Source organism: Mytilus edulis, chromosome 2 (assembly GCF_963676685.1).
Source record: "Mytilus edulis chromosome 2, xbMytEdul2.2, whole genome shotgun sequence".
NCBI classification, from domain to species: Eukaryota; Metazoa; Mollusca; class Bivalvia; order Mytilida; family Mytilidae; genus Mytilus; species Mytilus edulis.
This window is the reverse complement of record NC_092345.1, coordinates 44,801,161-44,873,249: the sequence shown is the minus strand read 5'-3', so window position 1 is coordinate 44,873,249 and position 72,089 is coordinate 44,801,161. Positions and strand designations below refer to the sequence as shown.

Below are 72,089 nucleotides of genomic sequence, written 5' to 3'. Positions count from 1 at the left end.
GAGAAGAAGCTAATCCGAAATAAAACTCTAGGACACAAAAACAAAGTAAAAACTGAGTTTATCAGTTTACCGATTAGACAAATGTAAAGCCAAATAAAAACTCTTTCACGAATGAAACTGTAAATGGGGGTAAACTGTGAAGTGCACTTAACAATATAGAAACAGACAGAGTAATAAACATCGGTTTACAGGTGTGAATAAGCTAAACAGGGACAAAAACCATGTCATGAATGAAACTGTGAATGGGATAACTGTGAAATGGACCAAAAACAAAAAAGAAAACAACAAGAGTAATAGATATCAGTTTACTGATGAGAAGAAAGGATATAAACAGGGATTAAAACAAAGCAATGAATGAAACTGTGAATGAGGGAAACTGTGAAATGCACTAAACAATACAGAAAACAGAAAGAAAAATAAATATCAGTTTACAGATGTGATGAGCTAAACAGGGATAAAAAGTATGTCACGAATGAAACTGTGAAAGGGACACACAAAAAAAAAAATAGAAAACAACAAGACTTATAAATATCAGTTTATAGAAGAGACGAAAGTAAACAGAAAAAAATAAAGACATGAATGAAAATGTATATGGGAAAACTGTGAATGGGACACAACAAAAAAATAGTATGCAGTGAATAATAAATTTCAGTTTACAGATTAAAAGAAAAGGGAGATAATAAGACAGTGCCACCAATATTTATACATGTTAGAGGCGAATACATAATATCAACGGTTTGCCAAAAAGAAGTCAAATTATGTTAAAACTGATAGTTATGTTATCAAAAATAATTTATAAATTCATCAAAAATGAGATGAATAAATACTGACCCCAATATTTATAGCCAAATATATGTTAGTATATTTCTTGCAAACCGTTGATAAGTTATCAACAGTTTGCCAAAAATATTAAAATTCTGTTATCATAAATAAATTATATATGTTAAAGCATTAGATAAGCAAAAGTTATTTCCATTATGGGTTTAGAGAAAATCGAAGAAAAGCTGATATTTTTATTCGTGTTGACAGCTATAAACAATAAATATATCCATAAAGAAAAGAAAAAAATATATGCCTGCTGTAAAGATCTGGAAAGGTCTGTACGGATATTTCATTTTCTCTATAAATAAAGTAACATGTGGGTGAAACAGTCTTCTTATGTAATCATAATCAATTGATATTTAGATACTAATCCTTCAATAAATAGAAAAGTCACATCCCACAACATTGAATATTTCATGTTATTATACTTCACGTCAAAATGCTATATTTTGATTGGATAATACGAGGGTGTTAATTTACTTTATCATATACTTAGACTAAATAACATATGATTTTTACCGTATGATAATAGCATTAAATTAACGTATATTCCATATTTTGCGAATTGGTGCTTAGCGGGCTGATATGAAAAGTTTATCACATGTTTCGATTGTTATCACATGCCTTTCTGTAACGTTATCGCATTGCATTCCGGTGATACTCAGCAAATTCCGGAAAATACACCTCAATGCTACGTTTTCAGTGAAAACCATTTATTTGGATACAGGAAAGTATATTGTGTACAATAATAAAAAAAAAAATTAAATTAAAAAAAAAAAAAAAAAAATTAAATAAATGCATTTTTTAAAAGTTTCAAACATAAGTTTCTTTAAAAAAAGTTGACTTTTCCAAACAATGTTCATTATTTATATTGTTGAATTGTTTTTTTGTCGATTCGTCCATATTAAAAAGTTTTTTCTGTTGAGGCATGTGATAGAAAGATTTCATATCAAATGCATCAAATTTGGGGTCCGACGTTCGTGAAATTTTCACTCTTTGAACTTCTTTTCGGGAACCACGTAAAAGGATCAATATATGAATCTGTTATTTTTCTCTACTGTTGAAGCATATGATAAAAAGATCATAACATGTCATTTTTCATATCGCATGTATTATCAGCCCTCGGTCAATATTAGCCCTCGAGCAATGCGGCTCTTGGGCTGATATTAAACCTAGGGCTGATAATACATGCGATATGAAAAAAGCCATGAAATAATCTGATACTATCACATGGCTGAGCTGGTGACATTTCTTTTAATGTCACCCTCCCGTCCAGACCAATTAAAAAAATCTAAAGTAAAGACATATACACAACATGTATATACAATATAAATGTCTTAAACACAATTTTGAAAGCCTCAGACAAATGTTCTTACTTAGGAAAAACTTTCTATGAAATAACCTTGATTATACCAAATTTCAACAAAACTTAGAATACTAATCAGCTCATTTTTAATATGATACAACCAACGTTTTCTGATGAAAGTAAATCCCCCAAAAAAATGCTTGGGGCGCATACACATTTTACAGTATGGTATTAATTTTTTTTTAAGATATCAAATACTTTTTTGTTTGTTTTATTTGGACGATTTGGTGATGTTGAGGAATATAGGTGTCGGTATAATTACGTTATAGAGTTTTGATACGTGTATCAATAACTTACTGTTGAATAAAAAGAAATAGTATGTTATTGAAATAATTAAATAAATAAGTACTTGTCCATCCACTAAGGAAGTTCATGACCAAAAAGGTTATAAGCCGTAAGTTTGCTCTTAAAAACCGGAATTCTTTTTAAATGCGTCATTGTTTAATGTTTTACAAGGGTTTAAGTACTATGTACTTTATTTACCTTGTTCCCAACAGTAGCACATTATTGCTCAAATATCTTCTACTAAAACAGTCCTTTTATTTTAATTGGAAACGACTTATTGCTAACAAATGTATACAGTTACATTTTATAATCTAAAGTATTTCCTTATCTTAAAACTCCAAATGGGAATTCCACAGGTTCCTTGAGCAATGCTATATATTTCAGCCAAATCTCGCTTTATGATTTCCAATGATCTTGACCTGCAGATTGTAACATTGATTTGACACTCAGGTAAGCTTTTTAAGAGCTTTTATCATTAGCTGAAACACTCTCTACGACCACCAACGGGTACATGGTTTGAAGAGAGAGAAAGGCTTCAGGTTCTGTTCATTGTTGAAGGCCTCTGGTAACACATACAGTGGCTTACTGCTATGTCATTTGTTCTGTGGAAGAGAGTTGTCTCATTGGAAATCATATACCACATCTTTGTATTTTCATATTCATCATACAAAAGTGTATTGAATTTATTGATTCTTTTAATGTCCGTGTTGATTATATATAGCATCCAGAGCAATCGGCAATCCTTGGGTGAATCCGTTCCACTCCGGAATCGGCCGAGTTGTGACGAATGCATTCAGAGAGCACATGATCCGTTTTATCTTGTCAACCATGTGACAATTGTGTTGCTTATATACATGCAGGGTTAATTATAAAAGCTCTTCGAAAGCAAAATGTTCTATATGTTTGACCTCTCGTTTATTTATAATTAGTAGTAGTTAAAAATATACCATTGAAAATGTATTCTTTGGTCAATTATCGCCGTAAATGAAACAAAACTTCGCCGATCCTTGGTATGAGGTTTTTATTTTCCGTGGTTGACAAAATATGGTATACGGAAATATATTTTGCTTATTAAACCAAAAACTATAAAACTGGTATGTGTGGTTTCTCTGGCACGCACTCGCCCTTTCAGATTAACCCAAAGACTGGTTGGCTCGATTGTTTCACAGTAAGATGTTGACATTTAACTCGTGAGGTATCGCTAAAAATTCAATACAAAGGATCGTGCATGCTTACATAGAAAAACATTTACATGTTCTGGTCCTTTATATGTCGTATTGACTGCAGGACATGATACACATTATCGTTTTGGAAGAACAGTGTGTGCCCTTTTACTTTTGTATACAAAATAAGGAGACGGGGTAGGATTGTAAATGAATGTATCCCTATTTTTATTCATTCATTTTGCCATTACAAACAAGAAAATGCGTATTTTGAAACTAACAATTGATCAATACAGACAATAGATACTCGTTCATGTCCATCAAGCAGCCGAGTTGTGAAAGTACAAGTTGTGTTTTGTGTCAAAGGAGGACCGATTTTGGCCTCAAATTTCAGGTTCATCTGATGAAAAATTTTGAACACTTTTTAAACACTTAAGTGTCTATGTTCCAGACCATACGAGTATTTGGACCGTACGCGTACGGTCCGGACCGTATACGTATACTCGTACGGTCCGACCATACGCGTACGGTCGGACCGTATGAGTATACGCGTACGGTCCAGCTGACCATACATGTTTTGGGATCATATGGGTTAAATGTTAACAAACATTTATCAAAATCTTTATTTTTAGTTATACAAATTGTTATTATTACAATTAGATGGATAAAGTGAATAAGCGAACAATTAAAATTAAATATTTGTTTAATTTTATATCCGTGAATCCTATTTTGTTACTCTGGCCCAAGATGACACTTGCTTCCACAAGGAACGTCATATATTTTTAACATTAACATGTTTTGTTCATGCATGTTCCTTTGCATATGCATTTTTTGTAAAGTTCCTAAATATTCTAAAACAATTGTCCTCCCACATTATGTTTACTTCCGATAACTTCAATTTCAATTAGCATATTGGGCTGTAATTAATGAATTACTGACATGCTAAGTACAGGAGATTAACAGATTAAATAAGCCTGATTTTTTACAAATAATTAAAATATTAAGTTTTTATTTCAATAACTATTCAACTTTTTATATTAATTTGAGATACAAGTTATGTTGATCTGTTATATACATTTGTATCTAATAAACTTGACCAAATTCTTAATATTAGTCAGACCGTACGCGTACGGTCCGACCGTATGCGTATATTGAAAAAGTACGCATACGGTCCAGACCGTACGGTACGGTTCAAATACTCATACGGTCTGGAACATCTACATCAGTTGATTCAACAAGTTTATGTGAAAGATTTGAACTGACTTAGTCATTAAAGATTTTTTAAAGACGCTCAAATTCAAGCTTAAAAATTGTTTAACATTTCACAGCGGTTTTATACTTTAACCTTAGTTTGAATCTATTTATTTACTGTTTACCTTAATTATTCGTCCCTTATTTTTATTTACTATGTATTTGCATTGTATTGATTGAGTGAAGCCTTCCAATTGATAGTTGATAGTGTGTCTTTCAATGTTGTGATGTTATACTATTGTTTCAGAAAAGGGAGAATGTTTGGTACCATTAAAACGTTTAATCCCGTTGTATGTGAAGTATTTTATATTTAATCTGTTTATTTACTAATTAATTGAATTCCTTAGACTTCATGTGGTCTTGATAGTCTGACTTTGTACAACCGCAACAAGTAGTCATTATCGAAAGGGTTGAGCGCCCACAAACATGTTTATCCTCGCCATTCTTTATATGCTTGGCCCAAGTCAGGAGCTTGTGATAATGGGGTTGTCGTTAGTTCGTGTCTGTCATACTACTAAAGTATTTGATTTCATAAATTGTTTTGCTATGTAAAAAGGCCGTTAGTTTTCTCAATTGAATCGTTTTTTTTTTTATTTTTCATCTCAGGACCTTTTTAATAGACAACTCTACGGTATGATTTTTGTCTCATTGTTGAAGGCCAAACAGTTGCCTATAATTGCTAATATCCACTTTTATTTATTAGAACATCAATTATTGTAAGGAGGAAAACAGACATGATAAGGTGCACTTTTTACTTGACAAAAGAATTCATTAAAAATCAATACTGCAAATTTGGAAACTTATGATTGAAAGTTTTTAAATTAAAGTGTATATATTCCTTGATTTTTTTTTTACACCGTATAGTTTTATTCTTATGTTAATGTCGGCCACTCTAAAGTTCAAGGACAAAAAGTATTTGATACGAAGTAAAGGTCATCAAACATTTAAATGGAATTGTAATTTGATCTAAAGTTCTTACAACACTTTTACCTATACTAGTATTAACACAACGAGTATCATATTAGCATTTGTCATTGTTGCAAATAGCTGAAGTGTTAGTCTACACAAAAGAGCAACGTTCCGTTTTATGAAAATCATGTGCAAAAACAAAAGATTTTATTATGGTTTCTTTGTAACCATGTTATTTCTACTCCGTTTCGCTGCTTGAATATTGTAAACATTTATTCTTAATTCGAGAAAGAGGTAAACAAAACAAAATATCAGGAATTAAAGCTGCTTAGTTGCTTGCATAGACATTTTTGTAAATGCAAACGTGATAAACCATGGATTTATCTTTCCTTGTCTTAGAGCGATTATTAGGCAAAGAGCCACAAAAGATCGTGCGGATTTTCATTTTCCGTATGTGGGTTGGTTACTGTTTTGATGCGGGAGAAGTTGCATTCCTCTGGATATACATTGGCATTTCTTATATCAGCGACATCTGGCGGTACGTGTTTTATGGATATTGCGGCTTTCTAGGCTTAGTAGCTTTTTTACTGACGTTTATAATGGTACAATGTATATTAGGAACGGATTTAAGGAGGTACAAAGCAGTTCCATATGCAATGGCATACTTCAAACTATCATCAGCGGTAAACGCAGGTTTTATATTTTTCCAGCTTTGGAATTCAGGGAACCGTGATGTTATTGTAATAGTTTTAATGGTATTCACTGGTATAGACATGGGGTTAGATCTGATTGAAATGGGACTTGGCTTTGCTGGATTAAGTTCAGACAAAATTGGGAAAAGACAGGTACAGATCGACCCAACACCCACAGTCGAGTTTATACCACCACGAAAGAAATATTGAAATACTGCTTTGGTGGCCAGTCGAGTTCAAAATCACATTGACATTCTGTATGACATTTTGATAATATTTATTACATATATGCTAGTGAAACATGTGTAGAGGCATCGACTAATCATAAAACATGTCATCATGTTATACCTTATTATTTAAATAAAAATTATTGCATTGCTTATTTAAATGATCCCAATTTATTTTTTAGACTAGTCTAAATGCGTCGCATGATTGCCATTGTTACAACTATCAACCAGAGTCTAAATGTCGTTAAAGTAAACAAATATAGGGCACTGTACGGCTAAGCTTTCAAAAATGGGCAAAATCCATACAGAAAAGAAAGCTCTTACAAGCCTCGACATGTTAAAATGCTAAAACAAATCAAACGAGAAAATCAACAACCAGTGTTTTCATTCGTCTCAACTCGGCCGATTCCGTACCCTCATCTAAGAAGGAGAGTAGCGGATTCTACCGAGGATTGCCGAATGCCAGTGTTTTAAGACAAAACAATTAAAGAAAGGTCTGACTCATGTTTTGCTTACACGTGAAAATGAAGAGAAATAATCGACTTATAGAACTTTATTCTACATTTACGTCAAAAGAGATGATTTCAATTTTCCCATTTGTGTGTAGCAACAGTTCAGCAGAACTTGCGTTTGCCTGAAATATATGGAATCTCTGTTTACAGATGACCACTAATGTATGTTCGACTTGTCAAAGACTAAATTATATCCTCCTTTCTTCGATTGTGTCATTGCATAATTTTTATGTGATTATTGCGATGGGTGACATAAGAGCTGTTCATTAATCTTGAGGAATGGTTTATGGTTCGATTCAAATTGCTCAATCTAGTAGTCAGATTACTATGTTATGTTTTCATGACTGTTTTTGTTCTGTCTTGGTCTTTTTCTTTTGTCCCGGAAGTGAGTTTTGTCTGAGGTTTTTGATTGGCCGTTTGTTTCTTCTTTGAATTTCTTCTAACGAATCTCTTATAATAGAATAATGCAACTACCGAAATACTGGATACAGGAAGGATGGTACCCTCTGAATTAATATATCTACTAAATATACCGATCATGTGCTGATAAAAATAATATCATAATGATACCGCGACGTGTTGAACTTCCATCAGGTACGTATTACACCAAAAGATGGAAAAACTCAAATTTAATCTAAAACATATGCATTTTTAGATAGGTACGAAATCACTTAAAGTCCAAAAATACTGGTAAGTCAAACGTATAATACAAGTTTTGGTGATCACGACACGAGGGTCTGGATTTAAAAGAATAACTCTTGTGTATACAAAAAGACATCTTACAGAATCGGACCCGGAAATGACAAAAATAGTATTCTTTGCAAAGAAAGCTGAATTCCCCATTTCCATTCTCAATTTTATAATGTATTCAAAATAATGACATTGGATGAAATGATCACATGATTGACATGATAGTTTTTGCAGCAAAGAAGAGAAACCAATAAAGTGAAGATACCTGATTTTTGATCGATGACGAGTATATTGTTTCGATAATAAATTCCAGTTATTGCACGATATATGCTATCAACAGTATCAAGCTATAATGCAGTAATTTTGTTGAAATTTTATTAAAACCTCAGTCTGTTATTTAACGAGGAAGATAAGCGTTTCAAACATGTATTGTTATGTCATGTGTGGGGATATGGATGAGTGGTACTATATGTCGTTATTCTTCAAACTTTTAGACCATTTTTCAGTATTATTTTATCTTTTTTGCCTATCATTCGTTCTACTTTATATCTATGAACCCAATTATTCTCTATTTTGTATTGTTTTGGCTATTTTTGTATATTATTTTTTTCCCCCAATTTATTCTGAACTGTATACCCATTGATAATTCTCTCTTCTGTAAACCCTTTCCAGACGTAATATTGCATAGCAACAACAACAAAACACATGCACGAAGGAAACATACAGAAGACCTGACATGGTCCGATAATAAATATCCAATGCTTATACAAATTTGGTGATCATTTAAAATTGAGAAAGAACAACTGCCAACTTAACATATGAATCACTGTCGTCGTCGAATAACCATTTTGCGCGTCACTCCGGCTTCATCCATCAATGAAAACTGACCTCCACGAAATATCATAATACTTAATAGCGTTGATAGTTGCGTTAAACACCAATAAATCAATTAAACAATTTTGCTCGAACAGAGCATGGAACAATGACCAGTTGAACAATAAATTTTCGAACTGGAACCATTATAGAATATATAACATTAGTACACTTATAGTTGTAAAGTTTGACACAATGAAGACACTTCAATACAGAATTTTACCACGATTTTGCGTTCATTTGCCAGATTTCTATGTCTTTCGTACTTTCGATATTCTTGGTATCAGCAATTTCTGTTAACTTATAGTAAGCATTGAATTTGATAACGCGACAAATAATAATAAGTAGGAGTGAAATGATTGCCTATTAGACAACTGTCCATCAGAGACCAAATGACATTAAAGTTAACGACTATAGCTTAACGAACGGCCATCAATTATGGGCAAAACCAATAGAATTATTTGCAGATGGAGATGCATGTTTTTTTTTAATAGTTTATGACGAGTATAAATTTTCGATATAAATCCCATTGCAGTTTATATTGACACGACATTACATATGCTATTAACATGATCAAACTATAAAACAGTTATTTTGTTGAAATTTTATTGAAACCTCAGTCTATTATTATTTAACCGGGAAGGTCAAAGTAAACGTTTAAAACAATAAATTAAAAACTATAAGCATGAATGCATGTTTTGTCTGATTATAATAGAACTTTTAACATGCGATTAAGAAAGTAACTAATGATCCATTTGATGAGCACGTTTATAAAATTAAACAATATGTATCTATACATACCGGTAAATAAAAACATAACGTCTTGTAAATTTTGTGTAAAAAATCTACATGTTCACAAGAAAAATATAACCAAAAGACCATGGACCTCTCTACAATTGTAGGAGAGAAATTATTAGGATTTACTCCTAGAAAAGCCGTTAGACTTTTCCTCACTCGAATGTGGATTGGGTATGCTTTCGACGCTGGAGAGTTTGCCTTTTTGTGGATACACGTTGGAATGATGTGGATTTCAGACTTATGGAAAATAATATTTTACGCCTACGTGGGCTTTCTCGGTTTTGTGGCACTTCTAATTACAATTTTAATGATATGTTTGGTACTAAGTGGTCCTGTAACCGATGGTAGGTTAAATAGATACAAGAAAATACCTTATATAATGGGATATTTTAAGCTTACTGCCACGGTGAATGCAGCGATAATATTTTTCATGTTATTCTTTTCAACAAAGAAGGACGAACCTGTAGTTTTAGCACTAGAGATAGTGACAGGGATTGATATTGGGTTAAATCTGTTTGAAATGGCTTTTGGATTTGCTGGTTTTAATCTCGAGAGATTGTGCGCAAAGGAACAAATACATTCTATACAAGATACTCCAGACCCCATACCACCTATAAGTACATCCCGGAGGAACAGAAAGAAATGATTAGTTATATGACAGATTACAAATTATTTTATAAACATTCAAAAGACTAACTGTCATCGTACAATCCAATATGATACGTAATTATAGTGATTTAATTTATTCAAATACCAGGAAAAAACATGACTTTTTGATTATTTGATAATGACTGTATTTTTGATTATTTGATTATCTTGTTTAAAGAAATACTAAATGCATATGCGATTATATTGACAAAAAATGTGATTATTTGATTACTTGGACACCCCATGATGGACCCTAATATACACAGACTATTATTTCGAGACGAATTTACATGTAGAAAAGTATTCCCGGATTTCGATTCAATATAGATATTAAATAATTATGTGACAATGGTTCAATTATACAAGCATTAGATATGTAATCACGTATTGGAAATACAGAACACAACTTTTTTGGTTTATATTAGATTCTTCAAAATGCTGAAGCGTTTTAACATTTGAATATATTCATAGTTGTACATATTTAATGAAACATATTATCTTTGAAAACCATTTATTGTATTCTGAATCAGAAATTAACATTAAACTAATTTTGAGTCGTAGAACATTTACGCGCTTAAAGATCCCTCCTTTTTTATTTGTAACCGATGTACGTATCCTAATTATACGTTGTGCGCCAAAAACATATTAGACACATTTTAAAATTTGATGTATAAAAATGTTTGAGACACCAATTTTTATGATCATTGAAAAATCTCAAATGAAGGGAAAATTCCGAAAAAGATTTAGTCATTACGGCCGGCCCTTTACGGCGGCTATCTTGGTATTTCCAATGATTATGCTATCAACGATCGAAATCAACGTTCACCATAATTGTTTATATAGTCCGTTTGTGTTTAATAAATCTTTAAAATTAAAATTAGCAACAATTAAAAAAAAAAGATGCTCATTTGGTCTATACTTAATGTACAAATATATCTAACAATTCAAATTTTACAGAGAGAGGAACATGTCAAGATAACAACGGCCATTAAATTGTCGCTTTCAATTACCCCCCCCCCCCCCCCCCTTCTCCTGATTTCTGGAAGGGTTCATGTTGCTCAGTCTTTCGTTTTCTATGATTGTTATGTGTACTGGTTGCCTTTTTTTGCCATGACGTTGTGAGTTTATTTTCGACTTTGAATGTCTTTCGTCTCTCTTTTACAATCCGATTCACTGAAGTACAAATAAAAGACTTTCGAAAAAGATTAGCTCCTTCCTTTTTCAATACATATTTTTTGTTGAATTAAGAATCATGAAAGACCTGCCAAAATGTTGCCATGGTCAGTTTATTCACCTTTTTTTTGACCATGTTGATAAAATTAGAACATCCGATCATATGCAAAAGGACAACTATTAAGTTACACGCACTAAAGCAAAAAAATCGGTAATTTGTCAAAAAAATCAAGAATCAGCTGATCTCAACATTTACCCAAAACAAGTTTCGATAACAGTATTAATTTTATTTTGTGATTTTCTTAAAGAATCAACACAAACTTTCCGTACTTCGTTTGTTATTACTACTGAAATAACTTTATCCAGAAACTCGCTCATGAATGTCCATTTGTCTTGCTCACTATCCCGTTCTCACTTCTATTTATAACATGAGCGAATGCGCGACTCTCCACCGGATGGTTGCTTGGCATAAGCATCCAGACGGATACAAGTTATCAAGTAGGAATAGATAGCCTATCCGGAGCAATTGAGAGCACAATCGATGTTTGGTTTGGTCATGTTGCCTAATTTTGAATGGGAAGTAACTACCACATTATATTACTACTTGAATTCTAGGATTTGAATGAAAAATACGTAAGGATTACGTCAATCATTCAGTAGTCCGATGTCATAATAAAAAAATATAAAGATTGCAATACATTATTAATTTTAACAATTACAGTTAAAAAATATATAGTTTAGAGTCTGAATCGTCTAGAGTCAAGGAACACTGCAAATTATGTCTTTTTAAACGAACGTACATTCCATGCAACTTTCTGTAACGAATGTCTTCTGGTCGAATGTTTTAGTCATGTTTCCACCCGTCAGGCATTATATATGTTAGGTGCGACAGAGCGTAAGGATGTACTTAGGTGAAATTAAAAAGAAAATCAAGAATCTGAAATTGAAACTGTTAGCCGAAAGAGCTAAAGAATCTAAATGAGCTAAAAAATATTGATCGGTCTCGAGATATTTGATATTTAAAAATATGGTGAGAAGAGGCTGCCTCTAATCTTTAAATCATATTTTCATTGGTATTATTTGGGTTTCACATCAAAAGAAAAAAAAACAAAGAATCTGCTTAAATTTTGGTAAATGACATTTTATGGGCTAGTAAATCTTGTATGAAAAAATAAATGGGTGTTATGGGGCAAAATATTTTACCTTGTATAGTATGAGAAAATACCAAGGAGTCCGAACATTTGACACAAATGCCAAAACCTCACTTTAGTACATCCTTAATATCTATGGCCAATTATATCAGCCGTCATGTGCCGTTCTAAAACAGGCAAAGTTAGATATCGTCAACAACAACCCATATTATACTGTGACATTGAAATGTAGCCATATAGATGTATTCCATGGAGGACAAAACAATTGTCAGAGACGTTTCATTGGATGCATTGGATTTTTAGATACGTTGCAATGATATCTTTTCCTAGTGGTTATTCAAAATTTTCGGCCTTCACACTAGTCGACCTAAAGCAATATTACCACTGTGAAAAAATGACGTTTAAATATTGTTAACGATATTTCTTAAGCGTTCCGATATATTTGAATTGTTACTGGCATTGCTAAATCGTAATTTGAGTATCTTTTTAATTGCTAACATTCAGGTTTTTAAAATATTTTACAGGCAACAAACACAATCAAGTCTAAGTTTTTTAAAGGAATTTTCTTATGATTTACAACCGAACTTTGTTACAAAACGTAAGGGATTAAATAGATCAGATTTGCCAATACAAATTAACCATAACACTCAAAGTTATAAACAATTAGTTTTCTTGACAAACGACTATAATCATGCAATGTTTTATTGACATTTACAATTGCATATTTAATACCTAATTTTGTTGCTGTTTAGAAGATAACTGTATTGTATTTTAAGCTCCGACGGCATCAATTGGGGATTTGATGGTCGCAAATTAAGTTTACTGGCGACGCGTTAGTTAAAAAAATACAATGGACGGAAAACTTATTAGTTAAAAAAATTTTGTGTCTGCCCTTCCATTATGTGACTCAAGAAAAAATTCCAAAATATGGATAACAATTATATCGAAAAGAGAAAATCGAGTGCACCTTTTTATGTTAGGGCGTGTTTGAGTTGAATATTTTGACTTGATATCGTACAAAGTAAGATTATTTCATATATCGTCTCGCTTCAGATTCTATTATTTTTATATACCAAAGCTACAGATTGACTTTATAACACAAAAAAATAACAGTACTAAAAGATGAAATATATGGGTCAAGTGAAATACCTATCTAATGAGTCACAAAAACAGAGAAGGTGTGTTCGAATAGCTATTTTTTTAATTAGAGTACTTGACGACAGTCTTTCAAGTTGGATGATGAAAATGCATATCTTTGAAAAAATATAATTTTTTGTGTGTGAAAACTAGGGTTTATAGTCTTTATACACTAAAAAAATCTAGTCTGCCCTTCAACAAAATTTTTAATTAGAATTTTTTTAAATGTTTATTAATTGCAATTTTCAAAAAAAACAACACCTGACAACCGATCAGACAATAGTTTTAAGTTGAATCAATGCAGACAAGATCATTAACTGATGCTCATTAGCTAGTTGATACATTTGTCTTTTAAAATACAACTGACATATAAGGATCGTAATGGTGCAATTTGGATAAGTTTATCGGTTTCAATGAGCAAAATTGGTAGCGCGTCATCCCTACAATGGCTTCCATTTCTACGATTGTGAAAATGAACTGGCGTAATGGGGAGATAATTCTGACGAAGTAGAGTCCTGACTGTTAATATGCACATAGACCAAGGTGAGCGACACAGGCTCTTGAGAGCCTTTAGTTTTTTATACTACCATATAATAATAATAATTATATAAGCGATTTTAATATTTTCAGAGTCTTGAGGGGAATCTTGAGGGGGAAAGCAGATGCATGTACACGTACACTAACAATAACAAACACACATTGCTTGATTTATTTGAATAACAATTTTATGGATGTATTAGATCTATTATACATCTAAATGTATTTAAACCCATTTTTATATCTTGAAAGTTATGCAATTCTATTATTTCTATGTATGTAAAATAATCCTGATAGAAGATTATAACATCCTTAAACCTCTACGGTACACTATATCATCGGATTATATATAACAAAATCGCTAAGTAATAATCCAGACAGGCGATTTGATTATATTCCTCAGATGGGTTGTGAAGTGTTAAAATCCTTTATTAAAATGTGTGGAATATTATACCCAAAAGATATGTCTACCAACATTGTTAAGCATAAAATAAAACTATCCCCAACTGGAAACTGAGTTTGTTCATTTGAATTGATGCAAAACAAAAACATTTAAAAATGTATTCCCCTGTAAGAGTATTGCGTGTGGGTTCATAATGGTTTGCTTAGATCTTTCAAATTTGCCGATAACATGTCTAGAAATAATAATGAAGAAGCAAGGGATTTGTTTTAATGACACTTGTACGACATAAAAACCTGGAATAAAAATATCGTGATCATATAATCCGTACGGCATGCATTAAAAAGCATGTGTCCATACCTTAAAGTTATCTGCCGACACATATATTTTTGTCATGCTTGCCAATACAACAGAATACTAATAACGTCTGGAAACTTTGATCAAAATTCCAAAAATCCAAAATTTTAAAACTTTTTAAAACTTTGAATTGATAAGTGTTACACGGACCCGTCTCCTATCTTCGTCCGTTTGTGTACACCGATTAACATTTCCTTCTATCCTTCTATAAAAACGAGATGTACTTACTAGTTGAAGGACATCTCGGTGGCCAAATAGTCTAAGTCGTTCCTTTTTCAATAGAGACATGTTGCATGCATAGTGCAAAATGAAAAGCCATGTTACCCTTGGAGCTAATGAAAACAATTTTAATCTAAAACCAATTGTTCAGAGAACAATTAAAGGTCTTTCCACCGCGACTTCGATACTGAATGATTAAAAATATTAAAAGAAAATGTCTTTTGTTTTACAAATGATCTTTTACTTCAAACTGATTTAATACTAGATTTCTAGTTACTTTTCATTAACTTAGCATGAGATACTTCCGAGTCACCTTTGATAAGGTCAAATGTCTTCCGTACAAATGCACACGACCTAATGATTTTAAAATGAACCAGTATGGATTTTAAGCATGGGCCAAAATTTAATACTTGAAATTGACCTTTGACCTTGACCTCAAGGTTACTGATTTCACATTGCAAGATCCCAGCTCATTAATTTGCATGGTTCCGGAGTAATACTGATTTCAAATACATAGGACAGAAAACTCCTATAAAGGGTGACCAAAAACACAATCGTAAACAATTATTTGGCAAACACATCATATCATTAACTGTGGTTTCTTTGAATAAAAATAAGAAGCAAAATTCAATTCAAATTAAGAACATGACCTTGACTTTTGACCTGACCTCAATTTTCTCCAAATGGAACAAAGACTTTATATCAAAAGACTTTATGTCTCTATGATTTATGATGTATGAATTAATTCAACATATCACTTATTTTCAGTTTTCAAAGGGAAATAGCCCCATAAGATATGATCAGATCACTCAATTTTCTCCAAACCAAATGGAACAAAGACTTTATATCAAAAGACTTTAGGTCTCTATGACTTATGATGTATGAATTAATTCAACATATCACTTATTTTCAGTTTTCAAAGGGAAATAGCCACATAAGATGTGATCAGATCACTTCTATTAAACTAATACCGGCGTTACACATCATTGTATAGCACCGATGTACGCCGAACGTGGCATTAAACATGTACGCTGCCATACGCTTGTAATTTTGGACGCAATCAACTTGTCAACCATGCTTTTTTACGTGGTTACGGCGTACAAGAAGCATACATAAATGTTAATCGGGCGTTGAAGTAACAGATGTTGACATATGTCAAACATATGTCTGGCATTTGTCCAACACATGATACGCACGCTACGAATGAAAAAACGTTCCTTGAACGTATTTGAGACGGGTTCCGGTCGTACCTAGGACGATCATCAGTGCTTTCGACGTGTCTAGGACGTGTAATTATGTGGTGTTTTAACTACTTCTGGATACACTGCACTTGTACTTGTAAATTCTTGAACAAATGCCACTATAAATGTCTGAGCAAGTTTTGAAATAATTGAGTACAGGTATACGCTAGATCACGGCCGACACTCGGCTAACCGAGAGATTGGTCGGTTAATCTATATTGAGTATGCGGCTATATGGGAGATTGGTCTGTTAATCGGGTTGGCTATACGTCTGTTAAGAGTAAAACGCACAATTTAATGTTAAACTCTATCAAATATACAGATTTTTGGCATATTATAAGAATCAAATAAAAAAAAAGAAAAGTGTCTGACAAAATGATATCTATCATAGAACATTTTCCACCTTTAAAAACATTTCATAGTCTGCACAGTTTTCAGTAAAAGTAAAAGGCGTCGCGCAAGTATGTAGTATTTATGACTACACGCATAGCAAATTTTTTAGTTAAAGGCGAAACAAACAATTTTAGATATCATTTAAAAGGCACAAAATACTACTTTGGTTCTTGCATATAAATTGACATTAGTAAATATTTCATAATTGTAATATAACGTGAGTAATACCACGTTTTAGTTAAAATTATGGGTTATAAAGTCTGTTAATGGGTTGGACAATTGAAATTGTGTCAGTTAAGAGTTATTTAGCCACGAAAATAGTTTTGCTACCTTTATATTTTCCCATTGAAAAAGTTAAGAATGAGAGATTCTTGAGTAAAAAAAATGATAGCATGGTGCAGCACTATCCTTCCAGTAAACGCATTTTTATTTTGACTTTCTTTGCATTTTATTGAAGAGTGTGTCACTTCAATATAGCGTGATCTGGGTTGGCCGCTGGAATATGCATGAATTTATTATTAACGATTTCAATCAGCCTTAATTTTTGTGTCTGCAAAAAGTAGCATGTTCTCAAATCCGACTGAACGTGTCTTTCTAATACAACACAGGGTACATATAACGTGTTGTCGTTCTCATATGCACATGATATTTGTCACTGGACGTTTAACCCTAACTCGTCAGCATCATCCAATTGGTTCTTGTCTTCTATTACTTAATCATCTGTTGTTTATAAATCATTCTAAAGAAGTAAATGGAAAGGAGCGAATGTTGTATTAAGTTTAAATTCATGTTATTCCGTTTAGTTCCTTTTCTACATATGTGCAGTGGAGAACTGCAGCTGTCCACATGTAAACTTCAAGCATTTGTTACCAATATGAGTACATCGCAATCCGTTACTGTTTCAACACCCAGGGTGATTTCATGTCTTTATCTTAAACAATTATTGTTTTTTTCTCTCTTTTTTTAGCAATGCATCACTCTCTACTGTCCTTATCTTTTATTTATATTATGTATCTCCATCCAGATTCTCGTGTATACCATGAGGGTCGGATTGGGGTGTTGATTATTTCTGCATTCTTTAAATTGTTATGTAATTTTTCTATACATTTTATTATCTTACTCATTATTCTTTATATTTAGGCATCCCAATATATTTTTACTTACTGATGTTTAGTTACATTTCGACGTTAATCTCTGATTTATATACTGGTTACCAATGTAGATGACAAATTGGTGTCATTCATGACAATAAAACAGAATCCACAGAATATATGCGACCATTCTCGAATAAAATTAATTTTAATTTAATTTAACACTTTTTGAAACCACTTTTATCAATTTTCAATATCCATTGCCTAAATTGTTAATCGTTCATGTGTTTTGTTTCCGTATATTTTAGAATGAAATTCATAACAGTGTAGCTATAGCCATTCATTGACTGGGACAAATTAGGTGAACGTTCGTCTGTAATGCCCGCTACTCACGACGTACTTATTATAGACATTTAAACTGTGAGGTCACCAAAGGTTCTAAACGCCTAAATAAAATAATTAAAAATACTAATCAGGAATAACCTTTGTGATTTGAATATAAATAAAAATGGCCTTCAACACGGAGCCTTGGCTCACACCGAACAGCAAGCTTTAAAGGTTGAAAATTTAAAATTCTTTACTTGATTTTTTGTTATGGTTTGACCATCAATTTTCCTATGATATCTCACGTTCGTTCAGATTTTTTTTTACTTAATTGGCTTTAAAAGTTAAAATGCATGTTGTCGTCTGTTTATGTAGTTCATATGTGTTTTTCGTTTCTCGTTTTTATATAAATTGGGCCGCTGGTTTTCCCGTTTGAATGGTTTTACACTAGTAGTTTTTGGGGCCCTCTCTAGCTTGCTGTTCGGTGTGAGCCAAGGCTTTGTGTTGCAGGTCGTACCTTGACCTATAATGGTTTACTTTATGAATTATTACTTGGAAGGAGAGTTGTCTCATTGGCACTCATACCACATCTTCCTATATCTATGTGTGGATTGATCATCTTTTTGCGGACGTCAAAGCGATTTAACAACTGCGGTTGTCGAATTAAGTCATCTTTAAACTTTTATCTGGTCTTAGTTTTATTTAAAACCGAGTGCATAATCCGGCCACCTTCAAAAGTTGTGCAAATAAAAAATATAGACAGAATATACGTCTGCTCTATCTGCGTACTTGAAAGTTATTGGAAAGTCAAAAAGCTATTTGGATTAAATCTTGTGAAATTTGAATTTACGTTAAAGTATTGGTAAAATTTAAAACAAATTGTCTATAGGAAATTTGAAATTATTTTGTTATTTTTATGTCATGAATTTGTATTGATACCATCTCGTATGTTATAGTAGTCTCAGGTTTGTCTTATACGCAACGAGACACACAAAAAAAACTGAAAAAATAAATTTAAAAAAGGTGCAACATTTTTTCTTTAACAAAAGACTACATCACAAGAATATAAGTTGTGTAAGAAACGTGAGAAATTGTGTTGGACTTGAAGATAAGGCAAAGGGAAAAATATCTGAGAGAATGAATCGTTTTACGGTATTAAACAAAGAAATCAAATGATTTTTTTTAATTATCCAGAACTCTTCACAAACAAAACCCACATGTATATGCGTTGAATAAATAGTAGGCCATTCTTAAATGATCACACCGTAGAAGTAGTTGTGCTCTTAATCAATGAGATATTTTGTGAATTAACCCCATCACTTTAATGGGTTTTTTTACAATGGATAAACCTATTTATTTATTATTATTAAAGGATATCATCTCTGAACATTTTAAATTATTATTCTTATAAATGACACGGTTGTATGTGATGATATAACAAATATTTAAAACAAATTCCTTTATTGCTTTGTAAAAAGAAAGTTTCATTTTATGTATCGGAATGTGTAACAAGTGAATATTTCAGTCCCCACTGGAAGACCTCTGACAGACTGGGTGAGCATAAAATCATAGCCGTTGACAAACAAGTTACAACCTACAAATGTTTTACCGTCGACCACACTGTTATGAAATTAATTCTATATTCCATTGCTCATGTTTTGTTTCCGTGTATATTTTATGTTCCATTGCTCAAGTGTTGTTTCCGTATATTTTAGCCGCTCGTCTTGAGCCTACCAAATTAACACACTATATAGTAATAAAATTATACTTTTATTGTCATTCATTACTCTTAACAGACCAATTAACAGACCGGGTTTTATACATCCGACCCATTAACAGACCAGGTTTTAAAAAAAGAATGATTTATGTCACCAAAATACGGATTTTCGTGTAGATTTTTCACACAATGATATCAATTTGGTTAACACACATAATGCCTGTCTTTTTTCGATGTTCAAAATATTGCATGCAAGTAAATTCAACACAAGTGTCATTTTGTGTACATTTTATGTGTGTAAAATGTGTATAAATTTATTGATGAGTAACTTGCCTTTTCATTTTATAGATCGTACATAGAAGCTAGAAAAATAATAATTACACCACTGGATTCAGTACATTGAATAGTTTTGTTAGACATAAATATTTTTTACGATAAACATATATTTAAAAGGTTATACAATGAAACATGCTGAGTTTTCAATGATTTTCTCGATAACACCTGATTAACAGACTTTAGCCAACCCGATTAACAGACCAACCGCCGATATAGCCGCATACTCAATATAGGTTAACCGACCAATCTCTCGGTTAGCCGAGTGTCGGCCGTGTAGATCACGCTTGAGTTTGATGAAAATTTTTATGTTGCATAAAAATTTCCACGAGTTGAAGCGTTCACCAAGCGTATACCTTTGTATTTCGACGTACTTCAAACTTATGCAACGCGCGTTTGATGATTGCTTAGCGTTCCTCTGGCGTGCAACTAACGTATACCGACTTTGTCGATTTTCTCTGTACGTTTAGTGCACGCCGGTGTATACGCCAATGTGTGACGCCGGCATACGCCAGGCGTATGTTACAAACACGTCCAACATACTTCAAATAAAAAGTCGAACGATCTTCAACCATAGACAACGTGCCCTAAACGTGTCTCAAACGTATCTGTAGCATGTTGAAACTCGCTTGTAACGTAGCGAACAGGTATACTCTTGACAAACGCTAGAGCTAGATGAAATGTTTTTAGCAGGGTTGCGTTCATTATCGTAGCAGCTACATAAATCTACATAGGGCTTCGTAGAGTATTGACTACTGAACGTGAAGCTAACCTAGCTGCTAAATAGATCTAGATAGCAGCTAGGTTAGCTACACGTTCAGAACTAAAAAAAAACTACGTAAACCTATGAAGCTGGTACGATATTGAACGCAACCCTGAATAAAACTTTCCTCAAGTTATAGCGTTCACCAAGCGTATACATCTGCATTTTGATGAAGGTGAAACTTATGCAACGCGCGTCAATTTTCTCTGCAGGTCTGCAGGTCTGCAGGTTCACGTCGGTCTATATGCCGATGTGTGACGCTGGCATAAATCAAAACATTCATAAGAGTAGACAAACAATTTGATGAAAACAGTTTGTTGATATCTTTTACGGTTTCAGGGAAATACAGATAACAAGCGGCGAGTAACTGTTCAGTTACACAGGATGAGAAGGGAAATCCCCATCACTGTATGACACTATTGGACAAATATCCTTTCGATATGTCTTTAAACAAAAAAGCATCTCAGATGGTTGAGAAAAAATTCAAATGGTCTTTTCACATATAGTGGAAAGGAAAGACATAATGATATTCAAATAAAAAAAATATATTTCTCACGTTTTTTTGTCAGACAATCCCGTTATAAAAGTAACAGATAACCACCAAAGCTGAAATATTGTATTTATTCATTTATGTAATAGAATTTCTTTCAAATTTTAGTTGAATTGCATTTGTTAATTTTATAATGGACTATATGTAACTGCTTGTTTGGGACATCAAGTTCTGTCTGATGATTTTTGTAGTACATAATTGAAAAGAATTTGATTAAAAGAAAAAGTAGTCCAACTACAATACTGGTCCAAGGACACAGTTATCGTCCTTTGATTTTCGTTGTGTTGTCTACGAATATAGTCCCTAGTGTAAACAGTGTATACATTGCATGTTTTATTTAATACACTTTCCCAATGTATTTCTTGATATTAAGTGCATGAAATATTAAGTAGGGGGATGTAATTACATGTTAAAAACAATTTGGGTGCTGAATCTTTATGTTAAGTAGTGATTTGGTCCAGTTAAAAAATGTCAAATTTTATCACGTCTGAAGCTGTCAAACTGAATTTTACACCCCCTTAACACACATAATTGTCAATATTTTGACTTAGAGCTGGAAGAAGTTTCTATGATTTTGATATTATTTGTCCCACTGGTAGTACACTACACTGTAAAAATCTATTTGAGAAAGAGCAGATGCGATTTTTTTAATTTAAATTTATGGTCTAAAAGAAATGCACTACGAAATAACTGTTCTCGGGCCTGTCAAATATCGGCGGTTTTCTCCAGGTACTTCGGCTTTCTTCACTAACAAAAGAGAGCCGCAACGAAATAACCATGGTAGCATTAAACACAATTCAATCAATCAATCAACCAATCAATCAATCAATTAATCAATGAATCAATCAACCAATCAATCAGTTACTATTAGTTGAAATTGGAAGTGAACCAGCAGTCAGACATAGTCAGCAAATATGAAATGTAATTGATTTGCTCATTTACTGAAAATTCAGTATTTTTAAAATTATGAATAATTATAGTGAAATCGAATCGTGCATAACGATTATGCTTTTAAAAAACTTGGACGTTTTCTTTCAATAACTTATTATTCTTATAGATGAGACAAATGTCCAATAGGGACTGACATTTTATATACATGTATGTGTTACGAGCTATCTAATCTTCATATTCAAATTTTAGCCATATAACGTAATATAATTGGTTTCACGTGGACTGATGTTGCTTTTCATCACTCAATGTTGTACCAAGTCAGGAAAATGGCAGTTGTTATCTTATAGTTAGTTTCTGTGTGTTTTGTATTGTCGTTTGGTTTTTTGTTGCACTTCAGTGTTTCTGTAGTTTTGTTGTTTTCCTCTTATATGTGTTTCCTCGTTTTTAATTTGTAAACCGGATTTGTTTTCTCTCAATCGATTAAGGTGGCTCGTGGGTACAAAAATTAAACCTTTATTTTTTCATTACAAATTTTATTTATTACACTATTAGTTATTACTTTATAATAAGGTACAAAAATCAACCCAAAAAATAGATTCGGTTTGGCCCCATGCAGATGTCTTTTAAAATGTTTATATGATTGAAAAAGCTCCAAATTATCTGCCTTTGGTGAAAAAATGCCATTTTTTGGAATTAAATTTGAAATATTTTTTTTAACTCATCGGTGACCTATATTTTTTATTATTGTTTTCAAATAAGCTGTACATAAACTAAATAATTGTGAAATTTAAGCGATTTCTGTAATTAGGTTATCTTTTTATTTCGATATTTAATTTACCTCTATTTCTCCTATTAGTTCAACAGAAAAAAAGGACATTAACAAAAATGAATGCTTCTTCCGGAGGCAGATTGTGATCTTAAATGAACGGTGACCCCATTTTTTAATTTCATTTTTCTTTTAAGTATATGATAAAGTTCATTTATAAAAAAATATAGCGAAATCCTATATTAGAAAAAAAAAAATTGATTTATACCCAGGAGCCCCCTTAATGACTTTGGAACATCAGTATACTACTGTTGCTTTTATTGCCAAAGTCTTGTGTTTAAAGTAAGGTCATCATAGATACATCTATAAATTTGTTTTACCTAGACAAACGTAACGCTTACAAAAAGACTCATCGTTGACGCTACAATGAAAAATAAATAAAAATATAAAAACCAAGAACGAACTTACGAGCATCAAGGACGCAAAATTCCTAAAGTTGATGGCAATTACAGATTAGATAATCTATTCCTGGGACAGAAAACCTCAGTATTTTAAAAAATTCAAAGTAAATAAACATTTTTTTCTAGTTTATACTAATGACCATTTCAATTATAATTCATGTCCAGAAGCTTAAATTTCAGATTTCAAATGTGAAAAACATATGATTATATTTGGAATACACGCCTAATTTGACCAGATAAACACACTCATACTATATTCCGTTGCAAGATAATATTCCGTGTGAGGTAAATACCGACGGTTAACCTTTTACTTTGCGAGTAAACGAATTAAAAGTATCGTAGCTGGGGTTCAATAAATCTTTTAGTGTAAATGGATGCGAATGATCGGTTTAGATTTTTACTGAAATTATCAAGAAAAAAGGAAATTAATGTGTCAGACATGTCATTTAAAAGGACAATGTTTTAAAGGATTAATTTTAATGTACCAATTTAGTGATATCCAGACAGAACGACTAGGTAGATATATAGTTCTTCGCACTAGAAGACAATCGCTTTTGGTGACTTTTTACATAAATAAAATTACGTAACCGTTTCGGGTTATACTCGACCAAAAATATATGGTTTGTTAATGTTTTGATATAACTATTTTTTAACAATATCCCTTTTTACAATATTTTTATAGGTGAATTACATGTAATTATCACGATGCCAGTCCCTTTGAGGACCCCCTAATCCCTTATGTTGTTTTTGTCTTATTATCAAATGTTGGAGAAACGTGACTAAACCCAATTTTATTTTACCAAATTTTTTTTCTATTCAAAATTTTAAAAGTTATCTATCTCAAGGGAGATAATTACAAAAAAAAACCAAATGTTTTTAAGGGATTATTGAGAAAGAAAAACATATTGTGTTATGTAGCATAAAAAAGTGTATCGTGAATCCACTTCCTTGTTTATAACCTAGAAGCATATGAAAATATCTTATTTCTAAATCTCATCGTTACATTTTTTTTGTTATTAAAAGTGGTCGATGAATAAAGGCAAAAGTAGTATACCGCTGTTCAAAACTCGTAAATCGATGGTTGATGCCACTGCTAGTGGAGAGGAGTAGTCAGTAGTCAGCACTTATGTGTTGACATGAGTTATTATTGATATGGTCAGAATTATAAATGAATTGTTTACAAAACTTAGATTTTTTTTAAATTCTTAGGCTTTTCTACCTCAGGAATAGAATACCTATAGATTAGATAGTCGTATTTTTCAAAACTTCTAGGAAATTTTAATCCTCAATGCTGTCCAACTTCGTACTTTATTTTGTCTTTTTATTTTTTTCTTATTCGAGCGTCTGTGATAAGTCTTTTGAAGACGAAACACGCGTCTGCCGCAAATACAAAATTTGCAATCTTGGTATCTATGAGGAGTTAATTTCCGTGTGCATTGTTTTCTCTTTTACAATCATACCACATCACGGTTCCTTACTTTTTACTCTTTTTTTTTAATCTTTAATCACACTTTCTTGATGACATGTATGTGTGCGAAATGAGCAATTACAAAATATAAGCATTGAAGAAATTATAGAAAAGACAATTGAAGTAGAATAAATATCATAAATAAATAGAGAGGGTATACAATAAACAAAAATGTATGTTCAGCAAATTCGAAGATATGCATAATGATAAAGTATTCGTGCTGACAATCAATCCTACATTTGTTTGTAAAACAAAACAAGTGTTTACATTTCAACTTTGAATCTAAGCAATGTTAAGATATAGTCTCCATATATAAATGGAAAAAACGACACTTTAGACGCCGAACTCATATACAAAGACCAATATGCATGTACATGATATATTTGGAATCCGACACAATATAAAGTAAAACTAATAACATATGGTCCAGGTACAAGACGAACATATGTTGGTGTTTAATCTGAATAAAAAATTAAAGAACCCCTTTTGGGAAATAAATGAGTGTACACATGACGTTTTAAGTATTATATATACCACGGTATTTACGAGTTAACATATTTAAACGACGAATCCGCAGGATGATTTCGTTTTAAATATGTTAATGAGTAATACGTGGTATATATGTTTTTTAACATCATTTAAAAGTGGCCTGGTGATTTTTATCCAATAAAAAGAAGTGGGAGTGTCGTTCTAGCACCCTGCTTCGCACGTTGACGAGAAAATCGATCCAGTTAATTTTTCAAAAATCAGCCGTTTCATTCAGAAATCCTTGTCCTCGTGCATTCACTTAACTGTCAGTCACATGGAGTTGTTATAAAGAGGCGGAGTTTAAATTATGGTTTAACATGAAAAATATCAGATTAAACCATAGTCCAAGCTCCATCTATCTACATGAAGGTGCAAGCACAAAGTACTTTATGATTCTTTTAAATGGAATAACATATCAATCATTTTAAACCATGTTTTTTTCAGAAACCGAACTATTAAGCAGATTATCACGTAAAAACTTCAAAGGAAAAATGCCGTGCTATGTTACAAGAAGCATTGAAGCTACTGTACGTTAATTTTTATACATAATCAAACGTGATTTAAAGAGAGAGGAAGTCTAATCACGTTTTATATAATTATGTTCATCAATACTCAACCGTTTAATGCATAGATCTTCAGTTTAAACCTAAAACAAAATGCAACAATATTTAAGGAATGACTGTAATATTTTCTTCTGTCTAGAAAGATTTGACATAAAAAATGTAGTGCACACTGAATAACGCGCGTAGCGGATTATTTGTAGTGTGCACCACATTTTATATGTTATTTCGAATAGACAGAAATATATATTATAGTCATGTCTTATAATATAATTCTAAATTCCATTTTTAACCGGATTATACCCTGGAAAAACGTTGATGACATCATGGTCACATTACAAAATTATGTCTATGAGCTGGGTTGTGTTCAATATCGTAGCGGCAACAGAGGGCTACGTAGATTTATGACTATTGAACGTGTAGATAGCCTATAGTTTATACATAGATGCTGATAGCAGCTACGTAACCGCTGCGTAGCTGCTACGATATTTAACACGACCCTGATAAACAAAGCAACGTCACCAATCAGAAGACGCGTGGCATCCCAAATTTAATTATTATTAGATATTACAAATTAAGTGACAAAAAAGCCTTGCAAAAAATAAAATAAAACTATTTTTAATGTATACCTTATTTTCATATTGGAGATGGTCAATTAGTCCATTGCTTAGCAATAATAGCAGATGTCAGCCTCCGTTCTAGTATTTTTCAGAAATGGATACTTGTCTGACCTTTTTAGGTAATATAAAACAGTATGAATAACACACACTATCAAAATTTAAAAAAAGTATTTCTTCATTTAAGATAATTGTAACCAACAACTCAAACTGTACTTTCTAAATTTAGTTAAACCATTGTGGTGTCGTCAGCCTATTCATTTACCGTTGATTCTTTTTCTAGAATCAACGCTTCCTAAATCCGTCGCTGAAATGAACTCACCAGATTATATTCTATTGTTTCCTTTGTATACCTAATATCATTAAGTTAGAATTGACTAATTTCCTGATTTCTGTTCACCAATGGAATTATTTTTAAAAACTTACCATTAATTTTTGTAATTTGTATATGCCTTCACTTGGATTCGAACCCGTCCATAAATTTTGTAACTTGTTGCCGACATTAACATATCGACGAAACCTCTGGGCTACCAATCGGTTACGATTTAAAAGTCTATTATATATATATATAAATGATTATATATGATATACATCGATACAACGGACACACATGGCTTGTACCTTTATATATACATAATAGACCTTTTCAACAATTGCCTTCACCTACAGTTGAGCACGACTACGACAGGTAAAATGTGAGGGGTCGTCTCAAAAATAAAAATTGAAAATAATACTCTACATCACAAAGAGATTTAATGCTTGAAAACTATGTTATTGACAATGATATAACTTTCCAACAGAATAAAATTGCATGGATTTTTAAATTTAGAAGGAAAAAACAAAGATCAACTCATTTTCTGTACGAGGAAAAAAGAAGAAGAAAAAACAGATAAAACAAAATTAACCAGCGATCTCTAATCGACTAAAAAGGAATCAAATAGGAAGGCAAAGCATAATTTCCACCGTGTGAAGGCCGTACACAGTTAACTTCATTAAACTTTATTGCTAAGCAATTCCCGATTCTTGCAATAAACTCAGAGGTCATTTTAGATAATAGGGGAATGGCTCTATGATTAAAATGACAACGTCTGTTGTTTTTTCGTACTACGGGCAATTAAAGTAGACAATCAGTTCGTGAGGACGACTACATAATTAAATGAGGGAAAATAATATGTCATTGGACTCCCAACCCCTGCATAGCACTATCCAAAAATAATTTACAATGACAAAGCACTATAGTAACTAGTATGTGGAAATATAAATTCCATTAGCAGGTATGTACTGTTTAAATGTTGACACATCTCCACTTATTCAAGTGGGAAAAACACCAACTTTAACAAGGTATCTTGATCTTTTCCTAGAACCTTTGAAATCAATCTGTTTTTATCCCTCCCAAAATTGATTATGTACATCGAGTAAGGCTTAGATCTTTTAAAAAAGTCTCGACCATATTTACAAGTGTGATAACAGTCCAGAAACAGTGTTTCAGAAATTCTCAGAAATTTTCAAAAAAACTTTTACAATACACATTTATTGTTATTGGCATGCGGCATAATCATAAAGTTGGAGACAAATCTGATCAGGATGCGGAATGATTGCAGTAATTTTTTAATCAATTCAACGTGAAAGGTCGTGTAAATACATGTAATAAGAATATTGTATGAAAGAGAAATATTTTTATTTACTTTTAATATTTTTCATATCTTCTGCAGCTTTATATAACCGCCAAACCGAATTTATATATCGTAATGATCATCCGACGTTTTTGTCTTTGAGACGACCCCTCCATTTAAACCTATAAACTGTAGGTGTCATTAGTCGATGTCGAGAGTTGTTGAAAAGGTCTAATAGGTAATCGTATATTATGAGTTGGTAGCCACGAGGTTTCGTAGTTAAGATAAATGAGTTAACGCTAAGGACTTGTCTGTTTAGGTTCGAATCCCTGAATTCTCTTTGTTGTTCCATAGTCTAGATTTCCAGTTTTTGTTCTTGTTTTGAATGTAATTGTGGATATTTTGTGTAAAAAAAGCGATTTTGGTCGTTTATTATCGGATACTGGTTGGCTATTCCATATGTTCGAAACAAAACAAAAATGGATTGCATAATATTGGTCCATTTTTGTTTTATAAATTAATATTATATGACTTTATCTGTTTTACTACATAATTTTACAAATTTTAATTCGCAAATTCCTATGCTAGAAAATCGTGATATGTCTTGAATTAGGCTTATTGCTAGAAATTTCGGAAACATACTTATTATATGCACTATATATAATGTTTTTAGTCGGGTTGTTGTCTCTTTGACACATTCTCCATTTCCATTAAGATCAATTCAAATATAAATAAGTTCGAATATATCTTATTTTATAAAAACAGATAACATTCGGATGCCTGATGATATGAAGATCTTTAAGGACAGACGTGTTGTGTTATAATATATTTGTATTTTTTAACCATTTAATTGAGATATCTAAAATAATGGATCATTTGACACAATATTATGTTTAATTAAACTCACTTACAATACCTTCTAATTAAGAAAAGGCGTTAATTTTCAAAAGACATAATCACAATAGTTTAAGTGATAGATACAATAGATAAGCCTTGATTTATGAAAAACAAACCATTCACCCTGCGGGCTCATGGTTTCTTTTTCAAGAATCAACGCTTATCCATTGTATCTATATCACAGATAACTTAGAAAAAAACTTTATAAAAAATGTTTTTAAACATATGCCAGATTTTAAGTCCTGACAAGAAGATGAGAAAATTAAATATATTCTTTTCCCATCAACCCCAAAAGAAGAAGAAAGCTTAGGATCCTTTTCTAAACAAGCATTATAAGTGAGGAGAGGGGACTTTTTGAATTATTTATATAGATATATTATATAAATATATAAATAGTTTGTTTTGCTTTTTACTTTCACTTTTTATGCTTGATGGGATTTGTTTTCCTATGGGGTTTTTTTCATGTGAAATGCATAGTGAGTATGTTTAAATAATTTGATACAAACGTATTGTTAAGAGTTTGTATGACAATTAAATTAAATTAAATTAAATTGAATTAAATTGAATTAATTATAATATTTCAAACTTGCATTATTCTGACAATTTTGGAAACAGTTTCAAACTAAGTAGACTGAAACTTTACGATTCCATTACATTAAAGATACCAATGTAACTGGACAAGATGCGCACTGTAACAAATAATGAACTTAAGTGACAATCCAGTGATCAATACAAACTTAGTTATAACGTTGTAGAGCTTATCAAACCAAAAAAGGTCATGAAAAATGGTTAAATCCTGACAAAGAATCAAAGCTTTGACTGAGGGAAAAATTTTCCTTAATTTCAAGTTAAAATCAATTTTCATAACATTACATTTTAATTCAAAAATATTCGAATATTTATGCCGTTTGAATTCCGCGTATTAATTTGATGTCGTTTCGGCATGAAGAATGAATGAACTATAACCGGATAGTGAATTGCAATTGAAATATTTCTTTTAGTACAAATACATTAATTTAAATAAGTGCTTGGTTCTAAAGGCTTTGCTTTAGTTCAGTCACCAAGTGAGTTAACTATATAAAAAGTACAAATGGAAAGCAAGACGTAGAATGTTATTTTAAATCGAAAATATGAACTAATCAATCTAAACTAATAAAAAAAATATTGTTTAGTGTCTTACTTTAGCAAATGAATGTGATGTAGCTGATTTATAACGTATTTATATTTAAAGATCAAGTGTATGAATAAGTGTACTCTTGTGGACGTATTTGATTTTTCCTCTCATCTTTATATTCTTCATCGAAGGTTGGGTTTTTCTATTAAGAGCCTAAAGTTTCATCAGGAGTGTTCTTCAAGAACGACAAAGTATTATATTTCTTATTATTACACTCTTGTTGTCAATAAAAACTAGCAATAATCTTCATTGAAATGCTTGTCACTCTAGAACAGTATGGAGCAATTAAACATGATAGAATTAGTCCTCCTTGAGTTAGAATATACTAATGTCATATAGAGATTACTTTGCTTCAAAATGTCATTTTATTTTCCAGTGTGGTTTAAAAATGCTAAATGATTAAAGACTTCCCACTAATATAACTTCCGTTTATATAAATCATTTTAGGTTACTTGACGTTACTACTGGAAAGGTACGAACAATGTTTAAATGTGCTGGATGGTTCATAATGATTATACTCTTTGATATTGTAATTGGAGAGGACTGTCCACCAGGTATGGACCAAAACGGTAACAGATTATCAAGAATACATTGTGAATTGTATAAACGGTTTACATTCGGTCCATGGTCTGGAAAACGAAGTTCTAATACAGAATCTCTTGAATCATCGAGATATCAAAGAGACTTTAGTTCATGGGGAGGGAAACGTTTTGAAAACATTTTATTGAAGACAAATGACAAAGATCAGACTGAGAAGAAGTATGAAAGTGAGGTTTTATCTTGCATCAAGCGTTTTACCAATGATCAGTTTTTTCTTGCGCGGTGTGTTGAACTAGTCCAGAACGACTGCAAGGCACATGATTGTTCCGAAGATCTATCAGGAATACAAAGAAGAGAATTTTCTGCTTGGGGAGGATAGTAAGTAATCAAATGCACATCACTAATTAACATTAAGAGAAAGGGGTGGGCACAAAACAGTATCTATGTAAAATGATTATTCCGCCTTTTATTTCAAATGTGAGGGAACATACCAATTGTGAATTTCCGATTTAAAAAAGTATTAAATTACAAATCACAGTGTTTAACTTTTGCATATTAGATATTAGATTTTCAAAATTATTTCGTGCTGTAATGTTGTTGTTTTTATTTTTAGAATTTACACCATGAGTTGCATTTTTTTTTAAATCATATTCTCCTGCAAATAGAGTTATAAATAAAAAAAAACATGTATAAGGAAAAGCATGGTTAAATTTGAAATTTGAAATTTAACGCGAAACTTGTGTTCTTATAACTTGTAAACAATTTATTAAGTTATGTCCGAAACGTTTCAAAGTATTCATATTAATCTTATTTCCATGGCAACAAACGATTTTATAAATTCTAGGGTTTTTTCTCTTCAAAATTCCGAATTTATGTTTATTCAATAGCGATACAATTTTGAATCCTGATCAGCGTTTTCTATTGAACAAATCAACAAAGAGTTCAATGAATCCTACCACTAACACCTTAAAATTTCCAAATATTTGAACATTTTTAAAATTAAGATACTATACATTTAAATTGAAAATTGTTTGCTTATGCCCTCAGTAGTTTTACAAGTTTATTTGAAGCTACAAACAGACAGGTTTTGATGTAACTTAAAAAACAACATTAAAGAAACTTTATGAAAAGTTATTGTTCTTTCATTTCAGATAGTTTGTACATAGCAAATAAACTCATCATAGAAACCAGGATTAAAATTATATATTTACGCAAGACGCGCGTTTCGTCTACAACAGACTCATCAGTGACGCTCGAATAAAACAAATGTTTAAAAAGCCAAATAAAGTACGAAGTTAAAGAGCATTAAAGACCAAACATTCCTAAACGTTTTGCCAAATACAGCTAAGGTAATCTATTCCTGAGGTAGAAAACCTTAGGTTTTCAAAAGTTGAAAGTTTTGTTAACAGTTAATTTATAATTATGAATAGCGTTCATGTTCTCAAAGTAACTAGTTGAATGGTTAAAGGTATAGAATCGTCAAAAGTTGTCACTGAAAATTCAATTCCATTTGAATCGAGTTAGATAAATAGCAATTCACAGATTTCAATTTTGAAGAAATATTTGTCTTGATTAATATTTTTTTTATTCTTAACAAAAAGATACTATCAATTATTAATTAATATGGTTTTTGATATATTCAAAGGAAAACTAAAAACGTACACGAAATTATGCAACGAATGACATTCGACTTTTAATCTTTTAATGTAATCTTTCCCTTTATTTCCTTTATTCAAATTTATAAGTTGTGATTACTTTTCTATCAAATGTCTTAATATGACTGAAATTATCTTCACAGTATGAACGTATACGGCAAACAAATTAATCAAATGAAAACTGTTGTGTTGTATGTCTGTGAAGTAAGTTTACAAAGTTTTAGCTCATGAATTCCAATCATTGTCGTACTAACCAATTATATATGTTTGTGTTGCTTACCTTATTTGGTTTTATAACGGAACTATTTAGCTCGGTATATAACCAGGTTAAAATAACTATTTTCATTGAAAAAAAAACAGTATCAAGTAACGATTATGACACTTTGTTGTTCCATCGTATCGCTGGTTGATATAGTCTAGTGCTAGATAATGCCAGTTTATGGACATCCATCTTCTTGAATTTACGTGAGAGCTCGGTATTTTACTCATTTCTTGTTATTGTAAATAAGAATGCTGTCTAGATGTTCAAATCTTATAAAATGAGAACCTATCTGCCGTATGTTTTATTTTTTTGGCCAATATAAAGGTTTACATCATAAATTAGTTCAATGTTGTTTCATGATGCAATATGGTGAGGTGAATATTATGAAAATGCCAGTATACGTTCAGATACGATACCTTATAAAGTCACAAAATTATCAATTCTAGTTTTAATTCGTATGTAATCTATTTTAACATTCTGAAGAGTAATCAGTTTACACTTATTAGTCTGACACCACGTAATTTTCTTAGATTATCCTGATTCTTCTTAACTTTCTGTAATAAAAGCGACACTGAAGGTAAAGAAGGAATAACTCTAGTAACCTAGTTTTTTTTTGTGAACATAGTCTGAGTATTGCATATAACTTCATTAGAACAATCCAAAAACGATGAGTAGACTGAAAAATCAAGTACTGGTCTTCCGAAGGGGACAGTCATGTCTGCGTATTCATTTCTCCGTTTCACCAACTTTCGACAAATCAAGTACTGGGCATCGCAAGGGGGAGTCCTGTCCGTGTATTCATTTCACAAACTTTAATCTTTCTCTTTACAGATAAATAAAATATAAATAATATGAAACATGAATGCATGGATTAGTTTTTATCCATGTTTCTTTAACCTAAAAAATTGAAAGAATATCCCATATTCCAATTTGATATTATTGAGGAATGGTATCTACCTTTAACACAGGATTTTGTCTTTACTTATTCGGGACAACGGAATTTCGTTTCTTTATATTCGGGGTTTCGGAATCGTACACCCCAACCCCTAATCCCTAAATTTATAGATTCTGGAACGAAAATACCACCAACTATTTCCAGAAATAATTTTGAAACTACATGTAAACGTCAAAAACTCCATTCCAATTCCCCTGTACCCATATCATGTATACTTACTCTATACATAGAATCATATACATGTATCTTATCTCATTCTATCCATAGTTTGCCTACTCTTTGTCAGCATAAAAGCGAGTTTAATATTTTGTAACTGCGACTGTATGTATGATGGTTCTTACAGGAAAGCTTAATTCCCTTTGCAAACAAAACTGTTACTTACGATGCTGCTACCGAATTGCTGATGGAGAAGGAATTGGAAGAAGACATTGATCATTGTATTGATGATAATGTGCTACCTTTAGAAACATTGACTGCCCTGAAACGACTGAAAACTTGGAAAAGGACATGCATGAGTGGCGAAAGATTGTGCGGTCTTGACATGCTCCATGTTCATCGCGATAAGGATATCAGCAGACCAAATTATTATTCTGAAACGATTTGACTGAACCGGCCATAGAAAAATTTGGCAAACTCTACTGAATCGATGTTTGTTCTATGTTCTGGCAGCAGACTCAAATCAGTGATATTTTGATGATTATCGAACATATAAATTTAAATAAAGTTTTTAAAAATTTAGTGTTAGTAAAAGTCTTAAAATATGAAAATTTTATATAAAAAGTGTCCAAATCCAAAACATTACCAAACTCTCTAAAAATGCCTAGAATGCAGGATTTTGCACCCTTCATTTCATACCCTCCAAAAAAAATTTTCGCCTCGCTTCGCTCGGCTCAATTATTTTGCCTCACTAAAATATGATGCCTAGCTACGGCCTTGAAAGTTACCAAGATTATAATTTAGTACGCCATACGCGCGATTTGTTTACGTAAGACTCATCAGTGACGCTCATATCAAAATATTTATAAAGCTAAACAAGTACAAAGTTGAAGAGCATTGAGGACCCCAAATTCCAAAACTGAAGAATTCAAACAGTTCTTGACATTTATTCTTGCGATATATTCAAGGCATTGAAGAGTGTTCATTTCAAAATGACCAATTTAGTAGTAAACTCTATTACTTGTGTTAAATACTGAGAGTTATAAAAAACAATTTAATAATAATTGAAAATTATTGCTCCTACCATTTATCTTTTGTGGGGTCATTCTTTTTGTTTTAAGGAATAATTTGATTCTAAATTAAAAGTGAAACCAATTTCTTATTATGAATGTATACGAAAATATCATTTGTTCCTTTAAATAAATTAATTTTTGAAATGTACCTTTTGTTTTGTTTGTATCACATAAAGCCATTGAGAAATCAAAATAGTGTCAGGTAAACTTGTTTAATAACATTCACTAAATTGGAACACTAGAACTTAGAAATAGTAAATATTGTCATATAATTTGCGTCCTGGTAAAGGTTGCACTTTGTAAATACAGCTGTTTCTCAAAACACGCCTCTTTTGGGGAGTAATTGAATATTCATAGAAAATTCATTTTGTTTACATACTGGTTCCCAGTTATGCTCTCTGTGTTCCATATCGCAGAGACAGAAGTTGGGAATGTTACCAGTAAATAAACACGTGCATATTGTTTACATTGAAATCTGTGGTAACAATTCATTCGAGGTAGGGGTAGTTAAGAAAATTAGTGTAAGTTTAAACTCTGAGAAGTTCAGGTCATATAAACGTTGAAAATATGCCGCACAGCCCTATATTTTGACCTTTGAAAAAAATTGTGGTGCATATGAACTTTCAATTCTAGGATAAGATTTTTTTCAAAACTTCATAGTAAAAGTGGTACAGTTTTAGTCGTAAAAGGAGTTCCTATGGGAAACTGCATTGTCAATATTTACAGAAATGCAACCTATAGGACTCAACTTTGCCATATAATGAATAAATAGGAAAAGGATAGATTTAAAAAAAAGGCTTTCTACATGTTCTTCAATAACGATTTAAATATGTGTTTGTGACTGTTGAGTTTTATTGCTATATTACACTTGTATTTGTCCTGTAATATTTTTCTTTCAGGAGTTAAAATGTAAAATATAAAAAAAAAATTAAGACTCAATGCTTGTCGACTTCGTACTTTATCTGGCTTTTTTGATATTTTTAATCCGAGCGTCAGGGATATATATTTTGTAGACGATACGTACGTCAGGCGGGCAAAAGTGTAAACCCAGTATATACGATCAGTTCATTTGTAGATTTATTTTTTATTTTATTTCGATTTGTTAGTGTCTAAACTTATTATCGACATGGTTCGCATACTTTTTAAAAAGATAAACAAGATACTACTAGACCAGTCGTTAACCATGTAATTGTACTGATAGAGTTTTATATCATATTCTAGCATATAGACTGATTGAAGATTCGCATTATGAATAATGCATGAATATCAGAGACGCTTATCTTGTCGGCGCATTCTATCTCACTCCTTTCGGATTTCACGAGTCTCCCTAATTTTTCGTTAGATGTGTCTTCTAAATTGATTTAAAAGATTTGATCGTGTAGGAACTTAGGTGGAATTAAAAAAAAAGCGAGACTATACGACAAAAGAGTATTAGTTTAGGAAAAACATAAACTTAAAATATTGATAAGTTGTGGACCTTCTTTTCCATATATTTGAGTGCTAAAATAAACGGGAACAGGCTAAATAAAAATTTCACCTTATATTTGCATTGGTATTGTTTTGGTCTCAAATCGAAAAAAAAGAAATCTAGAATCTGCTTAAATTTTGGTAAATTGCCTTTTATAGACTATTGAAGTCTTATATGAAATGAAAATAGGTGTCGAGTCCGAAAAAATTTATAAACCCCCACCTGAGTACATCTTAAGTTAAAAATACATATAAACGCAGACGATGTGACTTGGGCGTTAACGGAATTTGAATTTCCATAAAACTGATATCTGTTTTATTAAATATATACTTTAACAAATTATTATTTTATTGAAGATTTATTCCGCCATCAAATCTTTTTTTTGTCCAGTGATACTTTCTTCGAATGAGATTGAATGTGGAAATACATTCTGATCAATGAATTAATGAATTTGTTACCATTGTGCTTTATTCTTCTTGACAGTTCCACATTTGTTGGAATAAATATTCATGAAATATTTGCCGCTACACTTCAGCAAAAAAACCCTACTTATTCACCCTTTTTGAACTATTGCTTTTGCTTTGGCACATTCACACTTGTGTTGATGGGATAACTCGTGGTTGGTTAGTTGTAAAAATATTGACATATGCAATATTAAGAGGCTTGTTTATCTATTACACTGTATCAAACGCCGCCAGCATTTATCATTGACGGAAACAGTTTTTGTTATGGAAATAAAGTCACATTAAAAAATAAAATAGATGAACATCAATTCCAAATTTGTTCAAATGTATTACATTTTAAATGTTATTATTATTTGAGTAATAATTGAAAAAATCTGGTCGATAGGTGATTCATATGTTTTCTTACGTTTTAAAAACATGTTTGTTATTCATAATAAAATTACTTTGGTCATGTATATAATAATGTTGCAATAACTTACACATTATTTGTTGAGAAAGATTTAGTCGATAATTTAAAAAGAAAAACCGAGCAAATAAGGTACGAAGTTGAAGAGCATTGCAGATAAAAGAAAATTCGACCGGTATTGCGGAATACAGCTACGTCAATCTATACACCTAATCGCTATTTATTCCATTCCGGATAAGTTCTAAATTTACACAACTTTTTCATCCAGTTGAAGCTATCTGGGACCCTGTTTGAACAATTCACCATGCATGATACTTTTTAATGAGACCTGTTTAAACTACCGTAAATACTTCAAACAAAATATTTTTTTACTTCAATTTTAATTTCGAAAAAAGTGGATCATACTATATCAAAGTTTCTTGATGATCACTTTCTAAAGTTTTTTTCTCCCTAAGCTCACTACTGATGACCTCCATTTTTCGGCCGGTGACCTAAACAGGAAGTTGTATAAATGACTGTTTTTCCCGGAATGGACTAAATAGCGATAAGGTGTATTTATAGGGTAGTCCTAAGTATTTTTTTTTGTGAACAGTTAATTTATGATTATGAATTTATCAATGAAATCTGCGACTACTTTATTATTGTAGTCTCAGAATAAGAGAAAAAATATGTTAACCATTGTAATGAAATTCAAATGAATATAAATTAAAAAAAAACCAAAATAAAAACCAGTACTGAATACAATTTTTAAATCTGCTTAATGAAACAAATCTTATAATTTATACATATATTGGTATAACTATGACCACACACATTATCCTAAACACATGGACTAAATAATAATTTAAAGCTTTTCGTACATACTGGAGTATCCAGAATTTGGAAGTAAAATATGTTATCCAGAAAGGGGTACCAGATGTGAAATATAGCTACTGCATAACCAAGCCGGAGAACACTACTTTTTATTATTCTTATTGTTGTGATTTTGCTTCCTCTGACGGTAAACCTTTATTCAAAATAATTAAACTTAAAATAAAAATGTCAGGATACGCCGTCATAATAGTCAATTAAAGGCAGGACACTTTTTAAATTGTCTAACTTTTAAATCAGAGATGTTTTTATAAATTTGTAATACTTTATCAACATTCTTTTTTTGTGCTAAGGTAGATAAGGTTTCGTTTTTATGATTGATAAATTCCCATTTGATATTTCAATAACACCTTTGGACCTCATTATTACATAACTCAAAAACTATTGGATCTCAAATAAACTTTCATTTTAATTATATTAATTCATTTTGTGCATCGAATCAAATTAAATCAAAGGCTATAATTCTTTTTTCGACCTTCCTCCTCTCAATTTCATCATTTATGTTATAATTTTTCATTTATATTATTACAAAAGTATTAAATATCAATAAACAGACTTGATTATGTAAGATATAATTTTTAATCTATATTAGTACAAAAGTATTAAATATCAATAAACAGACTTGATTATGTAAGATCAACGTAAATTAGAGATTTCCAATAAAATGACATACATACCTAACTGGACGTACGCATGTAACAGGACCGGTTATTGCTAACCAATTAATTTTGTTAAATGCGTTACTCAAGTTTTAACTAAGTATTTCTAAGCAATGAAACCCATTCATAATAAATTTTATCAATATCAAATATTTCTTAGATGATGAAAAACGAAAGGAATCATGATTTTTATATATCACGTGATTATTGAAATTCCCTCCTACACTTCACTGTCATAAGACCTCCTACACTTTACCTATCATACGATTCATTTGAGTTGTTTTTCATGGTTTTGACCATGACTTTGTTTTTCCGATATACGTTGCAAAATTTAATGAACCTTTTATTATTTGATATTTTTATTGCTTTTGTTTGTCGTTATCAGATTAATGTCTCCTCTTCTTTTCGTTTTTTAATGTTTTATTATATTTGATTTCCTTGGGTATTTATTCTTAGATAGATTTGTTTTAGTAATTTCAGAAAAAATGAACTCTAAGTGTTAATCAGAATGTATCTCTGTTAAAGTTGATAACTGGAATTGCATCATACATTATAAAGCATCATTTCAAACGTTCTCTTCTTCTGCAGTTAATCTCCTTAATTCACAATTTCCGATTTTTTTTCAACAGGGAAAACGTACGTCAACGGGAAGTGTATATTTAAAAAAAAATAATAATGGTCTTGTACTTCTTTAAATTTTAATAGTTCACATACACCTTTCTTTTAAATGAAAGTCAACGAACACTAAAAAAAAAGAATATCGTAATCGATAATAATGTGTACACCAATTCGTTATATAGATTGTAATTTGGAAGGTGAACTTGATTAGCAACTGAATAGACAGATGATTAATAATATGCATATAAACATTGACCACTGTGGATAGTTGACTATCAATTTATAGTGCATAGTAATTGGCTAAAATATCATGTTCCCAAGTACCTCTGATTTAAAGTGAATGAGAATGTCAATTTACATAGTTGTTACATTTTTTACACAACTATAATGTCACTGCAGTCTTTAAGGGAATTTTCTTTTACTCTTACTTATTCAATAAGAAGTCGATTCTATGGCTATCACATATATTGATTGATTTTATCATCCTTAATATATACTAGTATGTAATATTTGTCGCTGAATATAAGACATACATCAGTATCATCATCATCAAAAGTACTATAGCTTGAGGCTCCGTGAAAAGTACATGTATTATATATAGCTTGGAGCTTCTTCATCGTAGGTATTATAACTTGAGGTTTAATTCTAATCTGATATTTTAGCCAATGTATGTGGAGAACTTATTTTACGCATGCATCTCTATGCTACATAGTTTTTATAAATATAAAAGTTAAAGCCAATAGTGAAAATATAATTTTCTAAATAAACTCCATGTACCGATCTGGTAGTATCCACGCTGCTGAACACTATGTTAAAAACAACTACAACTAATAAATAAAGAATAATTATCAAGTTTATAATATTGATCAATTATGTCGTACTGTTACAACATTGACCTGGTATGGATGTGCCTGTCCCAAGTTAGGAATCTGTAATTCAGTGCTTATTGTTTGTTGTTGTGTTTTCGTTAAATTTTTTTAATATTAATTCGGCTGTTAGTGTTCCCGTTTTAGTTGTTTTTCATTTGCCATTTTGTGACCTCTTATAGCTGACTATGCTGTATGGGCTTTGCTCATTGTTGAAAGCCATACGGTGGTCTTTAGTTGTTAAAATTTCTGTGTCATTTGGTCTCTTGTGAAGAGTTGTCTCATTGGCAATCATAATAAACTTTGTTTTTTTCACAAATTAAGAAAACATCATAGACAGTCTAGAAAAGTAAGACCTTTTGTCATTTCAAAAGTGCAGAGTGTCTGTAGGACCATAAGTGGTCATAACTGTATAGCAGATTATATGAAGTTTCCATGTGTCCATTAGATAACACGTCAGTATCACATTTTTGTGTTCAGTGAGCTACTAAATCATGGAAAAAAGCCAATTCAGTATGTAGTCTAAAACTTTTAAATCTCATGCGTGATGCCTATTGTTTAGACATTGTTGTTTTTAAAAAAGCATGTATCAAAGTCGAACGACAATCATTTTAATTTTTTTTCGTGCAATACTATTTGTGATTTTGGTCGGATCTAAGATATTTGAAATAGGGTGTAGTTCTCGATAATTGAATTGAAACTGACAAGCGGAGCGATGCGAAAAATAATTTGGACGATTATATGCTAAAAATGTGTATAGAAATTTTGAAAACATGAGATTTTGAAAATAATTTAGCGATCGAAAGGGGGAGCATGCCCTCCAGGGTTTCCGCTGGCGGTCGCCATTTTCGCAATTTGCGAAAAAATAATAATTGTGGCGATTAAAATTCGTCATTGGCGAAAGAATTTGGCGAAAGAAATATATAAAACGATTTATTTTCAGCCATTTTGTTTATTTACTTTTTTTCGGGTTTCTCTAACTTTACCGATCAGACAATACTCGGAATTCACCTTGAACTCGTTAAGATTTTGACAGAAAATCAATAATCAGCTGATTGCATTCATAGATCATTCGTAGCTATCGACATCAAAGGAGTAATTAATAAAGGTGTTGATTGTTATGATATAACAAAATGATATGATTAAATGGCTTCTGTCACATGTCACAAAAGGGAACTATTAACCACTTTGCGACGCACGTGTTTGAAGCAAAATTTTTACGCTGCCTCTCCTTCTTTTAATGATAGTCCAGAAAAGAAAATTGTTGTTATGACGAAAAATGTTCAAAAGCAAGAAAGGTCTCTGATTTAAAACTTTATCATTTAACTTTCATATAGATCATTGATTTGAGTGGGTAGTCCAAAGTCGTTTCAGTGACACACGTGTTTCAAGCATAATTTTTATATATAGTTTTACTTATTTACGATGGTCTAGAAAAGAAAACTGTCGTTATGAAGAAATCTATTCAAAAAGTTTGGCATGAGAGTAACCCTTCAATGTAATGACTACACCTTACACGAGGGATCAATTCTTGCTTCGTTTTGTTGTAAAAACGACTTCTTATTTAGGGGGGGGGGGGGGGGGGGGGGGAAAAAAGGAAAATTTTAAAAGAAAAATATATTGTGTTACTTGGCGCAAAAAATAATAAAGTGGCGAAAAATATATTGTTTTGGCGAAAGAGGTGGCGAAAAAAATAATTGACCCAGGGGAAACTCTGCCTTTTTGCCCTCTACCCTTTTTCTCGAATGCACGTTAAGGTATACATGGACAAAAACCTCGTCCCATACATTAGTAAAGGTAAATACGAAAAAGTATTATTTGATAAATATATCAATGATATCAATTGCGGCCCAAATCAAATTATCTTCAATTAAATTATAGATTTTTTTCCTTTTAAATAGTCGAGTACACTTTTTACATTCGGGTGTGTTGGAATCTACTTTAAACGTTAAAACTTGTAAAAACAATAAAAAGGCAACCTTCTCGCTTCGGAAAACATTATTTTAATATTTTCATGCTAAATTTGATCTTAGAAATTTTAAAATTCATAATTTGAGAAGAACTAAAATATGGGTCAAGTGAAATGACAAAAAATGATGGGTGTATTTGATTACAAGTTTCTAACTTACTTATTCAATTATTTGCTTAAAGTATATTCCAACAAACAATGCGTGTTCAAAGAGCAAACATGCATACAGTGTATTCTCCCCTCTGTCATGCTTCAATGCAATAGGACGAAATACGTCGAGTTAGGTCGGTTATGTCGAGTAAAGTCATTTTATTGGAAATCTCTATTAGACATTTTATCAACGACAAAAAAAAAAAACGTCCATTATGACAACCACATTGTATGGCAAGATATTACAGAAAATATACTAGTGCATTAAATTGTAAATCATATTGATGTATGTTTCAAAATATCAAAATCAAAGTGATATGCAACATAATATTTGTATTTTTGATTTACAATTAAGTTTCAATGTAGTTGCAATATTTGCAAGGCATAATTGTAACAAAACTATTTCACAATAAAACAGTCTCACATCTATTTAAAACTTGAAGAATCGCTGAATTGCAGGATAAATTTATGCAATATTTAAACATTTGTTGTTACTATTTTATGAATAAAATTTCAAATCAGCTATAACGGAGTCTAAATTCTCAGTATTAAAACAGATGCAATATTCTCTGTATTTGTGAATCTTATTCAAGAAAAAAAACAATAACAATTGTTGATTTCGTGAACTAGACTTTCCAAAAAAAATGTTGGTATTGTTTGATTTTTCCTTGTTAAGTTTTGATGACCGCTTCGTTTATCCATCACAATTGTTTGAAAGACATAACCAAGTACATGGAAAACAAAATAAAATATGTGTGACAAAAACTTAAAAGAAAATACAAATTTTTGATATAAAATACGGGGATAGGTTAACTTATCGTATTGTATAAAAAATATACATAATTTGTATAGAAAAGGATATTTCTAAAACTGATAGCAAATTCGTATAATCCAAAATATGTCGTTAAAATAATATCACATATATTGTTATAGAGATTAAGTCACTTATTATTATGTAATTATACTCCGACTAAGGAGTTAAAAAGTGCTTGAGAACTTTACCTTACCTTAATATGTATATTCAGAATTTATGCGTCAAAATGTATTACAAATTTATACAAACATCGATTTAAAATGAAGACAATTTAAAAAGTGTCCTGCTTTTAGTGAGACGTCGTATTCTGACTATCTGATTGAAATTTGAATTTATTTGTGCCTTTTTCCTTACACAGGGATAATGATATAAAAGATTTATAGATATAATAAGTTTGTTTAATGGTTTTGTCATGTCAACAAAGCTTTTAGTATATAAAATGATCTTGGTGAAGATAATATAATTTTTACCTCTCTATGGTACTAAGTTATGAGAAAATATGTAATAACACAGTAAAGCTATCATTCAGTACATTTCGAAGAAGGGTTATGATTTTTTTTTATTAATCAGCGATGCATATTATACTCAGCAGAAATGTTTAACAATCATAGTGAAACTTAATAACTCCTATAAAACAGAATGTCTTTATAATTCTCCTTTAATCTTGGAAAAACAAACTACAAATCAAACCCCCTTTGAAAGTATGTGGGAGATCATTAAGTCACTTTTAAAATAAAATAAAAGCTTCTTAAAAAATCACACAAGAGGAAACGAGATTTTTGCTCGTAAAAATAATCAAACATAAAACGCGTGTAAAATAATCTTGTTGAGCTCAAATCTCAGACAGACAAGTACTTAGAAGATGAGGCATTCGTTCTCTGTGAGAGTTCCACGCAAACTTTAAGATCGTCTGTAACAGTTTCAAAACCTGAAAAGATCTTTCTCAAGACCTGTTCTATGACAAACTGTTTAGCATAAAGTTTTTTCTGACAAACATCAGCAGAGGTGAACACAAATATAAAGCACTTTAAAAAAAACCTTTCTAGGATCATTTACTTTAAGAAGTGCTAACAGCTTGACCAATCAGCGCTGGTCAGGGGCGGATGCAGGAATTTTCGAAAGGGGGGTGCTAACCCAGGGAACCCAGGGCAAAGGGGGGGGGGGGGTGCAAAACATATGTCCCGATACAAATGCATTGATCGGCAAAAATAAAGGGGGGGGTGCCCACCCCCGGAACCCCCCCTCTGGATCCGCCACTGCTGGTAATGTATAAAAGTAACAAAACTTCAAGGCTATTAATATGTACATCTAATAGCTACGATATTCAAGAGCGTTAACTTCCCTTACACGTGATCCTGACCGTTGTTATTAAGTAAACATTCATCTGTGACATCAATATGATGGGAGATAACTCTTTAGGAAACGAAAAAGCTTGAAAGGTAATTCACTTGTAAATAAGGTGGCTATTGATCGTTGGTTGTAAATATTTAGGGTTATTCGTGCTTTCTTGCATTAAATAAAAACTAACTGAATCATTCCATTTCCGTGATAACGTGTTACCCAGTAGAATTGTTTATCATATGTGTAAGGTATAATCATTTGTCTTATTACACTCTTGTTAGCTTTAATAAAGTTGTATTAACGCAATTTGCTATATTTTTTTTAAATGTGTATAACCAAGTAATTGAACATGATAGAATAAGCTCTTCTGCAAGTACGAGCATTTTAATGTCTTATAGAGATTAGCTTGATCCTAAATACAATTCAAGACTTTTGTGTGGTTTGAAAATGTCTAAGAATAAAAGCTTCCCACTATCGTATCAGTATTTATATAAGACAATTTTGGTTGGATTATTTCATTTAAAGAACGGTACGGACGATGTGGAATAAATGTGTTGGATGGTTCACAATTATCATACTCTGTGATACTGTAATCTGTATAGATGACTGTCCTCCAGATATGAACTCCGACGATAACAGACTTTTAAGATTTACTTGTTTGTTGGGTAAACATTCTACTTTTAATCCTTGGGGTGGAAAAAGAAGTTCAAATGCCGAAACTCTGGAATCATCGAGTTATCAAAGAGACTCAAGTTCATGGGGAGAAAAACGTTCAAATGGATTTTCATTTAAGTCAAATTACAAACATCGGACTGCAAGGACGTATAAAATGGAAATTATGTCATGCATCAGGCGTTTTATAAATGATCAATTTTTTCTTGACCGGTGTTTGGATGTAGTTCAGAACGAATGCACGGCAACTTATTGTGCCAATGATCAAACAGGAATGGCAAGAAGAGAATTTACCGGATGGAAGAATTGTAAGTTAAAAAATTGGTATCGCTAACAAAAATAAAAAATTTAGGCTGAATTAAACTAATTGGGACGTACTACAACATACTCACTATTAAAAATTTATCAATTGTTTATAAGAATAGTTTAGTTTTCATTGGAACGTATTTGAAACAGAAAAAATATCAGACATTGAAATGTAAGAATAATATCAGATTAGTATGTCTAAGAAACGATAGTCTAAATCTGTACTAGCTGTATAGCGTTTTTCTCATGATTGTGATTTTATGCAAAGAAAAAAGCCTCAATAATTAAATTGATCCTAGAGAAAGCTTAAAATTTGAGACGAAAATCTATTTAAAATGTAAGATCACTAATCTACGATTTTAAGCAGGCATTTTTAAACGACAGTTATTTTTAGTTATGATAAAACTGATAATGATAAAAAAAAAATTATGAGACTAATGTCAAAGAAGTAGCAACCAAAAAAATATAAATAAATCAAAAACTAATTTCTTACAGCCGATATACGGTCTTCAAGGTAGCAATGTCAAATCACACAACTAGACCAAACTTGTAGATAAAGTTAAGAATTGGGAAAGAATGGTTCTTAAAATGTTTTTCTTGTATGAACTTTGTACAGCATTAACCATTCCAGATTGCTACATCTAAAATGTCTCTTTATAATCGGTTTAAGAGATTGGAACATCGGTCCGTATAATTATTTGTTTTTGTACTTTTTTGAATGAAGAAATCAACTCTGTGTATAATTACAGAGACTATTCATGTATCATCAGAAATTAAGTAGAATGGAATCCTTGATTTTCAAGGAATTGTCTAAATCACTTTATACATGAGTGATTAAATATAATCCCTGAAAATGACCAATGATTTTACATTATCACCGAGTTACATGTATGTCATTATTCGTATAGTTTGCCATATGCACATTCTTGTTCTGAAAATAAACGCACAACAAATCACGTAATTTGCAATTAAACTTTATTAAAATTAGCAAAGAAATGCAACTAAATGTACAGAAAAACAATTATAACGCATACTCGATAGATTGAAGACAATTTTTGAGAGGACAGCAATTACTGTAATGTTTTGATACCGATTTTGATACTGATTCCTCATTGAGTGTGGTCAGTGAAACCCAAATAAGGTCATCATTCAAAATTTGACTGACAAGAATATTACCTGCCTATGGAATTATGCTCAATCATATATAAGGAATCATTCTGAGATGTCTGAAAACCATATTTGCATATTCAGATATTTCTAATGAAATATTTATTTGTTTTCAAAATACAATTAAATTCAATTCAATATGCATAGTACAAGTTTTTTTTTAATTTGATATATTTCTTTTCCTTTTTATAATTAAAATTAATATATATTTTATATGTTACAGTTATGTTAAATTTTTCATCGTTTGTCAAAAAAGTACAAATTATGTATGTTTGTGACTGTCCCAAGTCAGGAGCCTGTAGTTCCGTGGTTGTCGTTTGTTTATGTGTTACATATTTGTTTTTAGTTCATTTTTAGCTCACCTGGCCGGAAGGGCCAAGTGAGCATTTCTCATCACTTTGCGTCCGTCGTCCGTCGTCCGTCGTCGTCGTCGTCGTCGTCTGTTAACTTTTACAAAAATCTTCTCCTCTGAAACTACTTAGTCAAATTTAACCAAACTTGGCCACAATCATCATTGGGGTATCTAGTTTGAAAAATGTGTCCGGTGACCAGGCGAACCAACCACGATGGCCGCCATGGCTAAAAATAGAACATAGGGGTAAAATGTAGATTTTGGCTTATATCTTTGAAACCAAAGCATTTAGAGCAAATATGACATGGGTAAAATTGTTTATCAGGTCGGAATCTATCGGAGAACCTTTTGTTGGGTTGCTGCCACTAAATTGGTAATTTTAAGAAAATTTTGCAGTTTTTGGTTATTTTTTTTAATATTATTTTAGATAGAGATAAACTGTAAACATCATAATGTTCAGCAAAGTCAGATTTACAAATAAGTCAACATGACCAAAATGGTCAGTTGACCCTTTAAGGAGTTATTGCCCTTTAAAGTCATTTTTTACCAATTTCGTAAATTTTTGTAATCTTTACAAAAATCTTCTCCTCTGAAACTATTAGACCAAATTTAATCAAACTTAGCCACAATCATTATTAGGGTGTATAGTTTAAAAAATGTGTGCGGTGACCCGGCCAACCAATCAAGATGGCCGCTTTGGCTCAAAATAGAACATAGGGGTAAAATGTAGATTTTGGCTTATTTCTTTGAAACCAAAAGCATTTAAAGCAAATCTGACAGGCATTTAAATTGTTTATCAAGTTAATATCTATCTGCCCTGAAATTTTCAGATGAATTGGTCAACTGTTTGTTGGGTTGCTGTCCCCCAATTGGTAATTTTTAAAGAAATTTTGCCATTTTTCATCACTTTGCGTCCGGCGTCCGTCGTCGTCCGTCGTCGTTAACATTTTTACAAAAATCTTCTCCTGAAACTACTAGGCCAAATTAAACCAAACTTTGCCACAATCATCATTGGGGTATATAGTTTGTAAAATGTGTCCGGTGACCTGCCCAATCAACGAAGATGGCCACCATGGCTAAAAATAGAACATAGGGGCAAAATGCAGTTTTTGGCTTATAACTCAAAAACCAAAGCATTTAGAGCAAATCTGACAGTGGAAAAATTATTTATCAGGTGAAGATCTATCTGCCTTGAAATTTTCAGATGAATCGGAAAACTTGTTGTTTGGTTGCTGCCCCTGAATTTGTAATTTTAAGGAAATTTTGCTGTTTTTGGTTATTATCTTGAATATTATTATAGAAAGAGGTAAACTGTAAACAGCAATAATGTTCAGCAAAGTAAGATTTAAAAATAAGCCAACGCGACCGAAATGATCAGTTGACCCCTATAGGAGTTATTGCCCTTTATAGTCAATTTTTAACCATTTTTTCGTAAATCTTAGTAATCTTTTACAAAAGACTTCTCCTCTGAATCTACTGGGCAAAATTAATTCAAACTTGGCCACAATTATCATTTGGGTATCTAGTTTGAAAAATTTGTCCAGTGACCCTGCCAATCAACCAAGATGGCCGCCATGGCTAAAAATAGAACATAGGGGTAAAATGCAGTTTTTGGCTAATAACTCAAACACCAAAGCATTTAGAGCAAATCCTACAGGGGTGAAATTGTTAATCAGGTCAAGATCTATCTGCCCTGAAATTTCATGATGAATCAGACAACCCGTTGTTGGGTTGCTGCCCCTGAATTGGTAATTTTAAGGAAATTTTGCTGTTTTTGGTTATTATCTTGAATATTATTATAGAAAGAGATAAACTGTAAACAGAAATAATGTGCAGCAAATTAAGATTTACAAATAAGTCAAAACGACCGAAATGGTCAGTGGACCCCTTTAGGAGTAATTGTCCTTAATAGTCAATTTTTAACCATTTTTCGTAAATTTTAGTAATCTTTTACAAAAATCTTCTCCTCTGAAACTACTGGACCAAATTAATCCAAACTTGGCCATAATCATCTTTGGGGTATGTCATTCAAAAAATGTGTCCGGTGACCCGGCCATCCAACCCAGATGGCTGCCACGGCTAAAAATAGAACATAGGGGTAAAATGCAGTTTTTGTCTTATAACTCAAAGACCGAGCATTTGGAGCAACTCTGATATGGTTAAATTGTTTATCAGACCAAGATCTATTTGCACTGAAATTTTCAGATGGATCGGACAACCCGTTGTTAGGTTACTGCCCTTAATTGGTAATTATAAGGAAATGTTGTCGTTTTTTGTTATTATCTTGAATATTATTATAGATAGAGATAAACTGTAAACAGCAATAATGTTCAGCAAAATAAGTCAACATGAAAAAAATAGTCAATTGACCCCTTAAGGAGTATTGCCCTTTATAGTAAATTTTTAACATTTTTCATAAATTTTTGTAAATTTTTAGAAAATATTTTCCACTGTAATTTATGGGCCAAGTTCATTATAGATAGAGATAATTGTAGCAACAAGAATGTTCAGTAAAGTAAGATCTACAAACACATTGCCATCACCAAAACCCAATTATGTCACGAATTTATCTGTGTCCATTGTTTAATATGCACATAGACCAAGGTGAGCGACACCGGCTCTTGAGAGCCTCTAGTTTTTTTTTTATATAAATAAGACCGTTAGTTTTTTTCGTTTGAATTGTTTTACAATATTGTCATTTCGGGGCTTTTTATAACTGACTATGCGGTATGGGCTTTGCTCATTGTTGAAGGCCGTACGGTGACCTATAGATGTTAATTTATGTGTCATTTTGGTCTCTTGTGGACAGTTGTATCATTTGCAATCATACCACGTCTTCTTTTTTTTTTTTTATATATATATATATATATATATATAAAACAAATGTTCAATAGGGGAAGTCATCCAAATTTACTATGCAGTTTGTAAAAACTAAATTATTTGTATCTGAATATTGTGCTGAATGCGTTAGGTAATGTGATTTCGTAAATTATTTAACTGTTATTCATCGTTTGTCTATTTCAGTTACTGTACCATTATGTATAACCAGGGCATCTTTTCTAATGATAATGCTTAATTCATGAAAACTTGAGTAATAAAATATAATTACTAAATTTACCAGTGATTATACATATTCCATGAAAAGATCAGGGATTATATATTATCCTTTACAAGAAAATATTACTGTAACATATAAAATATATATTAGATATTAAAATTAAAAACCACCATTTCTTAACCAAATTACCAATATAAGTCGTGCTACATATCTTAAATTTAAATAATGTATCGTATCAATATAAATTTTCTCATTGGAAACTTTACCTTCCAATTAGTACTTCAGCGCGGTAATTAATCTGGGGTTGGTTGTCGAATTGAATAAGGTTCCTTTAATTTTTATTACTGGGGAGAGACATAAATAAAAAAACATAGATATTCATATTCATTTGAAGAGGTCACACCTTTTTGCTTAAAATAGATCAACATGTTCAATGTGTTGTATTTTTTAAAACCATATATATATGAATATGAAGATAGTGTCCTTTTGTTTTACAAAAATCTCAATATATTTTTTTCTTTTCAGTCAAAAACACATTTTGTTAGAAAAATCGAAAAGTTGAAATAGCTTTTGTAACAATTGTACAATAAATTACTTCAACTATTCTGTACGATATTTGTACCTTTTAGTTAATGCAATTCAAAGCATTGGTGAATTATCAGGAGACAAAAAATGAAAAGAAAAAGAAAGAGAATAAACCAACATTATTGTATTGTTATGCGTTTACTTTTCTACATTGGCTAGAGGTATAGGGGAAGGGTTGAGATCTCATAAACATGTTTAACTCCGCCGCAATTTTGCGCCTGTCCCAAGTCAGGAGCCTCTGACCTTTGTTAGTCTTGTGATTTTTGATTTTAGATTCTTGTGTATAATTCGGAGTTTAGTATGACCTCCATTATCACTGAACTAGTATATTAGTATTTTTTAATGGGCCAGCTGAAGGACGCCTCCGGGTGCGGGAGTTTCTTGCTACATTAAAGACTCATAACTGGCCTTCGGCTGTTGTCTGCTCTATGGGCAGGTTGTTGTCGCTTTGACACATTCCCCATTTCCTTTCTCAATTTTATTGTGAAGTCAAAATTCACAAATGATAACAACTGAACATGATTTTCAAATTTAATGTGTCCATAACTTTTTTGGATTCGAGCGTCACTGATTAGTCTTTTGTAGACGAAACGCGCGTCTGGCGTATATATAAAATTTAGTCCTGGTATCTATGATGAGTTTATTTGATTCGTTAAAACAAATGTTCCTTTGATATATGTTTATATATGTTTTTCTCTCTCTATTTTAACACAGTAGTATTATTTATTAAATTAGCCACTGAGAAAATGAACACTATAACAAAGCACCTTGTTCACTGACCGCTTATGTTACAGAAAAATATTTTCTATAATTTTGTTTGCATTTAGCCCTTGTTATATATCATGGCTGTTCCTGTTATGAATGAAATTGTTAGTTATTTCATATACATGTTTAGTCAAATAATCGAATGTTATTAAACCCATCATAAATGCTAGGATTAAAATGTTGTACGCAAGACGAATGTTTCATCTACATCATCTACATCATTGACGCTCAAGAATAAAAGGTCAGAATTCGGATATCAAGAAACTATTTTAATCTAGCAACATGCACATGTGCCTGTTCCAAGACAGGATCCTCCTTCTTTTTAAGTATTGTCGTATGTCACATCTTCATTTTATTTTCTTATTTAGGTTTTTAATTGATCTGTAATCGTTTCTGTTGAGTTATTCATCCTATGTGTATAGACACTTAATTTCGTTTAAGACTGTTTTTGTTTGTTGACCTGTAGATTTATCTTAGGAATTCGTATTTTTGAGTTGCTGATCTCGTTTTGCTATCAAATGTTAACACAATATCTAATACAAATTTAACAACATACAATGAACAACCAAACTATTTGTCAGTCAATATAAAAAAAATCTTTATGAGGATTGAATGAATTCATCACTGTAACGCAGCAGGCCAATAAAAAGTTTTGTACTGAAGGGCGACCGCGTCGACAATATTTCACAAGTAGCATCTGAACTATTCAAGCAAAGTCTGAATGAATTAAATTAAGTTTTGGGTCTGTTGTCTATCTATGTACACAGTTTTTCATGTAATCATGATAATTGGAGGAATAAAGACTTGAGCATCAGAAAAAAAGAGAATAGCAGCGAACAAATCTAAATTCATAAGGGTCGAGGATGGTGGATATAGATATTGCTCGTATTTTCCGTTTTTATTTTTTTATAAATAAAGTGAACTATCAAAATATGTTTTACGGCAAAACTCTCACATGCTTATATAAGCATAATATAAGCATAAATTGACGAATTAATTTCACAAATCATTCAGTAAACGTATTTGTTAATTCAATAAACGAATTTAACTCTAACTTTACTAGAATTTATGATGAAATTATCTACAACTGCATCTCAAGGATTATGGTTCTAGAGCAACTCAAAATTCATAACAAAATGATCTACGGTGTTATGAAATCTGTATTCAATACCTACAATAGTTTGCTACACATTTCATATAATAACTTCTTTCTTCAAAAAAAATGTTTTGAAGGCATCATTGCGTGAACTTTATGCCTTAAAATGTCCATACTTTTGTATTTGCTGTTTTTCCCCTCCTGATTGAAGCATGCATACTATTATTAATAATTAGTTGGACTAAATATGTAGCAAATTTCCCAACTGTATAATCAGGAAATTACACAAATGATATTGTCAAATGGACAAATAAATTTCTGACATTTCAGCTTTAATTGGTACCATGATGTTTAAAATGTAGCTAAAATTGACCTCACATTTAGGTAAAGTAGTTTTATATGAAATTTATAGCAATGAATAGTAGATTGCGAATACTTGCATATTACTTCAACCCCTCCAAAACATGTTCCTGTTTATTGACGGGTTTTATACTTTTAATGAAAACAAAATAATAACTTTCTCAAAGGATAGGCGTGGTCCTGTGTGACATTAGCTAGGATGTCAATCCTGCCTATTCAAGTCTAAAACATGCAGACATACATTTGGTCATGGACTATGACAATGACTTTTCAATAACCCAGATTGATCAAAAGATCCTGGATGAAATTAATTTTTTTTAAGTTGATGACAAAATCAAAAGCTCAAATTCAGCAAACGAATGAATAAGAACGATCATAATCCTGGCTCGGTAAAGGCATTTTCGTATGTAGAAAATGGTGTTTTATGAAAGTTATTTAGTATCTGGGTTATCTTTACTAAAGTCATCAAAGTATTTTGATTCATATTACTGTACGTTCCAAAAAGCATAGTATTTGGGTTTTTTTTGCATTCTGACTGTTTTATTGTTATATTTGCTTATGTTTTATAATCATACAGGTTCAATGATACCGTAAAACACCATTCTTTTCAACTTAAGATCATGAGACGAAAACATAAAGTTTGAAAACAATGAGATTTAATCTGAATATTTTTGTTTCAGATTGAGATTATCAATTGGAAAGTGCAAGAAGATCAACAGATTATCGGTACTAAAAATGGTCCTTAGAAAATATGGATTTTAAACATAATGGTAAACCAGTCACGCATAGAATACGGGATTTTATAAATATAAGAAATGTTTTGATTTCTTTATAAATTTACGTTTGGACATTATAGTCTGGTGTATACATGTTTCATATTATCGTCTTTGTAAAAACAAATCTGCTCACAATTTTGTACGCCAGATGAGCGTTTCATACACAAAAGACTTATCACTAACACTCGAAAAAACTGAACCATGTAGCCATTACTTTTGTATTTGCTAAACATAAGGATACCAGTATTGTGTCATGGAAATCTGGTGTTTCAAAATATTGAAAACTATTTTAAATAAAGGAATATATCTCACTCATTCAAACTTCTTATTCCTTGCACAGTTTCAGTTATATTTTTGTCGTGTTTGTTTTTTTCGGCTCTTAAATTTCGGAATCAGTTTTTGATTATTCAAATATCTGTTGCGTAAATTTGCGCTGTTCATGTCAAAATTGTAACTTATATTTTTGCTACAGTAGGGACTTAAGATCAAAAATGGAAATAGCATTGTTAGAGGGTAGTGGGTATCTACATTCATTGGGTATGTAAATAAAATAATTTTGTTAGCTTGTATTGTTTTTTTTTATGTTACATGTATATGCCAAGCCTACATTTAAAAGCAAAGATTTAAAAGAAGCAAAAAGAAATATTACACAACAAAACCGGAAGTACATACAATAAACTTATTTGTTATGAAACATTGATGGAAAGTTTAGTTGTTCGATTAACATAAAGATTTTTTTTTTCGACAAATGAGTGAGTGTACGCCAGAAAATAATGACTTAAACAGGAAGACTCAACTTGATTAAATGTCTTATTTATACAACTGAATGAATATCCCATTCAGATTATGTTAGTCATAATCTGTCCTTGTTTGGCATCTGTCTTCGTTCATAACTTCAAAAACTTTTTATCATGGCTAAGCACAATTGAAAAACTCCAAAAACTACTAATACCGTTCTTTCGAGGTTTGAAAATGTTACGTTTCCGAAAATAAAGATTCATGTTTTTCAGTCAAAACTTACACTGTCAGTCATACATAACTAAAAAGGTAAATCATGTTAGTTCTGGAGAGTGGCGGATGGAAAAAATATGAATAAAGCTAAGTAAAACAATTGTCTATATTCATTGTATGCATGTATTTTTGAAATCAACCTATAACTAACAAAGAAGTCATATCACAAAACGACAATGAAAACCAAAAGTCGAAAATGATACACAAAACTGCACACACAAGAAAGTAAAACCGGAAAGTTACCAAATAATTGGTGTTAAACTCAAGCACTCAAACGTAAACATGTTATGTTAAAGCAACCAATTTCTCTGCAGATGCATATTTAGATGAATGATTGTGCAAGGATAATCGAGAGCATACTAATTTAATGATGAATAAGGGCGAAAGTATTTTACCGTTATGCAAATCAGATTGATCAATCACGAGAAAAATCAAGTTAACAAACAAAAATGCAGGGCATCGCAGGAACTCTAAAAGGAATGTAGCCGGTTGCGTCAAGAGGATAAGCGTCGACTCATATTATGCGTGTCTCACGTCTGCTGCAATGCAAAGTCAAATTCAAATTTATTCAAAATGTCGCAAGCGATGATCTCGATTAACGTTGAAAAGACACAGCTTGTGACTATATCTGACAATAAAAACATATTCTTAGTCATCTATGATACACATTTTCCATTATGGTAACAAAATTTGCGTTGATATTGCACACATCACTAAATTGTTAAGATTGTGATTATTCGAGGTTGAAATGAGATCCTATGTTGTTACAGGAGACATTAACATTGTCAAAGCCGAGAGTTAGAAAATTTCATAAAATACGTAAAACATTATCGTCCAAGATCTTATAATTACTGCATGAAAAGTCGTAATTATCAAAGACTCTTTTTTTTTCTGACATGAATTCGTCGTAATGGAAAAGAAAAACCGATATTCGTCCTGCTGAAACTGTATATATATAAAAAAAAACTTAACTCTATCGGATTTTTGTAGCCCTTCCGGCAGTACATGAGAACACCAGCAATTAATGGTAGGATTCGTGTTGCCGAGTCTGTAGTTTTCTATGTTGTGCTTTGTCGTTTCACAGTATTTCTTTTTTACCAATGGCGTTTTCACTTTGTCTTGGTCGCGTTTGAATTTCCCTTATACGTATACAAATACATTGTCTCCAATACACACCGACATGTAAAAAACCGACCTGAAATTTTAAATCTGACTCTGTTTGACTATAGATGTTAACAGTTATGATGTTCAGCTTTCAACAGCGAGAAAAACATTACCGTTCAAATATATATACCTTTAATAAGTCGCAATATGACAAAATGGAAAATATTTAAAAAGGATGCATTAGCGGCCTGATTTTTCATTATTAACATGTATAAAAACAACTATAGCCGACAGAAACAAGCGCCATTGACTGGAATACGCCAGAGTTTATGTTTATTAGTGCTTAACCCTACTACATTTTAATTTGGAGAAGTGATTAATAAACGATATAAAAAATAACCATGTAGTTGAAAAAGGCTTTACCAAACATATCTTTATAAAAAAAAAAAAGATATGGTATGATTGCAAATGAGACAACTGTTCACAAGAGACCAAAATGACACAGACATTAACAACTATAGGTCACCGTACGGCCTTTAATAATGAGCAAAGCCCATACCGCATAGTCAGCTGTAAAAGGCCCCGATATGACAATGTAAAACAATTTAAACGAGAAAACTATCGGCCTTATTTAAATAAAAAAATGAACGAAAAACAAATATGTAACACATAAACAAACGACAACCACTGACTTGAAACAGGCACATACATACATAATTTGGCGGGGTTAAACATGTTAGCGGGATCCCAACCCTCCCCTAACCTGGGACGGTGGAATAACAGTACAACATAAGAACGAACTATAAAAATCAGTTGAAAAAGGCTTAACTCATCAGATGGAACAAACAAAAAACAACAAGTGGACGTGTCCGGGTACTTGTAAATCCCGACAACAAAAAAGACACTAGATCTGAGAGAACTCTCAGTTGTCTGACAGCTAGTTCAAAGCCACTAACAACTAATAAAAAAAATTCATGCATTTAAGTCTAAACTATAATTCCGTACACATCCAACATCCAATGGATTTAGTGTAAAGACGTCATAAACAGTCCGAGAAAAACATGACCTTGTGCAATGTCAGTTTATATATCATAAATAAATATATTTATATATTTATAACAATAAATATGTATATATATTTATAACAAAAACATTAAAAAAACCTACAAATTACAAAAAAATTGTCAACATTACTCGAAGCCCAGTTGCAAATAATTAATTTAAATAAACCGTATTCTCTAAGATTAAAAGAATTATCGGCACACATTCAACAGATTTCACACAACTTGAAAGTCAGGTTCACAACTATCAAATGTACCTGAGATCACCACTAGTTTTTGGTGGGGTTCGTGTTGTTTATTCTTTAGTTTTCTATGTTGTGTCGTGTGTACTATTGTTTTTCTGTTTGTCTTTTTTATTTTTAGCCATGGCGTTGTCAGTTTGTTTTAGATTTATGAGTTTGACTGTCCCTTTGGTATCTTTCGTCCCTCTTTTATTACCACTGGGTCGATGTCTCTGCTGGTGGACATTTTGTCCCCGAGGACATCATCCGCCCAGTAGCAAAACTACAATTGCATGAACTTACGAAGATTAAACAGGAAACTGGCTCGGACGTTGCCCAGTATAAAAAGGTCCGAAACAGACGTCACCATGGACACGGTGTCGTCTGATACGGCAGGTGTCCCCTCATCACCAGACATGACAAATATCTCAAACACGACTCATTCAGATCATCGTCCTAGTGACAATAGCAATATTACACATATACAGCCATGTTCAGTTCTCCTTAAAGACATTTTGGTGCATTTGTCGCATTTCAAAATGTGAGACCAAAGGCTGCAAAACTTGTGCTATTTTAATTACAGATGCTGAATTCACTAGCAATTTGACCAAGAAGTCATATTTTACCAGAAGTTACGATGATCTGAATTGTAAATCGATAAATGTCGTCTACGGATTAGAGTGCAACCTTTGCGGATTGGTATACGTCGGTGAAACGAAAGGAAGGCTTAACAAACGTATGTGCGGTCATAGATCAGACATTAACCTTAATGCTAACGACATTCTATACCAGCATTTCAATCAGCCCGATCATTCCATCGTTTCTATGACAGTTCGCATTATCGAAAAGATATACCATAGCTCTAACAATCCTAATCTTTCAACGACTCTCCGTAGACAAAAAGAAGACTACTGGATTAGACAATTGGGAACTGCAACACCTTATGGCTGCAATGACAAAATTGATGGTATAGGTATTCTATCTAGTCCTTCGTGTAACTCAGTGAATGTGATGAATATTTTCAACTCGACTCCTCGACGTAGACGCAGTCATGGTCATCGTCATTATACATCACCTTCTCTGCATGATGTCTCTATTAATGACTTGCTGCCATTCATACAAAAGCCGTTAGGTATTCATCACATTCGCACGAAACTTTATTCATTACCCCTTTCGAAACTTCATTCTCTGTTCAATTTATGTTTGGAATCCACTGTTACAAACCCTCATTCAAACCAATACAAACTTGAAGCTATAATTTCGGATATTGCAAGTCACAGACTTTTCAAGCCAGTTCGCATTGGAAAAGATGAAAAAGAGAAAAGATCTTTTCTTAATCTTTCCTTTGCCAACAAAGGTCTCGATGGCGTCAACCTAGGCAATATCCTTCATCATAAATTAGTGCAATCGAAAATACCTCCTTATTTCAAAGACCAGTCTGTACCAATAATTTCTTATACCTATACCAAACCTATTGCAACTAAAATTTTCAATTACAAACGCGTTTTGCAGGATCTCGATATTGACGACTTCAAGTCTAAACCTCCTGATTGCACTTGTGGTAGTTCCAAATTCACATATAATCCTGCTGGCCACGTTATTACCGGTGACCTTAACATTGTTAATAACACTTCTCTACGAAATGTGTTATCGAAAGGTCCCAAATATCGTGAGCCTAAATCCATCAATTGGAAATACAACTTTAAAATTTTGATGGATTCAGTCGAGGATTATGCCAGGCAATGGGCTAAGCGCGAGAAGGAAGACGTAGACACTCTTTCCGAATGGATTACGGCAGTGAGGTCGTTGATACAAATCAGAATTAAGAAACTGAATGGGTCCATCAATGTCCATGCTACGTCAATCTTTAAAGACCCAAATGTTGCAAAACACCTATCCGACCTCCATGACAAATATGTTGTTGTCCCTGCAGATAAAGCCCCAAATAACATCGTTTTTGTGTGTAAAAGTCACTACATCAACTGCTTGATAAACGAATTAGGTATTGACAATTCACTTGGTAACTCAACATATACCCTCACGACATTTACCAAAGAGGAAATCCTGGATAATCATAGGTCTGTTCTATGTTCCTTTGGAATTTCAACCAAAGATGAAGAACTGGATCTTCCATCACTGTATTGGATACCTAAACTACATAAGTGTCCTTACAAACAACGGTATATTGCTGGGTCTTCCAAGTGCTCCACGAAACCTCTTTCTAAATTATTAACATCTATTTTATCAGCAATCAAAGACGGGCTTCAAAGTTATTGTGAAACTGCCTATTCTAGAGGTGGCGTGAATCAGATGTGGATACTTAAAAATTCAAAAGATCTTTTAGAGTACATACAATCTAACTCTCTTTCATCTTGTAACAGTATTAAAACATTTGACTTTTCTACCCTGTACACAAGTATTCCACATTCCAAACTAAAAGACAAATTGAAAGAGTTGATATTACTTTGCTTCATAAAAAAGAATGGCCAACGTAGATACAAGTATCTTGTCTTAGGGAGGGATAAATCCTACTTTGTAAAGAATCACTCTGATTCAAACAAAAAATTCTCTGAAACTGATATTATCAAGATGCTTGATTTCTTGATTGACAACATATTTGTTACGTTCGGAGGACGTGTTTTTCAACAGACTGTCGGCATTCCAATGGGAACAAACTGTGCCCCTCTACTCGCCGACTTGTTTCTTTATTATTATGAGGCTGACTTCATGCAGGAACTTCTTAGGAAGAAAGATAAGAAGTTAGCAATATCCTTTAACTCTACTTTCCGCTATATAGATGATGTTCTTTCACTAAACAATTCAAAATTTGGTGACTATGTGGAACGCATCTATCCAATCGAACTAGAGATAAAGGATACTACAGATACAGTTAAGTCGGCTTCATATCTTGACTTACATCTAGAAATTGACAATGAGGGTCGGTTGAAAACAAAACTTTACGACAAAAGAGATGATTTCAGCTTTCCAATTGTGAACTTTCCATTTCTAAGTAGCAACATTCCAGCAGCACCTGCATACGGGGTATATATCTTCCAATTGATACGATATTCCCGTGCTTGCATTTCCTATCATGATTTTCTTGATAGAGGTTTGCTGCTCACAATGAAGCTATTAAACCAAGAGTTCCAAATGGTGAAGTTGAAATCATCCCTTCGTAAATTTTACGGACGCCATCACGAGTTGGTTGACCGTTATGGAATAACCGTTTCACAAATGATATCGGATATGTTCCTTACGTCGTAACTACAATCCCCTTCCCTTTCATGAATATGACCTACCGAATTAGACTATTTACCGGATTTGTAATCACTTAAGCAACACGACGGGTGCCACATGTGGAGCAGGATCTGCTTACCCTTCCGGAGCACCTGAGATCACCCCTAGTTTTTGGTGGGGTTCGTGTTGTTTATTCTTTAGTTTTCTATGTTGTGTCGTGTGTACTATTGTTTTTCTGTTTGTCTTTTTTATTTTTAGCCATGGCGTTGTCAGTTTGTTTTAGATTTATGAGTTTGACTGTCCCTTTGGTATCTTTCGTCCCTCTTTTAAGTAAAGGGATTTGACAAAGGCTAGGCTTGAGCAAATCGTTTTCTATAAATAAATTGAATTGATTGATATGATAGTAAATAACATTGTTATATGTCTGATGATTTATATACCGTCCATTATTGCAGCAAGTCAAGGGAGGCAATCCCATTTCTTGAAATTTTTATTTGGTATGCATATATAAACATTATTATAAGTGAAACATGGCCAGTTCAATTCTTTAAAAAATAATAACAAAATTTATACAACTTTAATAAGTAAGGGTACAGATTCGAATGACTTTAAGTTCCTTTTAGTGATATTTATTCAAATTCACTGCAACACAGTTATTCTACTTATAAAACGATAAAACAGAATGCCCTTCATTTTGCAATGTAGAGTGTATCATATTATTCGAAAGTCAGATAAATAATGGTGTTTTATAACACCAATATTAGTGAGAAAAAAAATATAAACATAATATGTGGTTAAAGAAAAAATTTGATTTTATGCTACTATGACCAAAATGTGTGGATAAAGGCTAATTTATATATGTAACTGTTATAATAATACATCAGATATTATAAAAATCTTAAATATGTCGGACCTTTTTTTCCACCAATATTGAAATCTGAGCAATCCTGTAGTAAGATTGATATTATTAAATGTCATTAGTTTTAGGAAAATCTCTAGTAAATGTTAAATGAACATGAAGTCGCTTGTTTATGTGTCACATATTTGTTTTTCGTTCCCTTTTTTTTATAAATAAGGCCGTAAGTTTTCTCGTTTAAATTGTTTTACATTGCCATTTCGGGTCCTTTCAGAGCTGACTATGCGGTATGGGCTTTGCTCATTGTTGAAGGCCGTACGGTGACCTATAGTGGTTAATTTCTGTGTCATTTTGGTCTCTTGTGGACGGTTGTCTCATTGGCAATCGTACCACAGCATCTTTTTTATATATACATCCTCTTTATTTTATATTCACAAAAAAGAAACGAAACATCATCTATTACATGGTCTCCACATACACACAAAGAGCTGTCGGACATTATTCATAGAACCGGTGATGTTTTAGATGACTGGCCTCATTTGTCAAATGGCAGTGAATTATATTCAACACATTGATTGCATTCGTTTGGGAACGAGCTATGGGTCTCTCCTCACTGGTCTTTTTTTTTTTTATTTTTTATAGGACTCAGAATTCCTTCTCACACTCGCTTGCCAGAAATAAGAAGATCAAAGAAGAAACATCATTTAATTGTACATTCAGATATCTTGATTCCATTAACAAACCAAACTTTATAAAATGTGTTCAATAAAATCCTCTAGATGTAGTAACGAAACATTAGACACGGCTCCTTCTGCTTTATGTTTAGTTATATTCCTCGAGTAGACATTAGCGGCCATCTCAGAGCCAAAATCTATTACTTACGTGACGATTTTGAGATTCACCAATACCTTTCCAACGTCATCTGCATACGGAATATATTTCCATACTCAACTTGGAATATTTCCATATATATATATAAAAAATAGTTTTTCTGTGACATATTCATGAGATAATACCATCTCATTCTTTTTATAATTTTCATCTAGATGTTCCCTTTCTTAAGTTTGCAGCTTGTTGTACAAACTCTCACAGTTATATCCACGTACTTAAAAATAGGTCTAATCAATATAGAGTATTCTTGCAGTATGTCTTATATATTCTTTAAGATATCATTATATTAAAACATTTAAAAGCTTCTGCATACATATCCTGTTTAAGCTTGCAAACCTGGCATAAGATGATAGGGTAATGACATGTAAATTCTGTTGTTATATCTTTTTTAGAGATAGATTATTCATGCAATACAATTGAATTTTCTCTACATCAAAAATGATTTTGTTCTGTCAGCATTTCAGATTACACCCATTATGTTATTCAATAATATAGTGACCATGGACTATCCCTAAGGATCCATCTGCTTATTTCTCCGAACAAACAGTTTCGAATGCTAACAGTTTTATGTTGATAGCAACAACATCTAAAACGTAATTAACAACAGTTAAATATGAAAAGGCCCCAAGAAGGACCTTTGAAGGACTCTTGCGTTTATAGCTTTCCAATTTAAATAAGCGCATTAAAGTCAACTATTTGGTGCTTATCAGAAAAATAACCGTCGAACCATTTATCCCATGTTTTATTAATTTATGCGAAAGTCATACATGCCAAACACGATCAAATACTTTTGAAACATCACAAAAAATAAATCGCACATTTTTCTCTTTGTCGAGTTTTAAAAAATAAATCTCATCACATTCTATTTGAAACTGATTAATTATAAAGTCTTTGATAAGGAATCCATACTGTTGATAAGTTTTTATTACATGATATAAAGTTCAAAAACAAATCATCCAATATTTTGCTAAAACCATTAGTAACAGGGATATGCCTTTCATTTTAAACAATCACTTGACTAGAAAGATGATCTACTTCCAAGTTTTCAATCACTCTGCATTATTTCTGTATGTTAGTTTTTGTTAAATATAAATGTTAAAAGGTGTAACCAGTCATAGAAAAAATGCCATATGAAATTCTGAAGTAACTTCCCTGGTTCAGCTGTTTTCTATAGTTATAATTCACTTTTTGAAAATGATGCTTTCCGTTTTGTTCTGTTATAGCTATGTCAGAAATCTGACTGTGTGCCAGAGATGGAACATTACGCAATAACGATTATGTATGAAATAATTAAGTAAACATAATTATTCATGACTATGTCTTTTTTTACCATTTTAACAAGGTGAAACCAAGTATCCTTATGTAATTTAATGGGAATCTTGTGACTCACTATTTTTGACTTTTGCAAACATATTTTTTTCGAATTAAGACGAAAATTTTAGTGGCTGACTGGTTGGTTTTAGAAGTACCTTCCCTCCAAAACTAAATCGACCCCTGTCGTGACTACTGCCGCCTGTCAAGGCTTTTAGTTAAATTATTTTCACAGTGTACAAATTGAACAAATAAATGTCAGTTGGTTGGTTAAGTTGTGAAATGATATCGATGACAGCTCACAGGGTGTCAAGGACGGGACATTTGGCAATGCAATTCTGTTTGTAAACTAGATATTGAGCAATATTTTTTATATGGCCGGGTTTTTTCAGTGTTAATAAATTGCTCTATATTTACTTAAACGGGGAGTTTGACTCTTTCTTTAAATTTGCTAGCACCCCTGTTATTCTGCACCACTTCTCTCTGAGGGAGAGATGCATCTACTATGAATTAGGTAAATTGATCAGGTATTGACTGTGGTTTTTTTTCTATCGATTGATGAGTTTCGAACAGCGGTATATTACTGTTGCCTTTATTTAGCGTTTCTTATAAAAAAAACCAAGCACATCATTCAAATCTACTTTTTAAAATTCCCTAAAATCTGAGACTTAAGTTCCTGATACGCATTTTTGGTGGTACGATAACTTGCCTTTCGAAATAAGGTTGCATATTTAGGTTTGAGCCTCGTTGACGTATATTCTTTGTTTTTTATTATCTTGCTCGTTGTAGACGATTCATAAGTTCTTTTTATTGCCGTACACCAGTGCTTTATGTCAGTATGCTATCAATCGAATAATAATGACATGCGGTTTTGAATTTTCCTTTCCGCTTGTGCTATGAGGACGGACTATCTCTTGATGAGATTATTTTCTGTCATGATTGACAATGAAATCGTTTTTTACGGAGAAAAGCATCTTGATCAAATGTGCCTGATATGGGTTTGAGAATGCCATTCATTTTTAAACAAAACCTTCTTGAGAACTTTTCAATTACATTAGTGCGTTATTCTAGTGTATTAATACGATTTTGCAGTTCATGAAATACATTTTATCTGAAAACAGTCAAACAACAAAAAACAAACACTTAGCATCACAAATGTTTCTCGAATGCATCTTAGGTGTAAAAATGAACGCTTATTACCATCATATACTCCTACTTTGTTATCACGATGTCAGACAGCTCACAGGGTGTCAAAGATAGGACATTTGGCAATGCAGTTATGTATGTAAACTAGATAATGAAAGTTTTTTATATGGCCGGGTTTTTTCAGTGTTAATAAAATTCTCTTTACATACTTAAAATTAGAAAATTTCATAAAAAACATAAAACATTATCGTCCAAGATCTTATATTTACTGCATGTAAAGTCGTAATTATCAGAGACTCTCTTTTCTTTCTGACATGAATTCGTCGTAATGGAAAAGGAAAACTGATAAACGTTCTGCTGAAACTGTTTATATATAAAACAAACTTAAATCTATCAGAAAGTTTTTCATATTTGTTTCCGCGGACAAACCAGACAACAAAGTTAGTATTGATCCCCATTTGGAGCAGGATTTTTGTAACCCTTCCGGCAGCACATGAGATCACCAGCAATTAATGGTAGTTTTCTATGTTGTGCTTTGTCGTTTCACAGTATTTCTGTTTTACCAATGGCGTTGTCACTTTGTCTTGGTCGCGTTTGAATTTCCCTAATGTATTCAAATACATTGTCTCCGATAAACACCGACATGTAAAGAACCTACCTGAACTTTTCAATCTGATTCATTTTGACTATAGATGTTAACAGTTATGATGTTAAGCTTTCAACAACGAGAAAAACATTACCGTTTAAATATATATAGCTTTAATGAGTCGCAATATGACAAAATGGAAAATATTTCAAAAGGATGCATTAGCGGCCTGATTTTTCATCATTAACATGTATAATAACAACTATAGCCGACAGAAACAAGCGCCATTGACTGGAATACGCCAGAGTTTAAGATGTTTAATTTGGAGAAGTGATTAAACAATATAAAATAACTATTTAGTTGAAAAAGGCTTTACCAAACATATCTTTATAAAAAAAAGAAGATGTGGTATGATTGCAAATGAGACAACTGTCCACAAGAGACCAAAATGACACAGACATTAACAACTATAGGTCGCCGTACGGCCTTCAACAATGAACAAAGCCCATACCGCATAGTCAGCTATAAAAGGTCTCAGTATGACAATGTAAAACAATTCAAACGAGAAAACTATCGGTCTTATTTGAATAAAAAAATGAGCGGAAAAACAAATATGTAACACATAAACAAACGACAAGCACTGAATTACAGGCTTCTGACTTGGGACAGGCACATACATACATAATGTGGTGGGGTTAAACATGTTAGCGGGATCCCAACCCTCCCCTAATCTAGGACAGTGATATAACAGTACAACATAAAAACGAACAATAGAAATCAGTTTGAAAAGGCTTAAGTCATCAGATGTACAAAAAAAAAAAAAAAAACCAAAAAAAAAACCACACAAGTGGACGTGTCCGGGTACTTGTAAATCCCGACAACAAAAAGACACTAGGAACAGATCTGAGAGAACTCGCAGTTATCTGACAGCTAGTTCAAAGCCACTAACAATTAATAAAAAAATCATGCATCTAAGACTAAACTATCAATCCGTACACATCCATCATCCAATGGATTTAGTGTAAAGACTTCTTAAACAGTCAGAGAAAAACATGACCTTGTGCAATGTCAGTTTATATATCATAAATATATATTTATATATTTATAACAATAAATATGAATATATATTTATAACAAAAACATTAAATAAAAAATTACAAATTACGATCATTACTCGAAGCCCAGTTGCAAATAATTAATTTAAAAAAACCGTGTTCTCTATAAAGATTAAAAGAATTATCGGCAAAAATTCAACAGATTTCACACAACTTGAAAGTCAGGTTCACAAGTGTAAATCTTTGAAACAGATAACACACAACTTTAAATCTTATGCTGAGAACAGTAAACTAGTCAATGTCAAAATTATTCAAAAGTCATGTTTAAGACAGTATTGAGACAATTAATTTTTAATTGCATTTATATGTCACTGCCCAAGCAGAATTTCATCATACATGTATATATTTACTTTGAATACTAGTATTCTATTCCCTAAAATGTCCTGTTGCAGTAAGTAGCAGGTGAAATCACAAAAATACTGAACTCCGAGGAAAATTCAAAACGGAAATACCCTTATCAAATGGCAATATCAAAAGCTCAAAAGTAGAAAATGCGAAAAAAATCTTTGAAATTAATGCCATTTTAAATCATGAACTTACATTTATTGTTTAGTTCTGCTGTCTATGTGGTACTCCAATATATCATTTGTCATCCATCATGCACACTTCACATTTCCATCATTTTCTGAAAAAAGTGTCTTATTTGCGACTCAGGTATTAAATAACATTAAAGTTTACTTTTTCAGATAAAACCCATTAAAACTGCATATAAACAAAGTAGATGATTACTTTCATGAGGTTGCATTTTTTGCATACGTCTATGCTAAGTGTTTATTTTTCAGACGTCAATGAATTCACACTTGGCTACTCATCATAAATTAGCAATCACCTTCACCTGATCCCATACAAATAGTGTCCGAGAAGCCAGTATTCAAATTCAATGAATTTTTTTGGTTCAAATATCAATGTGTATTTTAAAAAAAGGGATTGACAAAAGTCTAGGCTTGAGCAAATCTTTTCCTATTAATAAATTGAATTGATTAATATGATAGTAAATAACCTTGGTATATGTCTGATATTTATATACCGTTCATTGTTGCAGCGAGTCAATGGAGGCAATTCAATTTCTTGAAATTTTTATTTGGTATGCATAAATAATACATTATTATAAGTGAAACATGGCCGGTTCAATTCTTCAAAAAATAATAACAAAATTTATACAAATTCACACCAACACAGTTATTCTATATTCTACTTATATAAACGATAAAACAGAATGCCCTTCATTTTGCAATGTAGAGTAATACAGTCTATCATATTATTCGAAAGTCAGATAAATAATGATGTTTTATAACACCAATATTAGTGAAAAAAAATATAAACATATGTGGCAAAAGAAACAATTAGATTTTTTTTCTTGTATTAGATTTTTGATTTGTCTGCTACTATGACTAAAATCTGTGGATAAAGACTAATTTATACATGTAACTGTTATAATAATACATCAGATATTATAAAAATCTTAAATATGTCGGACCTTTTTTTCCACCAATATTGAAATCTGAGCAATTCTTTAGTAAGATTGATATTATTAAATGTCATTAGTTTTCGGAAAATCTCTGGTAAATGTTAAATGAACATGAATTGGTTGTCGTTTGTTTATATGTCACATATTTGTTTTTCGTTCATTTTTTTTATATAGATAAGGCCGTAAGTTTTCTCGTTTGAATTGTTTTACATTGTCATTTCGGGGCCTTTTATAGCTGACTATGTGGTATGGGCTTTGCTCATTGTTGAAGGCCGTACGGTGACCTATAGTTGTTAATTTCGGTGTCATTTTGGTCTCTTGTGGACGGTTGTCTCATTGGCAATCATACCACATCTTCTTTTGTATATATACCTCCTCTTTATTTCATATACACAAAAAAGAAACGAAACATCATCTATTACATGGTCTCCACATACACACAAAGAGCTGTCTGACATTAATCATAGAACCGGTGATGTTTTAGATGACTGACCTCATTTCTCAAATGGCAGTGAATTATATTCAACACATTGATTGCATTCGTTTGGGAACGAACTGTTGGTCTCTCCTCACCGGTCTTTTTTTAATTTTTTTTTATAGGACTCTGAATCCCTTCTCACACTCGCTTGCCAGAAATAAGAAGATCAAAGAAGACACATCATCTAATTGTACATTCAGATATGTCTATGAGGTTGATTCCATTAACAAACCAAACTTTATAAAATATATTCCATAAATTTATCCTCTAGATGTAGTAACGAAACATTAGACACGGCTTCCTCTGCTTTATATTTAGTTATATTCCTCGAGTAGACATTAGCGGCCATCTCAGAGCCAAAATCTATTATTTACGTGACGATTTTGAGATTCACCAATACCCTTCCAACGTCATCTACATACGGAATATATTTCCATACTCAACTTGGAATATTTCCATACATTGTTTTCTGAAGAAAAAAAAAATTTCTGTGACATATTCATGAGACAATACCATCTCATTTTTTTTTTATAATTTTCATCTAGATTTTCCCTGTCTTAAGTTTGCAGCTTGTTGTACAGATTGTCACAGTTATATCCACGTACTGAAAAATAGGTTTAATCAATATAGAGTATTCTTGCAGTATTTCTTATATATATTTTTTAAGATATCATTATATTAAAACATAAAAAGCTTCTGCATACATTTCCTGTTTAAGACTTGCAAACCTGGCATAAGAGGATAGGGTAATGACATGTTGATTTTGTTGTTATATCCTTTTTAGAGATAGATTATTCATGCAATACAATTGATTTTTCTCTAAATCAAAAATATTTGTGTTCTGTCAGTATTTAAGGTTACACCCATTATGTTGTTTACTAATATAGTGACTCTGGACTATCCCTAAGGATTCAGCTGCTTGTTTCTCCGAACAAACAGTTTCGTATGCTAACAGTTTTATGTTGATAGCAACAACATCTAAAACGTAATTAACAACAGTTAAATATGAAAAGGCTCCACGATGGACTTTTGAAGGACTCTTGCGTTTATAGCTTTCCAATTTAAATAAACGCATTAAAGTCAAGTATTTGGTGTTTATCAGAAAAATAACCGTCGAACCATTTATCCCAAGTTTTCTTAATTTATGCAAAAGTCATACATGCCAAACTCGATCAAATACTTTTGAAACATCACAAAAAATAAATCGCACATTTTTCTCTTTGTCAAGTTTTAAAAAATAAATCTCATCACATTATATTTGGAACTGATTGATTATAAAGTCTTTGATAAGGAATCCATACTGTTAATAAGTTTTTGATGCATGATATAAAGTTCGAAAACAAATCATCCACTATTTTGCTAAAACCATTAGTAACAGGGATTATGCCTTTAATTTCAAACAACCGCTTAACTAGATAGATAATATACTTCCAAGTTTTCAATCACTCTCCATTGTTTTTGTGTGTTAGTTTTTATTAAATATAAATGTTAAAAGGTGTAAACAGTCATAGAAAAAAATGCCATAAGAAATTCTGAAGTAACCTCCCTGGTTCAGCTGTTTTTATAGTTAGTATTCACTTTTTAAAAATGATGCTTTCCGTTTTGTTCTGTTATCGCTATGTGAGAAATCTGACTGTGTGCCAGAGATGGAACATTACGCAATAACGATAATGCATGAAATAATTGGGTAAACATAATTATTCATGACTGTGTCTTTTTTTAACAGGGTGAAACCAAGTATCCATATGGAATTTATTAGGAACCTTGTTACTCACTATTTTTTACTTTTGCAAACATTTTTTTTTCGAATTAAGATTTAAATTCTAGTGGCTGACTGGTTGGTTTTAGAAATACCTTCCCTCCAAAACTACATCGACCCCTGCCATGAATACTGCCGCCTGTCAAGGCTTTTAGTTAAATTATTTTCACAGTCTACAAATTGAACAAATAAATGTCAGTTGGTTGGTTAAGTTGTGAAATTATATCGATGTTTCTCGAATGCATCTTAGGTGTAAAAATGAACGCTTATTACTATCAAATTCTCCTACTTTGTTATCACTATGTCAGAAAGCTCACAGGGTGTCAAGGACGGGACATTTGGAAATGCAGCTTTGTATGTAAACTAGATATTGAGCATTTTGTTTTATATGGCCGGGTTTTTTTCAGTCTTAATAAAATTCTCTTCATTTACTTAAATTGGGAGTTTGACTCTCTCTTTTAATTTGCTAGCACTCCTTGTTATTCTGCACCACTTCCCTGGAGGGAGAGATTTATCTAATATGAATTTTGGTAAATTGATCAGGTATTGACTGTGGGTTTTTTTCTATCGATTTATGAGTTTCGAACAGCGGTATTATAAAATTGTAAATTTCAAGCACATCATTCAAATCTACTTTAAAATTCCCTAAAATCTGAAATGTTGAGTATGATTACATGTACTTACCTTTCCAAATAAGGTTGCATATTTAGGTTTGAGTCTCGTTGACGTATATTCTTTGTGTTTTATTATCGTGCTCGTTGTAGACAATTCATAAGATCTTTTTATTAGTACACCAGTGCTTTATTTCATAAGATCTTTTTATTAGTACACCAGTGCTTTATGTCAGTAAGATATTAATTGAATAATAATGACACGAGGTTTTGAATTTTCCTTTCCGCTTGTGCGATGAGGACGGACTATCTCTTGATGAGATCATTTTCTGTCATGATTGACAATCAAATCGTTTTTTACGGACAAAAGCATCTTGATCAAATGTGCCTGATATGGGTTTTAGAATGCCGTTCATTTTTACACTAAACCTTCTTGAGAACTTTTCAATTACATTAGTTATTCTAGTCTATTAATACGATTTTGCAGTTCATGAAATACATTTTATCTGAAAACAGACAAACAACAACAAAAAAAAAAAAACACTTAGCATCACAAACTCCACCAAAGACTGGGGTGATATCAGGGTCTCAAGAAGGATAAACAGATAATGCTTCCCATGGGGCAGCCGTCGTGTTGCTCATGCTATTTTAAATCCGGTAATAAGTCGTATCAGGTAAGTGAAGTTCAACATAAGTGAAAAGATAACAGGACTGTTGTTTTAAAAGAACATATCCGCTATCATCTGTCAAACTAAATTACATTATATTTTAATACGTAATTTAAAACTGCCTCGACTCGTGTCGTGTCTGTCATGGCCTGTCATAGTATATAGATAAAATTATTTTCAAAATGTACAAAAGTTACAAATAAATGTCAGTTGGTCGGTTAGGATGTGAGGCACAAGTTGATACATGTGCAGCTATAAAGATAATTGCCACCACTTACATTGATAAAGTGTTAATGTTTGTTTTTGTAATCATAATTATTGACCGACATGTAGACATGTAATATTTCAGTTGTAAAATAGGACACTTATTACAACAAAAATTTTACATGCTAAAATTCCTCTAAATCACATAAAATATCAATGACTGTTAATTAATTTTTCTCACCATTATCTTTGCTTAATATACGATATCTATTAACTGATTTTCAACGTAAATAACTCACAATAACATTATGATTTAAGAACCTTTTCCTATCTCTACAAAAGAACAAAACTGTTCACTTGCT

At 31.9% G+C, this 72,089-nt stretch overlaps 1 long non-coding RNA gene across 1 annotated transcript; it reads left to right on the top strand.

The window, feature by feature from the left end:
* Positions 1 to 31,048: 31,048 nt before the first annotated feature.
* On the top strand, positions 31,049 to 54,567 carry LOC139512240 (uncharacterized). The gene is made up of 2 exons (XR_011662232.1): positions 31,049 to 31,515; positions 53,905 to 54,567. It is a non-coding gene; the product is annotated as an uncharacterized lncRNA (long non-coding RNA).
* The last annotated feature ends 17,522 nt before the right edge of the window (positions 54,568 to 72,089 follow it).